The following is a 72,089-nucleotide window of genomic DNA, read 5'->3' as shown; positions in this document are numbered from 1 at the left end:
GGAGACACTATACATATACCTACGGTATCACAGACAGCGATAAGCTGTGCCATTGTCCAGCGGGAAGGCCAGGATGAGCTCCCCGTATTCTACGCCAGCAGAGGCATGAACGGGGCTGAAACAAGATATCCCCCCTGGAGCAGCTCGCTCTCACACTCATCGTTGCAGCTAGGCGCCTTCGCCGGTATTTTCAGGCCCACACAATTCATGTCTTAACGAGTCAACCGCTGAGACAAGTAATGCAGAACCCTGAACACTCAGGATGCCTCAACAAGTGGGCCATCGAGCTCAGTGAGTTTGACATTGATTACAAACCAAGAACCACCATGAAAGGCTAGGCGGTGGCAGACTTCATTGCTGAGCTCACCGAGCGACAGATTGAACCCAGCATGGAAATTGTAACCGCTGAGGAACCAACTCCCCAGCACTCAGACTGGAACCTACACGTGGACGGCTCCGCTTGCGCCAGAGTCATCTTAACAGGGCCAGGGGGACTAAACGTGGAATACGCATTAAAATTCAACTTCAAGGCCTCAAACAACATGGCGGAGTACGAAGCTCTCATCGCCGGCCTACTCCTCGCCATCGACTCAGGGGCAGACAGTGTCAACATATTCAGCGACTCCCAGTTAGTCGTCAACGATAGTTTCCAGGCCAAGGATCAACAGTTGGCGGCATACTTGGGTTACGTCAAGACGCTCCTCAAAAAATTTAAATTTCACACCATCAGGCAGATTCCTAGGGAAGAGAACGCCAAAGCCTATTCACTAGCCAGACTAGCAACCACACAGCCACACCAAAGTCCGACGGACACAAGGGTGGAGTGTCTTGACAAGCCAAGTATCACAAAAACCCTAGCAGAGATCTTCAACATTGAGGTAAATCCTAGTTGGATGGACGAGATCATCGAATACAAGCGCAATGGGACATTGCCAGAGGACAAGGTTGAAGCATGATAGCTCAAGCGGAGAGCAACCCATTACAACATCCAGAATGGTAAGCTTTACCGCCAGGGGTTCACACACCCCAACCTGCGATGACTAACCCCAGAGGAGGGAAAGGTCGTTCTGGCAATGATACACGACGGGGAATGTGGAAACCACTCAGGCGCCAGATCCTTAGCTAATCGCATAATGTGACAAGGCTACTTCTGGCCTACACTATGCGACGACGCTTGGAGGGTATCGAGATCTTGCCATAAATGTCAACAATATGCCGATCTCCCACATGTCCCGGCAGAACCATTGTTGATCATCATCAGTCCATGGATTCACTCCACGTGAGGCCTGGGCCTGATGGGAAATTTTCAAACCGCCAAAGGCTAGTTCAAGTACATCATTGTCACCATCGACTACAACAGCAAGTGGATAGAGGCAGAGCCACTGACGGCAATAACTATAGCCAAGGTCGAAGCAGCAAACAAGATAATCAAGAAGCTGCTAAAAAAGAAGCTTGACGACACCAGGGCTTGTGGGCGGAGAAGCTTCCGAAAGTTCTGTCGACCATCAGGACTACCCTAACCTCCGCCACTGGGGAAACGCTATTTTGTATGATGTTCGGAACTGAAGTCGTCCTACCTATGGAGATATCTCAACATACCGCTAGGGTCGAGGGCTACTGCCCCGAGACCAACGGCGAAGGCGTCAATCTCGATAGGGACCTCCGAGATGAGAAATGACACAGGGCCCATCTGCACAATTTGCAAAATAAGCAACGGGTATCGTATAATCACCGATCACCTCCTCAAACGATGAAATTATCAACCCCCTATTAAGATACTTCGCCAGAGCATTGGAGCGTCATGCTTGGACAACTCCAACATGATTTGGGATACTTATATCAATTCCAACTCCAACCCACTCCAAATCGGCATAAGATAAGCAACTATATCTTATCTTTTACGCTCTTGCAATTAGAGTCATTGCCATGCTTTTATTACTTCTAAGCATGCCTACAAATATATCACACTTGATATGTTTTTACATGCTTCCATGACTTTAGGCATGCTTATAATACGTATCAAATTTTAGTAGCACACCTTCTAGGCTTACATACTTGTGACATGCCTTAACATGTCTCCATGATCTCTAAGCATGTCTACAACAATTCAGAAATGTTATTAGCAACTTTACTACAAGTACATGCTATACACATATGTCATGCTTCTATTTAATTACAAAATTAAATAAACATGTGACGCTTAGACAAACTATGCCATGCATGCTTATTTGTTGTTCATACAATTAGCAAGATGTACATGTACACTATATGTAAAACATTTTGTCTAGCCTCTTGGCCACCATATTTTTTCAATCCCTCCCCAAGGGAAGGAGACCTAAAAGGGTCTAAAGTCTCCACGAGTCTATGGTCCACAACCAACCGCCAAGCGGTAAGGCAACGCCTCATAGTGACAGTGACCGCTACGCGGCATAGCAGTCAAGCTTTTCTCCTCCGGGAAAAAGTAAAGGGATCAGTTAACGTAGCCCACGGCAGCCATTGATCCGGCAGTTAACTCCCGACACTTGGGTATCAAAGATTAGGTTCGCTACCTAACACCCACTGCTTAAACGCAGTTCCCCTCATCAAACAATTTTCCAACCATACGAAGGTCTATAGCTAGGAGGTGGGGACTCCTTGGAGGGCCTAGTAGGGGCCCACCCAAAAGGGAACAAGCGTTCGCTCTGACCAATTCTAGATGGACAACGCACTTGCACTAATTATGATCGCAATACGGCACAAAGTAACGCTTTGATATCAACCCCGCTGAAAACCCTCATTGATCGGGGACTTCGGGGACTTGTACATACAGCCCAACATAATTAGCAACGGTTACTCTCATGCCACACGACATCGCTTTCGAGCTACACGTTAATGCCTCAGCGGTATCCTTGAGCTTTCACGCTCCTGCCTCAGCGGCATCTTCGAGCTTTAACGCTCACGCCTCAGCGGCATAAATGAGCTTCCGCTCACCCCTTCGCGGCACCCCAGATCTTCCACTCATGCCTTCGTGGCAACCACGAGCTTTCGCTCATGCCTTCGCGGCAACCCTGAGCTTCCGCTCATGCCTTCGCGTCACCCCTGAGCTTCCTCTCATGCCTTCGCAGCAACCCCGAGCTTCCGCTCATGACTTCCCGGCAACCCTCGAGCTTCTGCTCATGCCTTCGCGCCAACCCCGAGCTTCCGCACATGCCTTTCCAGCAACCCTCGAGCTTCCGCTCATGCCTTCACGCTAACCCCAAGCTTCCTCTCACGCCTTCGCGGCACCCCCGAGCTTCCCTCTCACGAGCTTCCTCTCATACCTTCCCAGCAACCCTCGAGCTTCCGCTCACACCTTCCCGGCAACCCCGAGCTTCCGCTCACACCTTCCAGGCAACCCACGAGCTTCCTGCTCACGCCTTCCCGGCAACCCCCAAGCTTCCGCTCAAGCCTTACCGCAACCCCCAAGCTTCCGCTCAAGCCTTACCGCAACCCCCGAGCTTCCCGCTCACGCTGTGAGCCCCCAAAAATTTTGTTTAATTTTTAGAAGGTAATTTTTCGCCAATAAGATTTTCGCAAGGTGATTTAAGTGAAGAAATCGATTTCGGAAATTATTTTGGTGTCGAGATGACAATTTGGGCTCTATAATTTTCGTTTGGGCCAATGTTCTTCCATTTGGGCCTAGAGGATTACCAGAGCTTATGGAGATAGAGATTGTCGAAGTAAATTTGAGAAGGAGACGAGTTGGGTTGTAACAAAGTTCTGAATGTTGAGTCTTAAGAAAATTGAGTTTTGGACTCTAGACGAAGTCGAGAAATTACTAGAGTAGTCGTTGACGAAAAACAAGTAAAGTAACGAACCATAAAACCCGAGAGTAACCAGTCAGGGGGGTTTCGTAATTCGTCGCAAGGGTAAAATGGACATTTCACACGCGCAACTATAAATAGGAAATCAGAAACCCTAAAATCTAAACTCTCTCACTCTCTCCCTCTCGGCCGCGTTTCTCTTTCTCTCTCCCCGACCTCACTCTCTCGTCCTCTCCCTCTGCCATCACCGGAACCACACTGTCCGGCCACCACCTCACATCACCGCCACCACCAATCAAAGCACCACCTCAATCCGACCTAAAACCATAAGAGATCGACTCCATGCATCGACCCCGACCTCTCTCTTCCACTCTCCTTCTCTCTGCCATCACCGGGAAACCCAGCTTCCGGTCACCACCTCACGTCATCGCCACCATCCGTCGAACCAGGACCCAATTCCGACCTAAACCCAGCAAGAATTACAGGCATGTACCGCTTCCAGCTACCACATCCAACCACCACATTTCCCGCTACCATGCCTAGCCGGAAAGGCTACCTCCGACCACTTTCTCCACTCATCACCACCACAGATTGATTCAGAACAAGCCACTCGTCCAGTACCCGAAGCCCTTGCATCGTCTGATGCCGGAAGACCACCGAACGCACCTCACATCAGAGTCCCGTCATTGCCTGCCTCCGATCTCCAACTTCCGGCCACTATTGAGCCAAACCACCACCATAAATAGAGTCAACGTGTTCTTGTTCGCCGGAACCCTTGGATTCCGATCTATGGTTCCGCCCAGAACTCTTGCACGCGCTTCACGCGCCGCTGCAGGCGCGTGGACCACAGTAGCTCCGTCGCTCACGGTCGCCGGAAATCGTCAGGACTTCTTGATTAGGTAATTTCGTGATTCCCCTTTTAGCTGGAGCTTCCGGTTTGGTATAGATTGAAAACCCTAACTCTATTCCTTAATTTGAAACCTGTGAGGATTGTGGGATCTGCGTTTTTGAAGCTGTGGAGAAGAAACGAGCTACTGGGTCAGTTTCGATTAAAATCGATTAAGGTAAGGACCGCAAACACTATTCTGGATGCGAAGTTGGTTGAGTGTTGAGTATTGATTGTATTGTTTTCTGCTAGAGGTCTGAATGGATTAATGGTGGTGGAAAAAGCAGCTGGCCTGAATCGAATCCATGTTTGGAAAAGAAGAGTGGTAAGGGCCTGCTACTCTGAATTGTGAAATTGTTGGTGTGTTCGGTTTCTGATTGTTGTAAATGGGTTTGTTGGAGTTATTTTAGGAAGTGAAGTTAAAAATTGCAGAAAATTGTTGTTGCCTCATGAAGGGAAAAGAGTAAAAATGGTGATATGGTGGTTTAAACCTTTGGTATGGCATCTGTGGTAACTTTGTGATTACTGAAGATGCTTGTGATCTGTTTGTGTTTACTTAAGGAGATGACGTTGATATAATTTTGGTTTTGTCATAAATTCAAGGTAGGCAAAGACTGGTTAATTTGGTGACCTCTATGCAGTTAAATGAAATTAGGACGTTTGATCTCGATAAATGAAGTAAATTACAAGTGAAGTTCTTTAAAGCTACCATATCCCAAAATTGTAATCCATCGGGAATGGTAATCGTGATTTGTTTTCTTAAAAGTAAAAATGCTAAACAAATGAAGGTGAAAGTGCCGAGTCTAACCGCCATATCCCAAATGATTCAAATGCTACATTGATCATTTGGATTATTTGGGAATGGTAAGTATATTTGTTGCTTAAGAAAGGGAATGCTAGACAATGGAATTAAATATTTAATCCGAACTATATTATCGAAAGAAGTATGATCACCATATCCCGAATGAGCTCACTACGTTAAGTGAATTGTTCGGGAATGGTTACCATTAAATATCGATTCAGAATAAATTGGTGACTCATAAAGAAATTGAGCAAATGAGTTATGAATTGGTTACTTATTGGTTTAATTTTATTATAAAGGGCTTGTGCGTGTGCCTTTGGAAGTGGACGAAGTATTGAAATTCGAGAACGAACCTCATTGTGGACGAGCACTCCAATTCCAGGTAGGGTGAGCCGTCCCTATCTTGTTAGTGGTTTTCTTGTGCGTGTATATGCTTATACATATATTAAGCTGCCTGCAAGTACGTTTTGGTTGTTCATTAGTCGATGCCTCGTGATACATGTGTTTCCAGAACTGATAATTGCTAATTACGAAAACCAAGGCTAGACTTGCATGTTGAGATACTGTACCCTTGTATGTTTATACTTGTGACCTGAAAGTGAATGGGACCTAGACGCGTAGATTCCTAGGGATCCCACGGTGTCGATAACCGTGAACCTCCGGAGGGGGCCGTGCTCCTATGTTTGTCGAGGAAGAGTGAGTACAGACAGTGAACCAGTCATAGGAGACTCAGGGCCAGGAAATGGACACTTTCGCTACTTGTAGTCAGAAGTACTACAGAGTAGTTGGCCGGTTCTCGAAGGATGACGAACCGAGTCGGTCACCGTTGTGTTTGAGTTTAGCCGGCAGGTAAGTATCTCGGAGCTCCAAATTGTGTGTAAGCATACTACATATGCTTTATAAAAGAAATAAATGTTTGTGGTTGCCTATTTTTAAAGTATTTTCGTTAAACGTGCACAATATTATGTAGTAAATATTTTCAAGTATATTATTTTCAAACCTAGCATGGTTGGGTCGGCCCTTACTGGGCATGCGAGGACGAAAGCTCACCCCTACAACAGTGTGCAGGTTTGGAGCACGTGGTCGGGAAGCGTACAGGAGAGGCGCATGGCCCGGCTTGGTGTATACCTCTTTGTCTTTACTAAAGTTCGGTTTTGGGTCCATTATCAGATTTCAAGTAACTTATTTATTAACTTTCTTACTATTTATTTATTTATTTATTTCCTACTCGCTTACAAAAATTCTGGGAGACCCGTAACCCTGGGGCGCGTCTCCCATGCTTGTAGTTATTTAGTGAATTGTTTTATTCTCCAAATTGGGCTCCGATTGCAAGCTCAAAACTCTTAGCCCATTTCAAATTCCGCTTTTGAAAATGTGTTGTTTGGTTGCTAGAACGATTTGTCCAAGAAAGTGTTTTGTAAACCAACAGTCTGAACCCAAAAGGCCTTGCGATTTCGGGTTGATGAGTTATCGGGATGTCATTCATGACATGTCGGTTCCTCATTGGCTCGGAGTCGCGGCGCTGTGGGACCCCCCTCTCGGGTCCCCACACACGCCTTCCCTGCAACCCCCGAGCTTCCCGCTCATGCCTTCCCAGCATCCCTGAGCTTTAACGCTCTTGCCTTCTGGCATTCCCAACCTTTACACTCACATCCACTCGACATCATACACATTAATGGAACATTGAATTTTTCTACCATTTGTCACTCGCGACAAATCAAATTCTTTTCATGTTCCATTAATACGAGCAACAACCAAACAAACACAAGCGTTCGTGTATTCATCATTCACGAATTACAAACGCTTGCCTTCATGGCACTAATGCAACTGACATCGAGCGTAGCCCCGTCAACTCGACCACGTTCGTTCTCTTATGAGCACCAAGGGCATCATATGCAATCCGTATACTTATTCTTGGTATGCTCAAACAACCGTACGCGTTCTCGAGTTTATACGTCATAACCAATCATACTCGGCACCATTCATATGTATACATCAACTTGTATCACGCAACTCAAATTTGTTGCCCAATGCAACGAGCTACATATGCGTGTTTTGTCTTTGTCATGCAGGTTTACGAGTCTCTTCTTGCTTACCAAGTTCGGGGACTTGTAGGGGCCCCGTGCCGCCCGGTTACTTATGCTTGATGACTTCATGATTATAACTCCCCAACCAAGAAGCTCCTCTTACTTGGGGACTTCGGGGACTTGTAGATACCTCTACTAGCAATGTTATTTGCTACATCACCAAGCATAAGTAACACCCTCTTAGAGGGGCCCACAAGCCATGGTGGGGCCCAACCGAGACATGCATCCCATAGCCCTATGTTCAAGCTACGCCACGGTAGTCGGAAGCGGCCAATACCTGATACGCTAAAAGCAAGTGCATAATTTAACCCTATAAAATGTCATCGTTAGTATATGGTAAATATGGATCGTTCTAACGGGGGATTGAGGGTACACCTGTCATTGTAAAACAAATAAAAAAATTAAAATAAGTATAAAGTATTATTTACAAAAATAAAACAAAGAATAGAAATATATACAAGTGAACACATGGGGTTTTAGGATTATTAAATTAAAAACTAAAATAAATAAAATAAAGAAAATGTAAAAACATATATACACGGGTGGAACGCAAGGAATAAAGATCAAAACCACAATCATATGCAAGAAATCCAATCACAATTCCTATAGTTGATTTTCTATGTCATGAGAAAGAAGTTGACCATGTGAAACGTTAGAAAGCAAACGATTTCCCATTTTTTACTTTCCTTCAATAATTAATCCAAGTGAAAGCACCTAAATCAATCCTATTGAACATGCAATGATAGTCTAGAAAGCTAGCTAATCAAGAACACATTCAACGTATGAAGCATAGAGAAAGGATGTCAACCAAAGTGCACAACCTAGTTATGAATAAGTTCACCTATTTGCAATCCTCCTTAATTGATTTCGACTTTTGTCCAAAACCTTTACTACTTAAATCTAGCTCAAATTACATGCATATATCCTAAGTTGGCCACCAAAGAACACAAACATGCAAAAGTTTTCTGTAATCCAAAATCAATCAAGCAATCTCACATAAGCAACATATAAATCAACATAAAGAAATCACAATTTTATTTCAAAACATATAAATGGGCTTTAAACTTTTCCCTTAACGTCATGTTAACTAGAATCCATAACTCTACGAAATCAAACAAAGGAAACAAAACAAAGTATGAAATACACCGTGAAAAATGGATGACATGGCCTTGAGACAAAGAACTCAAAGATCCTTGAAAGCAAGCAATCTTCTAGGGACAACACAAGGGTGGATGGCGGATAAGATCTTGATGTATTGCATGACTTCTTCTCCTCCTTGGTTGAGACACAGAGCTTCTGAAGACTAGAGAATGGAGAGAATTTTTCTAATGTTTATTTTCTAATGGAGAGAGGTGTGTTGTGGTGTGTTGTGTGTAAAAAACATCTAGAGAGGAAGGTATACATAGGGGAAGGCAAGACTTCATGAATTTAATTTCTAAGTAATTTTCTGGTTGCACCACACAGCTCCAACCAATGAATTAATGCCATGTCAGCTCTGCCATATCACTCAACCAATCAAAAAGCTCCAAAATAATTCCATAATCTTTCCAAATATATTATTGCTGATTTCCCAAGATTTTATCTGATTTTTCTCTTAATTTTCGGCCAAAATAATCTTGAGTGAAAATATGAATGAATCTGGACTTGTTTTGGACCTTTTCTCCCTTAAATCTCTCCATGGCATCATTATCCTTGATCCTCTCTTGATTTTTGACATTAACTCCATAATTTCCCAAGGCAAAATCAGATTTAATTCCCCAATAATATCTCCAACGTCATGGCATCATTATCCTTGATCCTCTCTTGATTTTTGACATTAACTCCATAATTTCCCAAGGCAAAATCAGATTTAATTCCCCAATAATATCTCCAACGTCATCTTCAAGCCATGTGGTTTCCTAGTGCCATCAGGATTCCTCTCTTTTTGCCATGTGTATTCATTTCAGCTCATTTCTTCTCCATTTTCTCCCTTGTACCTAGAAAATAAAAACTAAATTAAAATTTATTTATTTAAGGAAATAACTAAGTAAAATATGAGGAAATAACTATTAAAACATCGCATTAAAATGCTCCTATCAAATTCCCCCACACTTAGCTTTTGCTAGTCCCTTAGCAAAATCAAAACAAAGAAACTAAAAACAGAGACTCAGACTCAACGAAAACTTAAAGAAACAAAATACAAAAACGTTATGACATACAATGACTCTATTGCCCTTCAACATTTAGTCTCAGAAATCTCTTACTTTCATAACATCAAAATTAGCACTCAACTAAGAATCAATATTTAGATATTCGAGAGTTAATTCAAACATATAATCCACACATGCGCAAGTAGGACTTGGTTGTAACAATGGTGATGGGATGGAGCTCAGCACGTTTCAGACAAGTATGATTCATATCCTCACAAGGTATATCCACTTTTTTTTCTCTCAGAATTCAAGGCAATGCTGAAAAGCTTATAATCACTTAATTATATGTGAGAGAACATATTTTAAGGCAATCAAATAGCTCACATATATAAGAAACAAAAAACATTTTCTGAATATAATTTTTTTCAAAAGATCTCATGAAAGATATCAACTACTTGCACGGATGGACCCAAGTCATAGGTTCAACTCTTATAACTCATCTCCATAGATCAAAGGTTGTCCCATCTTAAGGAAGGATTGTAATATGGCCAAGGCTCAAGGTTTTAAGAAACAAAGGGTAAGGAATTTAACAAAGTGTCCTAAAAACCTAGTAGAGCTCATGCTGATGTAGAGAGACTAATCTTCTTCGAAATCCACCAAGTATGTAACGTCATGTCCTTCTTGTAGGCTTTATAAAAGGGTCTAATGTCTTCATGTTGGGCCCAGACTTTATTCTAAACTTCCTTTGAACTCTAGTGAAATTGACAAAGGCCAAATTTTTTCGATAGTTGGCCTTCAATTCAAAACAATCTCCAAACTCACCAAGTATGGGGGACTAAAATCCATAGACGTATTTTTCTTTTTCTTTCTTTTTCTTTTCTAGCAGTACTCAATTTTTTTTTTTTCATTTTCTTTTTCTTTTTCACAGACAAGTCTACCCCCACACTTGAACTTTCACCTCTTCTCAATCTTCATCCTTGCCACCCTCATGTAGTAAGTCTCAAAAGATAGCTCCACTAAGTTTTTAGAACAAAGGGTAGGATAACTATACTAAGCTTTTGGGGTTAAGGATTTTAAGGGTGATGAAAGAAAAGGCTTTCAATTGTAGGCTCAAAGGGGTTTATCTAAGGGAGTCCCACGACGGGCACAAATGGGGACACAGGCTTATTTGGCAATGGTGGTAATTCCTAGGGTGGCTCTATCCCTTCCAGAATCAGGGACATGTAGTGATAAAAGTCTCAACAAGCACAAAAACGAATTCTAGCATTCTCTAGTTGTACATACCTCCAACAATATGGAGTATTTACTACATCACCAAGCATAAGTAACACCCACTTTGGGACATCCACGAGACATGGCAAGGCCCAACCGCGACATCCATCGTATAGCCCTATGTTCAAGCTACGCTACGGTATCCAGAAGTCACAAATCCGTCGCCGGGAAGCCACCTTTCCGGCCTTGCCAAGTTGCCTCCACACTAGGCATTTCTACACTAGAATAGTTATCTTTGCTTGTCCCACATCTAAGAAAATGTAGAGGAGATGGCTTCCTTCACCTATAAAAGGAACTCTCCTCCCACAACTCAGGGGATCCCAATCCCATTACATCTCTTGTAATCTTGTTAGGCCGCAAGGCTCGACACACTAGTACACATTCAAGTGGACGTAGTTTCCCGCTAAGGCGGGAAACGAACCACTATACATCTTGTATCACTCTCTCTCTCTCTCACTAAAGCTAACTAGAGATCCCACGGATCCAAACGTTAACATTGGCGCCGTCTGTGGGAAGCCAACACAATGGCTTCGTCACGTACCATGAACTTCGGTAAACATCAAATTAAAGGTTGGTCAACGCCCGACGGAGTCGGTCAACGCCCATCAGGGGCCAGTCAACGTCTGGTCAACGCTGACCAAGGTTAGTCAACGCTGAACCTTAAAAAAAAAAAAAAAAAAAAAATATGGGCGGCAAAAATTCCGCTGGGCACCCAGACATTTTTTTCTGGACACCCATCTTCTTCTTCGTTGCGTTGTCTCCTTCCTCCGCTGCAACTCCCTCCTCCAGCCACATCCTCCGCTGGCTCAGGCAGACCTCCGCTCCGCCACACTCGAAGCTGCAACTCCACCCAACTTGCATCCCCGCCAAACTGGTCCTCCGCCGACCAAGGCTGCCTCCTCTGGCCATTACCGCCGGATAGCTTCGCATCCGAGCTCCACTCGCTGGCCTCCGCTGCGCACCTCCGCCGAACTTCACCTCCAAGGCAAGCTATGCTGACGCGTTCCTGCTGCAGGCTGCTGCAAGCTCCGCTGGGATTCACAGCCGGGTGGTCTCCGCCGAGCTCCGCTCCACCAGACTGTCTCCGCTAACCAAACCGTACCGCTGACCGTCCATCAGCGCACCATCCTACGCGGCTCCGCTGGCTGAAGCTACCGCTAACCAGAAGGCGCTGGGCACCCATGATCAACCAGCGACCATCTTCTTTATCCTCCGCCGGCAAAAGGCTCCGCTGACCGCCAAAGAGCCCTCCTCCAGCTCCACCACTGCTGGGCAGCCTCAACTGCACCCTCCTCCGCTTGGCCACATCACCGCTGGTCTGCACCGCCACACTGTACACCACCACTTTCAACCGCTAGCATAGCTCAGCTCCGCCCAGTGCTCTACTGCCCCGCCCAGCGAACTCGTCACGCTCTACAAGGCTTCGTTGCAGCTCCGCCGGGGATGCTCCGCTACACTGCTGCGCGCCAATCTTCCCTCCGCCTAACTCGTTGCCCAACGCCTTCGCTCCGCCGCTGACCCACTCTAGACGCAAGGCACCTCTAGCGGCACAGCACCCCCGCTGGCAAGTCACCGCTGAACTCTTCCGCTGGCCAGGCCTCCGTCGAGCAAAACCCCCGCTAGCAACACCCAGCGTTCATTCCTCTACCAACCACCTCCGCTGGCCAAACGCTCCGCTCCGCCAGCCACATCACCGCTGGAAGGTCACCGCCGAGTGGCACCGCTGGAAGTTCACAGCTGGAAAGTCACCGCCGAGTGGCACCGCTGGAAGTTCACCGCCGAACTTCGAAGTTCACCGTCGAACTTCACCGCTGGAAGTTCACCGCCGAACTTCAAACTTCCTCCGCCGGACTTCTCAGCTGGACGAACTTCCTCCGCCGAACTTCTCAGCTGAACGAGTTTCCTCCGCCAACAATTGCAGCGGTCTTCTTTCTCCATCGATTCCATGCCGCTTGCAGCAGAGAGGCCAACAAAGCTGAGTTTCTCTTCCTTCTTTGTTTATCTATTTTATTGAGCTTAATGTGGATACCACGCACCCATGCCTTTGCACAAGTCAAACAATAATTATCTGTCCATGACAGCTTATTGTACTTTGTTCATGTATGTACACGCAACACATAGCCACATAATGCCTTTGTATATGCTCATCACTCAAAGTCATAGTTACTTGCGGTCATACCATCATAAACTGTATGATTAGATGACTTTGGACACGTGCTCATGCACACTTGCAGCTCGTCCCATGTATAGTCCACCTATGCATAAGCATGGTATATATGCATCAACATGCATATGATACAAGATATTTAGTTGTCTTCCATAAAGTGTTTATAATACATGTACATACATACATGTGCAAACAAAGTCCCCTAACTACCACGTTAAGCTCATTTACTACTTCATGCATGCTAGCTTTGTTATGCATGATTATATCTCACTTTGGGTACTTGTTAAACTGGTCGCATGCGCCATCTCTACTGGCCTTTTTTAACACATGCCTCATGACATAGAAAGCAACGACCTAAAGCATCCTTTCTTTGCTTCTTGCATATCCTCATATGCATATATGTCTTTAACTTATGTACATGGTGACATCAAAATTGCTATGCATTTCTAGCTTTTGTTGTTTGAAGGATACTCATACTTCTCACCATATATATATCAATACAACATGATTATCTCACTTGTGCAATATACACTTTGCTCACAATTTTATCAAAGTACATATGCAAATTATTAGTGTTGATTTTTCAAATCTACATATTAATCATCTATTTTGTTTCAAGGAAATTCAACTATTTCTATTGAGCATTCAACCTCAACTACGGGTTGACGGGTATTATCGGAGTACTTTATCCGCCACGAGCAATGGACCGTCATGCTCGGCCAACTCCGCTAACCTCCAAATCGGCATAAGATAAGTCACTATATCTTACATTTTACGCTCTTTCAATTTGAGCTACCGCCATGCCAATACCATGCTTTTACTACTTCTAAAGCATGCTTATAGAATATCACACTTGATATATCTTTACATGCTTCCATAACTTTTAAGCATGCCTACAACATTTCGTAGATTTGGCAATACTTTCTAGGTCTCACATGCTAGATATGCCATGCTTCACTTATCGGTCTCAATGATCCTTAAGCATATCTACAAAAATGCACAAATGATATTAGCATCCACATTACAAGTATATGCTATACACATATGCCATGCTTCTATTTTAATTGCAACTCAATTAAATAAACATGGGACGCTCATACAAAATATTATTACTTGCTCTGTGTTTATCATTTTTCATCCAACCGCCAGGCGGTAAGGCAACGTCTCATAATGACAATGACCGCTACGCGGCATTGCAGTCAAGTTTCTCCTTTGAGAAAACAGCAAGGGACTAGTTAACACAGCCTACGGCAGCCATTGATCCGGCAGTTAACCCCGACGCTTGGGTACCAAAGATTGGGCTCGCTACCCAGCACCCTCTGCTCCGCGCAGCTCCCCTCATCAAACAATTTTCCGACCATCCGGAGGTCTATGGCCAGGAGTGGGGGACTCCTCGCAGGGCCTGGCAGGGGCCTGCCCGAAAGGGCAAAAGCGTTCGCTCCAACCAATTCTAGATGGACGACGCACTCGCACTAATTATGCTTGATATACGGCACAAAGCTACGCTTTGGTATCAACCCGCAAGGACACCCTCCTTGACTGGGGACTTCGGGGACTTGTACATACAGCCCAGCATAATTAGCAACGGTCACGCTCATGCCTCAAGGCATCACCTTCGAGCTACCCGTTAATGCCTTCCCGGCACCCCGAGCTTCCGCTCATGCCTTCCCAGCACCCCGAGCTTCCGCTCACGAGCTTACCGCTCATGCCTTCGCAGCACCCTGGAGCTTCCGCTCCCGAGCTTACCACTCATGCCTTCCCGGCAACTCTTGAGCTTCCGCTCACGAGCTTTCCGCTCATGCCTTCGCGGCACCCCCGAGCTTCCGCTCATGCCTTCCCAGCACCCCGAGCTTCCGCTCATGCCTTCCCGGCAACTCTTGAGCTTCCGCTCACGAGCTTTCCGCTCATGCCTTCCCAGCACCCCGAGCTTCTGCTCATGCCTCCCCGGCAACCCCGAGCTTCCGCTCACGAGCTTACCGCTCATGCCTTCGGCGCACCCTGGAGCTTCCGCTCCCGAGCTTACCGCTCATGCCTTCTCGGCAACCCTGGAGCTTCCGCTCACGAGCTTCCCGCTCATGCCTTCCCGGCAACTCACGAGCTTCCCTCTTATGCCTTCCCGGCAACCCACGAGCTTCCCGCTCATGCCTTCCCGGCAACCCACGAGCTTCCGCTCATGCCTTCCCGGTACCCCCGAGCTTCCGCTCATGCCTTCCCGGCACCCCCGAGCTTCCGCTCATGCCTTCCCGGCAACCTACGAGCTTCCCGCTCATGCCTTCCCGGCACCCCTGAGCTTCGGCTCATGCCTTCCCGGCAACCCACGAGCTTCCCGCTCATGCCTTCCTGGCAACCCACGAGCTTCGGCTCATGCCTTCCCGGCAACCCACGAGCTTCGGCTCATGCCTTCCCGGAAACCCACGAGCTTCCCGCTCATGCCTTCCCGGCAACCCCGAGTGTTTCGCTCATGCCTGCCCGGCAATCCTCGAACTTTACACTCATGTCTACTCGACACACCACACGTTAATGGAACATTGAATTCTTCTACCATTTGTCGCTTGTGACAAATCGAATTCTTTTCACGTTCCATTAATACGAGCGACAACCAAACAAACACAACCGTTCAAGCATTCAACACTCACGAATTACAAACGCTTACCTCCGCAACGCTCATACAACTTACATTTATCGTATGCAATCCATATGCTCACACGACCATACGCGTTCTCGAGTTTGTACGTCATAATCGATCGTACTCGGCGCCACTCGCATGTATACATCAACATGTATCACGCACCCCATACGTTCATATATGCCAAGGCATATCATTGCAACTCACATTTGTTGCCCAATGCAACGAGCGTTCTACATATGCCTGTTTTTTGTCTTTGTTGTGCAGGTTAACGAGTCCCTTCTTGCTTACGGAGTTCAGGGACTTGTAGGGGCCCCGTGCCGCCCGGTTACTTATGCTTGATGACTTCGTGGTTATAACTCCCCAACCAAGAAGCTCCTCTTACTTGGGGACTTCGGGGACTTGTACATACCTCCAACAATATGGAGTATTTACTACATCACCAAGCATAAGTAACACCCACTTTGGGACATCCACGAGACATGGCAAGGCCTAACCGCGATATCCATCGTATAGCCCTATGTTCAAGCTACGCTACGGTATCCAGAAGTCACAAATCCGTCGCCGGGAAGCCACCTTTCCGGCCTTGCCAAGTTGCCTCCACACTAGGCATTTCTACACTAGAATAGTTATCTTGCTTGTCCCACATCTAAGAAAATGTAGATTAGATGGCTTCCTTCACCTATAAAAGGAACTCTCCTCCCACAACTCAGGGGATCCCAATCCCATTACATCTCTTGTAATCTTGTTAGGCCGCAAGGCTCGACACACTAGTACACATTCAAGTGGACGTAGTTTCCCGCTAAGGCGGGAAACGAACCACTATACATCTTGTGTCACTCTCTCTCTCTCTCACTAAAGCTAACTAGAGATCCCACGGATCCAAACGTTAACACTAGTCTATCAAACTTAATCTATGGCAAGCAATCAATCAAATGAGGAATAATGAGATCGTCAAAACATCGCCAAGAAAATAAGAATATTTTTTTTCATTTATCACTCCAAGAAAAAGGGACATGGGCTCAAATATCTCACATGAGCTTTTATGAATCAAAACTCATCTTAACATGCTCATATTCTGTACCAAGGTTATGAAATCCATATCCACTACACATGCATACATTTTTCATATATCTCAATTAACCAAAGAATACCATTTAAAATCATCTCAATATTGTGATCCTCTTTTAGCCATAATTTTAAAGATATAGAATCATCTTAGACAGTTGAAAGGGCATCCTATGATTCAAAAATAAAAACAAAGGACTAAGACTCAATAAATAAAAGCAACGAACTTTTTTTATTGTTGACATTTTTTCAATTTTTTTTGTATTTTTCAATATATATGACTCAAAATAAAAGACTTGTACTTTTCAATATATATGACTAAAAATAAAAGACAATAATATATATCCCTTCCCCCACACTTAAATATTGCATTGTCCTCAATGTAATCAATCATAAGCATGCAATGAACACAAATAAGCATAGATAGAAGGCATTTATGAAAAAAAAAATTCTTAAATAAAAACAAAGAAGAAAAATTAAAAAAAAATAGGGAAAGAAAGCAAATCTGTGTTTGAAGACTCATTCACAGCTACTTCTAAATTGGGTTGCCTCCCAAGCAGCGCTTGAGTTTAACGTCTTTCAGCCAGACAGTACCTCCATTAAAAAAAAGTTAGTGACTATAATTAACAAAGAAATACAAAATATACAAATAAGAATCTATGAATTACAGACTACAAGTATAATTAACAAGTAAATTGTACATAATACACAAGTTAATACACAAGTCAATACCTCGTCGAGAAGCCACCTTCTCGGCCTTGCCAACATGCTTCCACAATATGGCTTTCTAGACTAGAATAGTGATTTTAGTCATCCCACATCTAAGAAAATGTAAATGAGAGGGGTTCCCTTCCCTACAAAAGGGAACCCTCCTCCCACTTCAAGATCATCCCATTACACACTTTGTAATCCCCTTGGGCCGCCAGGCCCAAACACACATAGTACAATATTCAAGTGGACGTAGTCTCCCGCTAAGGCAGGAGACGGACCACTATACTTCTTGTGTCTTCTCTCTCTCTCTCTCTCTCTCTCTCTCTCTCTCTCTCTCTCTCTCTCTCTCTCTCTCTCTCTCTCTCTCTCTCTCTCTCTCTCTCTCTCTCTCTCTAAAGCTAACTAGAGAATCCGCCAGTTCTTCCTAAAGGACTTCGAGCTCCTCCCGCAACTGCCGCTTGACCTAGGGCGGCTTCGAGGCCGCCAGGAAGAATTCATGCAACCCGACAGACAAGTGGCCAAAGGCCAAGCTAAATGGTGACTGCTGCAGCATCGTTAGACCGACGGTCCCATCCAGTCTACCGAATCCCAGCCTCTTGCAGAGGTGGAACAAAAACTCCCGCTCCGATGCATCCAAGAATTCGGCGTACGAGGAAAACGAGTCAAGGTCACTTGCCTGTACCTCTTCCCCACTGGCGAGCGCGGTCACCTTGGACGGAGCCTGCCTGGCCTTCTTCTACTGATGGGCACCGATAGTCTCAGCGTCGTCCCCTTCCTCTTCTTCATCAGTGTCATTTTGGCGACGCTTCCTCTGTAGCACCGCCCGTGTGGATCCAGCAGCGGCGGTCATCGACCTCTTCTGTGGCCCCAACCCCGCAATGGTCACTGCTTTAGCTGGCGGCACCACTTTCGACTTCTGCGGCCCACGCCGGCTAGCGGGCATCCTCTCTTTTTGCTGCACAGTTGCAGCAGGGTTCCGTCGAAGGCCCCACCGCCCACGTCAGTGCTCGCCTGAACGACAGGAGAACCATATGCACCAAGGTGAGAGTGATGCGGCATTGGTAGCACAACTGGAGCCTCAGACTGACACAGCACTAGTGTCTCGGAATCAACAGCAGTCTTCTTGGCGGCTAGCCTAGAGGCGTACATACTCTCCAAGAAATTGTTTATCTAGGCGTTGTCCATGGCATTCTCAAACGCCTCGTGGCTTGCTCTGTTTCCCGGCGGAGAATCTATACAAAAGAAAGTGTTAGCTTGACAACACAAACTAAAACACTTATCCGCGGATGATACTTACCAAGGGCTCGTGTCAGCTGCTGATCGACCAACAACTCCCACCCGGTGAGTAGGCAAAGATCTAGCAGGTTGCGGTTCCGCCAGCAGCCTCGAATCCTCACCACACAGCACTCTTCTACATGCGTAAGGTTATAGCGCAGACCCACTGCACACAAAAAAAACTAGTCACTACAACAGGAATTATTGTGTAACCAAAACCAACCCTGAGCAGCGGAAGCCAGCGACAACCTCGAATAGGTTGGAATTCTGACTTAATCCTGAATGTCGGCTCTCCCGCATTCAACCTCGCTTGGTACTCCCATCCATCGGTGGTAACGCAGAAGGTCCCCCGCTAAGGTGACAAAGAATCCTTCAGATTCTCGACCAATTTGGGCGCCCCCTGACGACGACTCAGGTTCACCTACCCACTGCAACCTTAGCGCCGCACATATATTAATTCGTAGAAGTGTAACACCTCCGCCACGGTTGGACCCTCACAGCCGGACAACCGTCATCGTGAGTTGAGCGCCATAAGCAACCGCCACATGTTAGGGCAAATCTGTCCAAAAGTGAGGCCAAATTCACAGACCAAAATCTGGAGATTTGGCAGTAGCGGGAATGTCACTCCCTGGTGGAATATCGCCTCTTGCACTGCGGTCGCAGCTTCACAACGTCTGGCAGGCGCAACACCCGTTTCACACGGTTGACCGGTTCAGACTGGGAGGTTCCTGCAGGGGCAAACGGACGCAACAAGTCAATAAACACCCTATCTGCCACGTTCAGCTACTCGTCAGACCCGAAACCCTCACCGCTCGAGATCTCTACGACGCTAGCCATCCCAAATCCCTAAAACTCAAACCAGTCAGTTTGCATAGGATCTAAGCTATCCCTTTATCACTTACATCCAGGAGCATCAAGAACAATTGCCCATAAAATACCAAAACAAGAACAGAAAGCACCCATATACTCAACCCAGATTGGACCATCCAACAAATCCCTAAACCTCAACTCTCTACCAAACACCAAAACCCATCCCCAAAACTCGCTTTACACCCTCAGAGCACATCGGGGAGGAACAGAGTACCCCAAATAGGAAAAAAACCCAGAAACTGACAAAAGCAAACACATAAATCCAATAAAACAGGGATGGGATTCAGAATACCAACCTCAAAGATGAAGACTTTGGTGCGACCACCGAAGGCGCTTCTTTTCACTGCAGGAGATCTTCGTACTTCAAAGATCGACAACTTCACGGAATCGTAGCAATCTTCTTCTCGGAACCCAGGGCGAAGCTTGAAGACGACAACACTAGATAAAAAGGACGAAGTGTCAAACCTCCAGGTTTCCCTCTCTTTTATGTTAACATCAAGCTAATCTAGGTCGTCCACTGAAAAACAACATCTCACCACAACCGTACACGTGCCCCACAAACACACTTACTCTCCGGATTAACCGAGGCGACGCCTCGGTTACAAGATTAGTAATTACTCACATTAATGGCAAAAAGACGGGCGTGCTGAAAAGACGTTATCACACACGCTAACCCAATCTGTGACGACCACGTGTCGGGCATTGTCAAACGAAGCATCTACCAGAAGTAACCACTGACGAGGAAGACTACGAATCGATGGAGTCTCCGCTAAGCGCAACTTCGCTAGCGGAACTTCTCTCTTTTCATCTTGCAAGCGAGCTAGTCTCCGCTAAGCGCAACTCCGCTAGCGGAACTTCTCTCTTTCCATTTTGCAAGCGAGCTAGTCTCCGCTAAGCACAACTCTGCTAGCAGCACTTCTCCCTTTCCATCTTGCAAGCGATAATCTCCGCTAGGCGCAACTTCGCCAGCAGAACTTCTCTCTTTCCATCTTGCAAACAAGCTAGTCTCCGCTAGGCGCAACTCCGCCAGCGGAACTTCTCTCTTTCCATCTTGCAAGAGAGCTAGTCTCCGCTAAGCGCAACTCCGCTAGCGAAACTTCTCTCTTTCCATCTTGCAAGCGAGCTAGTCTCCGCTAAGCACAACTCCGCTAGCGGCACTTATCCCTTTCCATCTTGCAAGCGATAGTCTCCGCTAGGTGCAACTCTGACAGCGGAACTTCTCTCTTTCCATCTTGCAAGCAAGCTAGTCTTCGCTAGGCGCAACTCCTCCAGTGGAACTTCTCTCTTCCCATCTTGCAAGCGAGCTAGTCTCCTCTAAGCGCAATGCCACTAGCGAGACTTCTCCCTTGGCACCTTGGAAGAAAGACCGCTGACCGCAACGCCACTCACCAGGCCGCCGCCAGTTAGGTCCTCACAATATTGTCGGCCACTTATAGTCAGCGGAGGGACTCCCGCCAACGGCAATTCCCTAGGCAATGCCTCACTTTCACAACGACCGCAACGCGGCGTTGCAGTCAAAACATGGTCCTCTGGGACAGGCAAGGGGACGTGTCAACAGAGTTTTCGATGGCCTTGATCAGGCATGTTGACCCCCGCCACTTGGGTATCAAATAGTGGGTTCACTACCCCACACCCTCTGCTCAACGCAACTCCCCTTAACAAAAAATACACTGGCCAAACGGAGGTCTATCTTAGCCGGGGAGTGGGGGACTCCCTAGGGGGCCTAGCAGGGGCCCACCCGAAAGGGTATAAAGCATTTTTTCAGTAAGTCCATGGTTGACAAAGCACTTACGCTAATTATGCTTTTGCAAGACTGGCGGAAGCAACGCTTCGAACCTCTAGGCAACTCCCCAACCAAGATTGCCCTCCATGACTGGGGACTTGGGGGACTTGTACTTACATAGGCATTTGCAAGCATAATTAGCTATAATGAGCCACGCTCATGCTACCCCCAGCGGTACTGACTCCTACAAAGGAGTGACCAATGGGAACACAGCCAAACAGGCTACCGCCCAAGCCCTGGCTTGCCCTCAGATCACCGCTGATGGGCCACCACGCGCCGCTCCAAGACAGCATCAAAAGCTCTAGAAGCTGGGGACTGAAGCACATCAGTCCCACATCGAAAACATGGAGAAGATCAGTTCCCTTCTCACCTATAAAAGGTTCTCTCCTCTCTCTTCATTAATTACGCATTCTAATACTTACCTACTATTACTTTGTCAACATAAATATATTGACTAACTTAGGCATCGTAGAAGAGAAGGCCGCCCAACGCGGTCTCCCTCTAACGACCTTTATATTTCATTTGACAGGTAGCGGAAATTCTGAGAATATCATAGGTAACGGTCCGTTCATCGGACCAACGTTAACAAGGGTTTAGCTACCGCTGAACTTTAAACACTAACACCTGGAGAGCCAGAATGCCTCGTGGATAGTGATACTATGCACAGCATACTTCGAAATAGGCAGTTATTTCTTGAGATAACGCCTACTCGGTCTTCAGTGACTAGGATGGCAGGGTTATCTAAATTGATTCATGGTTGAGGACCAGCTCAATTCTTGTTGCCACATGGCACAATCATTAATGTCACTGAAGCTCTCTACGCTCCTAGGGCTGAAAGAACCCTTTTGAGCTTCAAAAACATAAGAGCCAATGGTTTTCATATGGAAACACATTGTGAGAATGGACAAGAGTTCCTTTGCATCACCTCTAATGACTACAGACATAAAAAAGTCTTAGAGAAACTTATGTGTAGATTTAGTAGGTTGTATGTAACCACTATTCGAATAATTGAATCCAATCATGTTATGAGAGATGATTTATGGGATTCTGACACATATAGACTTTGGCATGACCGTCTTGGACACCCAGGTCGTGATATGATGATCCGTATATTAAAGACTTCACACGGACATCCATTCTTCAGAACGAAGATAAGTAAAAACCAAAAATTGGTTCGAGGAGATGCACCTGAACCTCACGGCGCCAAGACTATGCAAGATCGGCCACTTAGGGTTAGCGTCGTCTACCCCCTACGGAAACAACATGGCTTTGATGCCGTGGACCATTGTTTGACTCCTCCTTCTACTTCTAAAGTCAATTATGACTTCGTGGCTCAACCAAAATCCTTATTGGTTGTTTCTAAAGCCCATCATTCGTTTTGCAAAGCCTGCTCTTTAGCAAAATTAAGATCGAGACCATCCTATGCAAAGGACACTAAAGAAAATATACCATTCTTGCAAAGAATCCAAGGTGATATTTGTGGACCTATTCAACCACCATGCGGACCATTTAGATATTTTATAGTGTTGGTTGATGCATCGATACGCTGGTCACATGTCATGCTTTTGTCCACAAGGAACGCTGCATTTGCTAAACTCCTAGCACAAATTATTAAATTAAGGGCTCACCACCCTGATCATGCTATTAAGTCTATAAGATTAGACAACGCTGGGGAGTTTACATCAAAAACTTTTGATGATTATTGCATGTCCATTGGGATTGATGTTGAACATCATGTTCCTCATGTTCACACCTGTTAATGCTCAAGTTCGGCGGTAGCCGATTCCTTGCTTAACGCGGGTCCGGTGGGCGGACCGCTACTCCTAGGATTAGGTGATTCCTGTTTGCTGCAACACGATAGACAGGGTGTCAGAGGGAGACCGCATTGGGCGGTCTTCACTTCTCCGATGCCTAAGTCAGACACTGTATATTCGCAGCATAACAATAAATGAGTAGTAATTGCGTAATTAATGAGGAGAGAGGAAAGAACCTTTTATAGTTGAGGAAGAGGCTGATCTTCTTCTTGTTTCCGATGTGGGACTTATGTGCTTCGATTCCCAGCGTCTGGAGCTTCTGATGCTATCTTGACGAGGTGCGTGGAGGCGCGTCAGCGGTGATCTGGGGGCGGTCCAAGGCTCAAGCGGTAGCCTGCCTGGCCGTGCCTTCGCAGGTCGCTCCTTTGGTGGGAGTTGGTACCTCTGGCGGTACAATGAGTGTGGTTCATTATAGCTAATTATGCTCGTTCTGGCATATGTAGGTGCAAGTCCCCCAAGTCCCCAGTCAAGGAGGGCAATCTTGGTTGGGGAATTGATCGGCGGTGTGAAGCGTTACTTCCGCTAGACTTGCAACAGCATAATTAGCGTCAGTGCGTTGTCAACCATGGATTTACTGAGTGAACGCTTTATACCCTTCCAGGTGGGCCCCTGCTAGGCCCGCCAGGGAGTCCCCCACTCCCTAGCCAAGACGGACCTCCAGATGGTCGACAAATTGTTTGTTGAGGAGGAGCTGCGCGGAGCAGAGGGTGTTGGGTAGCTAACCCAATCTTAGTACCCAAGTGACGGGGGTCAACGTACCTGATCAGGGTCGTCGTAGACTGTTGACAAGTCCCCGTGTCCCGTAAAGACGATCTGACCGTAACGCTGCGAGGCGGTCGTTGTCAGAGTGAGGCGTAGCCTCGGGATTCGCCACTAGCGGATACCCCCCGCTGGATGTAGCAGGAAACAACGTCGCGTAGACGTGTTCGGCGGTGGTTATTGAGCGAAGTTGCACTCAGCAACACACAGGGTTTGCAAGATGGAGGGGGTTATGCCGGCAGTGCCACGTATAGCTGAGGCGGCCCCCTTGCAAATTGACAAGTAGAAGTTTTGCTAGCGGGGATTCGCTCAGCGATGACTTCGACACTTGGAAGGAGACAAGTGAGAAGTTACCGCTAGCAGGGTTTCGCTCAGCGGCGACTTCGACACTTGGAAAGAGACAAGTGAGAAGTTCCGCTAGTGGGGTTTCGCTCAGCGGTGACTTCGACACTTGGAAAGAGACAAGTGAAGAGTTCTGCTAGCGGGGTTTCGCTCAGCGGTGACTTTGATACTTGAAAAGAGACAAGTGAGCAGTTCCGCTAGCAGGGTTTTGCTCAGCAGTGACTTCGACACTTGGAAGGAGACAAGTGAGAAGTTACCGCTAGCGGGGTTTCGCTCAGCGGTGACTTCGACACTTGGAAGGAGACAAGTGAGAAGTTACCGCTAGCGGGGTTTCGCTCAGCGGTGACTTCGACACTTGGAAGGAGACAAGTGATAAGTTACCGCTAGCGGGGTTTCGCTCAGCGGTGACTTCGACACTTGGAAAGAGACAAGTGAGAAGTTTTGCTAGCGGGGTTTCGCTCAGCTGTGACTTCGACGATGACTGGCGCCCTCCTTCCAACAATAGTTGCTTCTACCAGACGTTTTGTCTGATGGTGGTTGACACGTGGCGAACCCCTAAAGGGTTAGCGTGCAGAGGTGTGTCTCCTTCGCCTAGCCGTCTCCTCGCCATTAATGTCGAGTAATGATGGATTTCGTAACCGAGGCTCCGCCTCGGTTAATCCGGAGAGTAACTGTAGTTGTGAGACACGTATACGGCTGACAGTTGATGTCGTTTTTCAATGGACGGCGTAGGACTGCTTGACGTTGACATAAAAGGAGGGGAAGTTGGCATATTTGACACTGCTCTAAACTTTGAACTGTGCATCGTCGTCTTCAAGCTTTCTGCATCTGAAATCGGGGAAGAGAGTTGAAGCGATATTACCGAGTCTTCGTGCGTGGAAGAACCGACGACCTCCGACTCCAAAGAAAAGTGCTCACACTGCCGTCAGAGACTCCATCGTTGAGGTTGGTATTCTGACTAATCTCCCTGTTTCATTGGGTGTCTGTCATGGTGATTTTTGGGTTTTTGGGTGTTTCTGTGGTACGTCCTTTGTTGAAGTGTTGTGAGGATGTGAGAGTGGGTTTAGGGATGGGTCTCGTTGCGTCCGTCTGCCCGTGCAGGAACCTCACTGCCAGAACCACTAGAGGTCGAGCCGCTACAGACCATTCCGTGGGACGTAGATATGGGTCGTGCATCGCGTCCGGAGAGTTCTAGGGCGGGGGAGGCTGCCGCTGCACACACTTTGCACGAAGAGCGGCTAGAAAGTAATAGTGCAGCCAGCGGTTCAGCTGGCGGGGGAGGTGTAGCGGGAGAGGATACCGAGTCAGCGTGGGTGTTCGAGGACGGCACCCCTGTTGACGAGGCGGGAGGTAGGATGACCGCTGTTGCCGTCAACAGGCTGAAGCGGGTGTTCCGGTTGCCCGGTGTGGTGAAGCTACGTCCACCGACGGTAAAGGAGAAGGCTTCTATCCTGCTAATGGGCCACGCCGCAGTGCACGAGGCTATATTCCGCGAGGGAGTGACCTTCCCGCTGGTGCCCAATCTACAGATCCTTGTGTGCGAGTTCGGCATCGCCTTTGGGCAGGTGTGCCCCAACATGTGGCGGTTACTGCTAGCGCTGAACTCGCTGTGGCGGTTGTCTGGTTGCGAAGGACCGACCGTGGCGGAGGTTTTACACTTCTACGAACTGGTGTACGTGAAGCGCCAGGGTTGTAGAAGGCAAGTAAACCTCAGTCGTAGCCAAGGAGCGCCCAAGCTAATCGAGAACCTGAGGGATTCGATGTCGTACTGGCGGGGTTCCTTCTGCATTGCTACGGCGGGGTGGGAGTACCAAGCGGGGTCTAACGAGGGGGAGCTGACGTTTAGAATTAAGTCGGAGTTTCAGCCCATCCGAGGTTGTTTGCTGGCGGGGGCCCTTTTTTTTTTATTTTTTTATTTTACTCATACTTGTACTGATAATGACTTTTCTTGTGCAGCGGGGTTGCGGTACAGCCTGACTCGTGAGGAAGAGTGTCGCGTAGCACTCATCAAGGGTTGCTGGCGGAATCGCAACTTACTGGACTTCCGTCTCCTTACCGGGTGGGAGCTGTTGGTAGCTCAACAGCTGACGCGTGCCGTTGGTAAGTACTCTCCGCTGTACTGCACCCCTCGTGAGGTTGCCTCATGCTAACTGGCCTGCCACCATATTTTTTGTAGAGACGGCTAGCCGTGACGCCTTTGCAAAAGCCATGGACCGCGCTGAAATCGACAACTTCCTAGAAGCCATGTATGCTTCAGGGATGGCGACGCAGAAGACGGTGGTGGACCCAGAAATGCTGGCGCTGAGCCAGCTAGAGGTTTCTGTGGTGCTGCCAATGCCGCACCACTCTCATCTTGGTGGTGACGGGCTGCCTGCCGTTCAGGCGGGGACCGGCAAGGTGAGTGAGGCGGCGCCGCGGAAAGAGAGAGCGCCGGCCCTGCGGCGCGGGGTGCAGAAGAAAGCATTGCACCCCACCGAGGGTGTTACCATAGCGGGGTTGGAGCCGCCGACGGGGGGTTTGAGGCCTGCCGTTGCTGGAAGCACGTGGGTGCTTCAGCGAAAACGCCGTTAGCCTGACTCGGGCGGGGAAGAGGAGGAAATGGAGGTAACCGGGGCCCGCGAGCAGCAGAAGAAGTCGAGGCAGGCTCCGCCCGAGGCTCTCGCTGACGTGGCGAAAGCGGTGGGTACAAGCGGCTTGGACTCTTTTGCCGCCTACGCCGAATTCCTCAACGACGGTGAGCGGGACTTCCTGTATCACCTTTGCGAGCGACTGGGGTTCGGCGGCTTGGAAGGGATTGTTCGGTCGACCGCTGTCAGCGAGTCGCCCTTCAGCACAGCCTTTGGGCACGTCGCCATTGGGCTTCATTAGATGTTCCAGGCGGCGTCAAAACAGCCCCTGGTTGAGCGGGAGCTCCGGGAAGAGGTGGCGGGCCTACAGAGGGAATTGGGGAAGGCCCAGGAAAAGTTGGCTAATGTCGAGCGACGCTTGACAAAGGCTGACTACGATGCGGCAGACGCCCGTGGCAAGCTGAACGTTGCCATTGAGCGGCACTTAGAGCAGAACGAACAGTTCGCCAAGTTGGAGCAAGACATGTCGCTGCTGCGGGATCGGGTGGCCACCAAGGATAAGAAGGTTGAGATCCTTCAGCGGGAGTCCGCCGCCAAACAGGCCGAGGTTAAGCAGCTAGAGAGTGAAGTCGCACGCCTGGAGGCGGAGGGAAGCCGTGCTGCAGCCGCTGCTGTTGAGTCGTACAAGAAGGCACTGACTGAAGCAGCGAAGGCCGGTGCCCTGGCCAATGTGGAGATGCTGCAGCAGAAGGGCGCCATCAACTGGGCGAAAGCGTCGATGTCGGTCGTGCAGCCCACTAAGGAAGCTCCGCCAACAAGTACGGCTCCTCCTGCCGCTCCTGGTCATGTTGAAGGAGCCTGCTCGGGTAGCGGGGAGAGTGGCGGGCTTCCAGAGGGCGACTCCCAGCGGACGCCTACGCAGTCCGAGATGTCCCATGCTGGGTTCTTGGCAACCCACACCCGGGCGGATGGCATAATAGAGACCCCCAGTCCCACAGCTCGAGGGTCCGACCAGAAGAGCCGTTCCCATCCGACGCAGGCCGCCGGTGGAAATGCTGAAGGTAGCGGAGCCGACCTTGCCAACCCTGTCAACCCTGCCACCCCCGCCAACCCCTAAATAGGAGTAGGAAAGTTTTTTGTAGCCGCTGAGGCATAAATACTTGATGTAATTCAGTTGGGATATAAATGAAATTTTTGGCACCTAAGTTCCTATTCTGTGTTTTTCTTGTTGTTTGTGATAATGTGTGTACCGCTAGAGGTTTTGATACTTGCTTTTGGCCATGAATGAAACATTAAAGGAATTAAAATTGGTCCAAGTGCACAATGTGGCCAACGTAGTCCGCTGACTGGCGTTGCCAGTTGCCCTCAGTGCTAGACTTGGTAACAATGGTTTGAATAATTCCTCGTTTCATTGATAGCTGTCTGAACAGCGTTTACAAAAGCGGGGTCGTACCCGTTGGGTAGCTTCCCTTAGCTAAATATTGAACAAAAATTTAGCTAAGTCAAGATGCTCTTGGGTAGCAGTATGACTATTTGTAGTAATACCGAAGGTGTTCGGTATTCCAAGGGTGGGTCGTTGTGACGCCATCCTTGTCCATTAAGTAGAAGGTGCCCGGGCTAACGACCTCTACAATTTTGTATGGACCTTCCCAAGTTGGGTGGAGTTTTGTTGGCGGTGGTATGACTTCTTTCATTACCCAGTCCCCCAGTTGGAGGTTGCGGGCTTTGACCCTGGCGTTGTAGAAACGTGATACCCGCCGCTTATTCTGGAGATTGCGCAAATGGGCTGCGTCTCGTTTTTCCTCTAGTAGATCCCTGTCGAGGTTAACGCCGTCGCTGTTGGTCTCGGGGTAGTAGCCTTCGACCCTAGCGGTTGGTTGGGTTACCTCGATAGGCAGGACAGCCTCAGTTCCGAACATCATACAAAAGGGGGTTTCACCTGTGGCGGAGGTTGGGGTTGTTCTGATGGCCCATAGAACCTCCGGGAGCTTCTCCGCCCACAAACCCTTTGCCTCATCGAGCTTCTTCTGTAACAGGTTCTTGATTATCTTGTTTGCCGCTTCGACTTGGTCGTTGGTTTAGGGATGGGTAACCGATGCAAAACGCATCTTGGTGCCCAGGTTGGCGGTGAAAGAGATGAGTTCCTTATTGTTGAACTGTGTGCCATTGTCTGTGATGATTGCATGTGGGACACCGTAGCGGCAGTAGATGTTCTTCCAGAGGAAGTGAATTACCTTGGCGGTAGTTATTGCCGTCAGGGGCTCTGCTTCTATCCATTTGCTGTTGTAGTCGATGGCGACAATGATGTATTTGAACTGACCTTTGGCGTTTGGAATTTTCCCATCAAATCCAGGCCCCACGTTGAATGAATCCAGGGACTGACGATAACCGACAGAGGTTCCGCCGGGGCATGTGGAAGATCAGCATATTGTTGGCATTTGTGATAAGATTTTGATATCCGTCGGGCGTCATCACCAAGCGTAGGCCAAAAGTAGCCTTGTCACATTGTGCGATTAGCCAAGGATCTAGCGCCTGAATGATTTCCGCATTCCCCACCATGTATTGTTGCCAGCACGACCTTTCCCTCCTCTGGGGTTAGACAGCGGAGGTTGGGGTGAGTGAATCCTTGGCGGTAAAGTTTGCCACTCTGCATGTTGTAATGGGTTGCCCTCCGCTGGAGCTGTCGTGCCTTGATCTTGTCCTCTGGCAATGTCCCGTTGCGCTTGTACTGGATAATTTCGTCCATCCAACTAGGATTGGCCTCGATGTTAAAGATCTCTGCCAGGGTTTTTGTGATACTTGGCCTGTCCAGAGACTCCACTCTTGTGTCCGCTGGGCTCTAGTGTGGCTGGGCGGTTGCCAGTCTCGCCAGTGAATCAGCCTTGGCGTTCTTTTCTCTAGGGATTTGTGTGATTGTGTGGAACTTGAATTTCTTGAGCAGCGTCTTGGCGTACCCTAAGTATGCCGCTAACTGCTGATCCTTAGCCTGAAAGCTGTCGTTGACCTGGTTAACGACCAGCTGAGAGTCGCTGAAGATGTTGACACTGTCGGCCCCTGAATCAATGGCGAGGAGAAGGCCGGCAATGAGTGCCTCATATTCCGCCATGTTGTTAGAAGCTTTGAAGTTGAATTTCAACGCGTATTCGACGCTAAGCCCCCCTGGTCCTGTTAAGATGATTCCGGCGCCACTGGCCTGGGCGGAAGCGGAACCGTCCACGTGTAGGTTCCAATCTGATTGTTGGGGAGCCGGCTCCACGGCTGTAACTATTTCCGTTCCGGGCGGTACATCGATCTTGGTTTCGGGCTGACGCTCGGTGAGCTCAGCAATGAAGTCTGCCACTGCCTGGCCCTTCATGGCGGTTCGTGGTTTGTAGTCTATGTCAAACTCGCTGAGCTCAATGGCCCACTTGCTGAGGCGCCCTGAATGTTCAGGGTTCTGCATTACTTGTCTCAGCGGTTGATTGGTCAACACATGGATTGTATGGGCTTGGAAGTACTGGCGGAGGCGCCTAGCGGCAACCATGAGTGCGAGAGCAAGCTGCTCCAATGGAGGATATCGTGTTTCTGCTCCATTCATGCCCCTACCGGCATAGAAAACTGGGAGCTCGTCCTGGCCTTCCCGCCGGACGATGGCGCAGCTCACCGCTGATTGAGATACCGCTAGGTAAATGTACAATGTTTCTCCTTCGACAGGAATGGAGAGGAGTGGAACTGCCGCCAGGTATTCCTTCAGGCCTTGGAACGCCACCTGGCACTCTGGGTTCCAATCGATGACCTTTTTGTGGGTTGTTTTAAGGACTTTGAAAAATAGGGCACACCTGTCGGTCAGTTTGGAGATGAATCGAGACAGGGCGGTTAGCTTGCCCTGGAGGCATTGGACGTGCACCTTCCATTCCGGGTCCTTCAGGTTGAGGATGGCTTGTACTTTGTCAGGGTTGGCCTCGATGCCCCGCTCACTGACAATATACCCCAGAAATTTGCTGGCGGTAACGCCAAAGAAACATTTTTCTGGGTTGAGGCGCATGTCGTAGGCCAAGAGGATGGTTATTATGATTTTTAGGTTTGCCACATGTCCGCTGGCCTTTATACTCTTGACCAACATGTCGTCTACGTAGACCTCGATTATCTTGCCCAGATGTTCCGCGAACATGGCGTTCATCAGCCACTGATAAGTTGCCCCTGCGTTCTTCAAACCGAAAGGCATCACATTGTAACAATACAGGCCTTTTTCGGTGGTGAAGGTGGTGCACTCCCGGTCGTCTGGATGCATCCTGATCTGGTTATAGCCGGAAAAAGCATCCATCATGCTGAGAAGTTCGTGTCCAGCGGTTGCGTCGACCAGTTGATCGATGCGGGGTAGTGGGAAACTATCTTTTGGGCATGCCTTGTTAAGGTTTTTGAAGTCGACGCATATCCTCCACTTGCCGCTAGCCTTTTTGACCATAACCAGGTTGGAAATCCATTGGGGATAGATGACTTGGCAGATGAACCCAATGCCCTGGAGCTTGTCAACCTCCTCCCTTATAGCACGGTACTTCTCTTCGTCTAAGGCTCTGCGTTTTTGTTTGATAGGGTAGAAGGTTGGTTTGATGCTCAACTTGTGTGAGATGATTTCAGGGGAGATACCTGGCATGTCTGCATATGACCAGGCAGAGACCGTAGCATTGTCACGCAGGAACTGAGTGAGCTCCGCCGCCAGCTCTGGGTTTAATTGAGCGCCTATGCGGACTGTCCGCTCAGGGTGCTCGTCCGAGATGCTGACAACCCTCAGTGATGTTTCTGGGTTGACCGGCTGCTTCCTTACGTACTTCTTTTCGTCCTCCCTGGGGTCCTCAAAAATGTTTGGTGGCGGTGCCTGACTGCCTACCGCTAGGATCTCAGGGCGGCAAGTTGATTGTGCTATAGTAGTAGAATAACATTCACGTGCCAACTGTTGACTTCCCCTGACACAGCCTGTGTCGTTGGGTGTGGGGAATTTCATGAGCAGCATGTACCCGGCGATGATGCACTTGAGTTTGTTGAGCGCTGGCCGACCAATGATGGCGTTATATGAGCTGAAACAATCGACAACTATGAACTCCGTATGTATTTCAGCCATACATGGACTAGTACCAATAACTAGCTGCATATAGTCAGAACCCAATGGTTGCGTGACGTCACGGGAGAAGCTGAGCAGTGGTTCATGATCTTGGAGCAATTTTCTGTTCCTCTTAAGGTCGTTGTAACAACCACTGAATATAACGTTGACAGCGGACCCACTATCAACCAGGATTCTTCCTACTGACATTTTGCCTAGAATAGCGTCGATCAAGAAGGGATCGACATAGGGCAGATATATTCCGCGTTCCTCCTCCTCTGAGAAGGTAATAGGTTCCCAACCAGACCTTGGGAGTTTGGCGGATCTTTCGTAGCGGATGTTGCAGACTTCCTTTGGGTGATTAGCTTGCGCATAACGCTTTCTAGCTCTGTGAGACATGTTGGTGATTGGAGCACCTCCGTCGATTGTGTTGATGCGGCCCATGGGCTCAATGTCGGCGATCACAGGTGGCGGTTAACGTACCTTGAATTGCTCCAGCTTGCCATCACGGTACAAGGTCTCAATGGCTGTTTTGAGGGCGTTGCAGCTATTGGTATTATGACCACTGTCCTCGTGGTATTTGCACCACCTGCCGGTGTTTCTTGGCTTTCCCGTTTTTGGGTATTTTCCCAGGGGCGGCGGTGGTATCTGGTCCTTGCACTGATTGTATATTTCTTCATACGAGGCCGTGAGGACCATAAATACTGCATACCGCTGGAAAGACTCCGTATGTTTGTTGCGGTTGTCCCCATGGGATGGGCGGTTCCCCTTGTAGTGTTAGTCCTTCTGTCGCTTGTTTTGGTACTGGCCTTGCTGTCACTCCCTTTTTTTGTCAGTTGGCGATGTGGAGGTTTTGTTAGCGGTCCCCTGCTGACTGGAGGAGGGTTGCGTCGACTTTGCTAGCGCCGCTGGTGGCGGTGGGGTCTCCCCATATGTGATGAATTCTGCCTGGGCATGAATGACCGCCTCACTCATGAGGTGGTCGTATACCGCATTTGGATGATTGTAATTGAGGTGATAGAGAAATGGCCCTTTGAGGAGTCCCTGCTTAAAAGCCGCCGAAGCCATTGTTTTATCAAGATCACGACACTGAGATGCTGCCGCTCTCCACCTTGTGACGAATGCCTTTAGTGTCTCCTCCGTACCCTGCTTGACATTGAACAGTTGGCTTGTGTTGTGGTGGCCGGCGGACAGTAGGATGAACCGAGAAAGGAAAGCGTGCGACAATGCCTGTAATGAGTCTATGGACCCCGGCGGGCATTCGAAGAACCAATTCATTGCCTCATTGTCCAGCGTTTCGCTGAACAAGTGGCACAGGGTGGCGTCATCAAATCCCTTGTTGTTGGTGACCTTCTTGAAGGTGTCCATATGGACGAAAGGATCAGTCTTACCGCTATAATGTGACATTTTTGGGGTCTTTGCATACGCCGGTCTGACGGCCAGCAAAATTGCGGCGGTAAATGGTCCTGGCCTGGACGCAAAAAGTGGATTTGAAGTTGGCGCTAGGGTGCCTGATTCCGCCCGGATTAACCTTTGTTCCAACTGCTGCATCCTTTCCAGTATTTGAGCGGTTGCATCGCCGGCCGGGTCTAGCCGAGTATTCCGCTGAACTGACCCTTGTCTGGGAGCGGGTGGGTTTCCCTCTGTTCTTGCTCGAGGTCTCGAGCGGTGGGTGTGCAGTGACGACTCTGCCTCCTATTCCAACATTAGCTGGGGTACAGGGGGTGGTCCCATTCCCGCTAGCTCCGGCGGGTGTAGCGGGACCTGCAGATGCACGACTGGTGCTGGTATCAATGCTCCGGTACCAGGTCGGCTGTGCCTGGTGCTTCGTGACTGCTCGCTTCGCGCAGGGTTGGCGGTTGCTTCCAGCGTTTTCTTTAGCTCATCAAAGCGGGACACAAGCGTGGCCACTTGTCTTTGGGCCTCGGCCTTTTCCTTGCACTCTTGTTCACGTTCTCTGTTCGCTTTGTGAAGATCCGCCAGTGCCAGCTCATATAGGGAGGCGAGGTCTTGGCCTGGCGGGCGGCTGCTACTTGGGTTTGTCTCACCGCCGGGGTTGACCGGTGTGGTGAATAACGCGCGGTTGATGCCTACCGCTGGGTTGGTGGGTTGGGGAATGGCTGATTGATCTGCCTGCTCCTCAGCGTTCCCCCGCTATCGTTAGTCATGGTGATTGTGGCGGGATGACCTTTTGTTCAAGGCTTCCCACAGACGGCGCCAATGTTAATGCTCAAGTCCGGCGGTAGCCGATTCCTTGCTTAACGCGGGTCCGGTGGGCGGACCGCTACTCCTAGGATTAGGTGATTCCTGTTTGCTGCAACACGATAGACAGGGTGTCAAAGGGAGACCGCGTTGGGCGGTCTTCACTTCTCCGATGCCTAAGTCAATCACTGTATATGTGCAGCATAACAATAAATGAGTAGTAATTGCGTAATTAATGAGGAGAGAGGAGAGAACCTTTTATAGTTGAGGAAGAGGCTGATCTTCTTCTTGTTTCCGATGTGGGACTGATGTGCTTCGATTCCCAGCGTCTGGAGCTTCTGATGCTATCTTGACGCGGCGCGTCAGCGGTGATCTGGGGGCGGTCCAGGGCTCAAGCGGTAGCCTGCCTGGCCGTGCCTTCGCAGGTCGCTCCTTTGGTGGGAGTTGGTACCTCTAGCGGTACAATGAGCGTGGTTCATTATAGCTAATTATGCTCATTCTGCCACATGTAGGTACAACACCCAAAATGGTCTCGCAGAAGCTGCTATTAAACGACTACAAATGGTCGCTAGAGCATTGGTAATGTGCACCAATCTCCCTATTTCTGCTTGGGGCTATGCAATATTGCATGCAGCTGTGCTTATTCGTCTGAGGCCCACTGCTACTCAACCCTTTTTTGTGTCCCAGATGGTGACTGGGTATGAGCCTAATGTCTCACACTTACGCATATTTGGGTGTGCAGTTTATGTGTCAATTGCGCCATCACAGAGCACCAAAATGGGTCCTCAACTACGATTAGGCATTTATGTTGGATATGATTCTCCAACGATTGTCCGCTACTTAGAACCCTTGACATGCGATCGCTTTACCACTAGATTTGCAGATTGTCACTTTGATGAGACAGTCTTCCCATCGTTAGGGGGTGATAAGAACATAAATGTTCAACAGGAATGACAGGAATTGTCGTGGTCTGTCTCCACTCTGTCTCATCTTGATCCCTTAACCGCACAGTCCGAAATTGAAGTGCGGAGAATTCTCGATCTTCAGATAATCGATACCTGATGCATTTTCTAATATCGCTATAGTGACGAGATCACATATACCTGCTACAAACGTGCTTGCAAGGATTGATGTCCCTAAAATTAAAGGACATGACACCATCTCAAGGGCAACTGAGCATGGCGCCAACGTCCCCTCTCATAGTAATGGTGACGTTGTGGCTAGGTCCATGGCTCCTGCCAGGAAGCGCGGGAGGCCCATAGGTTCGATAGATTCTCGCCCAAGAAAGAAAGCGAGTTTGGCACAAAATAATCTATTAATCATCGATGTAAATAATCCATCTCATGAGGATATTCTGGATGATGGTTATGTCCAAGAGACATCATTGGGGGATGCTCCAATGTCAGAACCAATTCCAGAGAATAGAGAGATCTCCATGAATTACACTAGTGTACATGAGATGATGGACAGAAACTCTATGGCTATTGATGATGCATTTGCATATCATATTGCAAAATGAATTACAGAATATGATGATATCGAACCTCGCTCTGTCGAAGAATATCAACGAAGAGCGGATTGCCTAAATGGAAAGATGCGATCCAGGCTGAATTAGACTCGCTAGCAAAGAGACATGTATTCTGGCCTATAACGCAGATACCCTCAAATATAAAGCTTGTTGGCCATAAATAGGTCTTTGTTAGAAAGCGTAATGAGAAAAATGAGGTGGTTAGATATAAAGCCCGCCTCATGGAGCAAGGTTTCTCACAACGCCCTGGAATCGACTACGAGGAGACGTATTCTCCCGTAATGGATGTTATAACGTTCCGCTACCTTGTCAATTTTGTAGTTTTTGAAAAACTTGACATGCAGCTTATGGATGTAGTTACAGCATATCTCTATGGGGATCTAGATTCAGAGAGAGAGAGAGAGAGAGAGAGAGAGAGAGAGAGATATATATATATATATATATATATATGAAGGTTTCAGATGGACTTCAATTATCCAAATCAAGTGGCTCTAAACCACGGAGCGCATTTTCAATAAAATTAAAACGCTCACTATATGGATTAAAATAATCCGGACGAATGTGGTATAACCATCTAAGTGACTACTTGATTGGGAATGGATATGTTAATAATGAAATATTCCCATGCATGTTCATTAAGAGAACAAGTTCCAGATTTGCAATCGTAGCAGTCTATGTCGATGACATGAACCTAATTGGAACTCTAGATGAGTTAAAGGAAACTACTAAATACTTGAAATCCGAATTTGAGATGAAAGATCTTGGGAAAACACTGTTTTGTCTCGGTTTAGAACTCGAGCATTGTAGTGATGGGATTTTGATCCATCAGTCTACATATACTCAGAAAATTCTAAGGCGCTTTAATGAAGATAAAGCAAAGCATGTGAGTACTCCCATGATTGGCCATAGTCTTGAGCCTAGAAAAGATCCGTTTCGTCCAAAGGATGAGGATGAAGAGTCATTAGAGGCCAAAGTGCCATATTTAAGTGCAATAGGCGCATTATTGTACTTAGCTCAATGCACAAGATTGGACATCTCATTCGCAGTGAACTTGTTAGCTCGACATAGCTCTGCGCCAACACGCCGCCATTGGATTGGTGTAAAGACAATCGTTCGATACCTAAGAGGTACGATTGATATGGGTCTATTCTATCCCTACAAAGAGAAAATGAATGATGGAAGGATGAGATCGGACCAAATTGGCTCAAGAGCCATCGTCCAAAACGCCATGGCCGGCAACATTGCAGCCGCCACCACCAAGGGTGGCCGGTCTCACCCTCCTCCACTCCATCAAAACGACAATGATATTTTGATGGGTTTTGCTGATGTAGGGTACCTCTCTGACCCTCACAAAGGTCGCTCCCAAACAGGTTATGTCTTTACCATAGGAAGCACTGCAATATCTTGGAGGTCTACAAAACAGACCATTGTTGCTACTTCCTCAAATCACGCAGAGATTATTGCTCTACATGAAGCTGTGCGTATTCGTATATCGCTAAGGTCTGTAATTAGACATATTCAAGGAAGTTGTAGTTTGAAGTCTACCACGGATGAACCTACATGCATTTATAAGGATAATGCATCTTGTATTGAGCAAATGAAATTAGGTTTCATCAAAGGCGATAACACCAAGCATATATCGCCTAAGTTCTTTTATAATCAGCAACAACAATCACTTCTAAAGATTGAAGTGAATCAAATCCGATCAGAGGATAATGTAGCGGACTTATTCACTAAGTCGTTACCTAAATCCACCTTCGAGAAACATGTGAAGAGCATCGGATTGAGAAAGTTATTCGAACTCCCATGATTGTAGCAATCAGGGGGAGATATCGACATCAAGGGGAGTTATGATGTCTACATGTTCGATCTCGAAGAAGTGAAGGACGTGTTGTACTCTTTTCTCCTCCTCGAGCTTGTTTTTATCCCACATGGTTTTTCACCCGAACAAGGTTTTTAACGAGGCAACGGACGAAGCATCACCACCAAGTTTGAGCGGCACAAGGGCGAGTGTTGAAGGAAAATCAGTTTTGTGTGCCTATTCAAACTAGGATTAATTTCATGGTTGTAATAGGAGAGAATGTTCTAGAATTCCTAGTCCTACTCGGATTAGTTTTCCTTGCAACATTAGAACATGCACTTTGTAATCTCTATATATAGGGCTCCTATTTTCAATAATGAAACGTAATTCTCTCATCAATCTCTCTCAATTCTATTATCCTTAAACATAAAGATATGATTTTCTGCTTTTTTTAGATACAAGAAAACACTTGGCTGGTTGGTTCCTTTTTTATTTTTGGGTACGTTGATTTTGGTAGGACTCTTCTCTTGAAATTTGCTGATAGAGACGTTAGTTCAAGTTTTAGCACTCATGATCATGTTGTACATATAAAGTCAGGCAAACTTAAGTGTGATGCTGAGATTTATCAATTGGAAGCTCTGAAAGAATAAGGGATATATGAAATCCTTTAGTATAAGAAGGATGCGCACCTGGCAACGGCGTCAAAACTAATAACTACATGATTGTACTGATTTCTGTTCCTGTTTGGGGTGCATAATTGCAATATATTGTTAATACAGAAGTAGTATATGCGCACAAACTATTTTACAGTTTACACTAATAGTCATTTCAAAACTACATGCAAAATCGGCTGGCATGAATTATGAATAAATCCCTCTCACAAGCTTACTTACTGGACTTTTCAGTTCCCTGTTCCCACATAACCAAGAGTCCAAGATTCACCAAATGAGCAAAACTATATAAGATTCAAATACTTGATTTCAATAGAAAAACAATCTGAATGTCTGATCCAAATTTGGACAGGTTTGGTTTTCCATTCTCAATTCTAACTAGAAACCTAAAATTAACAAACATATACTAATTTCATCAGTACATGTTGGCATGTTGCCTACACATACACAGTGCATATGTCAATTCTTTGTTTTAATACATACTAGCGCAGTAGCATGCGCCTACGCACTACGTAAAGATTTTTTTTTCCTCTCTTTTTCCCTGAAGAGTGTGTAGGGATGTAGTTAAAAATAGTTTCCTCATAGAAATTCATCACGTTTCCAGTTTCTTCTACATTTATTATTTTTTAATTTTATTGTTTTGTTTTGTAAATTGACTTTATTATCATAATTGATTATTTTTTATTCAAAGCCTTTTAACATATAAAGGGTAAATTGATATAAAAAAAATATATGGAGAGCTCTCTTAATAATTGTTTTTTTTTTTTTTTGAAATAAAGCATCACCAATCACCAGGACTTTTCATTAATTATATAGGTAAGGCCAAAATGATCATTACATGTCATTCCGCAACCATCTACAGATAGACAAGAAGTTGTGATGAAGAACAGCACGGTGATAAATAGAATAGGACCATTCATTTGACGTATCATACTCGCTTATTCAAAGTGAGCCTATTCAACTATGACCAAGCAAAACACAGTAGACTGCTACAATAGTTATCTTGGACCGAAGGACTTGTCCCAGAATCAATTTTCCATCCTCCAGGCCCAAAAGAGAGGTTCGATTCAAAAGAGAAAAAAAAAATTGAAGACATGAAATCCTGCTACATGCATAGAACTGACAGTTTGTATTGTGCTTGAACTTGTATTCTGAGCGGTTTCCTGAAACCCTCAAGCTTAACGCAGTGACGTTATTATTTAATGGAACATGATTCCGTAAAAAAAAAAAAATCATGCGGCATAGAGCATCAAAGTTCAATAAAATTAATTGAAAATATGAACCAAGTATAGCAAAAGACATGTAATACAATGGAGAGAAGACGTCATTCCTCTTACAATCATACAATGTGGTATTTTTATTGGTCAAAATTGCTGTTTTCGATGACAATTTTATTTTTCAGTTATGTAGAGGTTATGTTCTACATTGCCATTATATCAAGTAGAAATTGGGGGATATGTTCAAGCTTTAAATGCATTCCCATGATTTCACTGGGATAAACCAATGACGGGGATGGCTTTTTTTGCAAACTATCATATAACTTAACATTTATTACTTCAACTGATTCACCATCTTCTTGTTTCCCGTATGGTACTTCCACACTTAAAATTTCTGTGCGCTCACAAGCTGTTGCTCTGTTTAATAGAAAACATATGAGAAAAGGTCAAATACTGATTGATCAATAGCATACAAGAGAAAGGCACCAACTAAAAATTAACAGAGAACTTGCGTATCTAACAATTAGAGTGTGTAAGAAATTAAAACTAGCAAAAGATGAAAATATATAGCCTACTCCTCAGAAAAAGAAAATATATAGCCTAAACATGACATCTGCTTTCTAGCGCATGTTTTATTTATTTTTTATTTTTCATGGTATTCATATATATGGTCACTATTATGATGCTTCAGTTGTGGACTATGAATTGATGGCAATTTGGTTAAGGTACGTATGGTTAGTATTTTTGGGACCCTTGTATAATTCTTGTGTCTACTAAATTTAGCTTTCTATAACCCATACCTAACTTGATAGCTTATTTGTTCCAACTCTTCTCCTACTCTGCCCAGACTCACTACATAACCAACACTAACCGAATCACCAAAAACATCTGGGATTGAAAAACTCTAATAGTTGTAGGAAAAAAAAAAGAGCAAAAAACAAAACAAAATTGCAATTGTTGGTTTCCATTTTTCCATCTACAAATTTTATTTTATTTATTTATTTATTTTTAGAATGTTCCATCTACAAATCTAAGACATACAAATTTGGTGAATATGATATGACAGAAAAGGGCTGATGTTCAATTCTCCTGTTTTCTAATATATATATATATGACTAGAAAAGGTTTTGCATCCTAAAGTGAAATAAAAACAAATTGCTGACATGAATTCCCACAATCTATAGACCATTAAAGTTTAATATTTAGAATTAAATACGAAGCAAGTAAAAGGACATTTCCTACATTATACAGCTTTAAAAACATGTATTTATTTATCTGTTTCCTTGATTTTTGCCCCCATTCACCGAAAGAAAAAAGACATGTATTTATAGGGAATAAAATAGTGTACTTACAATGGAGTGGAGACGTCATTCCTCTTGTTCAACTGAGTGTAGAAAGGTACGAAGCATGCACGTAATGTCAAGAAAGAAGCAGGTGGATCTATTTTAGAGATTGTTTCGCAAACGAATTTCATCTTTTCGCTTTTAAGGTGGATACAACAAATCAGGTTGGGATTACCATAGAACAAGAGATCTGAAGTTGGACTTATTGCACAGGGTTCCATGGAATCATCGTAGTCATAACCTCGAGACTGGAATCCGTATCCCAATAAGCGACAAGAAACACTATATCTGAGAATCCATTCCCCAGATTCTTCAACATTATACCAAACTGCCAGATTGTGAAAGTCCTTCGAATTATCGAGCATTCGCTTCATATAGCAGAGACTATTCATCGACACCCCAAGACATCCCATGGCTCCGGTCTTTTCATCTTCTGGAACAGGAAGTTCAAGGGCAGAAGCTGCAACAGTATTGAGGTCAATGCATAAAAGGTTCCAGGATAGGGCTATGCTGTATAGCCTACCTCGCAAGTAAACAAAATGCCTGCACAGCTTGGAGCTTTTGAATCCCTCAGTAAAACCTGGGTCAATTTGCAGCCAATGTCGAACCCACAGTCCATATTCAGTCAAGAATATATCCAGCACAGCTGAGTAGGATGCAGAATAATCAATTCTAACAACTCTGAAGTGATGAGCAGATTCGGAAGGGTCAAAAGCCAAAGCAGCACAAAAATGCTGATTATCATGGTTTTGGTGGACACAGGCTTTAGGTATGGCAACTTGTTGTCTTGTGATGGGATTGCAAACATAAAACTGATAAGTTGCTGATTTCATTAACAAAACTAAACCATTGCAACCATTTAGGTACTCATCACGATCAGTGGATTCAGCAGTGGCACCCGGCTTATACCATTGTCGATCAAAATACTGCCAATGAGACTTTTTCGTCCTATACGATTCTTCGTCATAAAATTGACCTCCGCAAGAACGAGTGCTTTCCAGGTTATCTTCCATGGCATGATAATTATATAAAGAGATATAATTCATACGATGCAATACCTTGTCTACGGTGGTGGTGCTGGTGGTGGCGGTGCGGAAGAAAAGACCCAAAGGAGGGGACTGCGCCCAAAATCTCTGCACCCAAAGACCAGATGTTATTCGGTGCCATAACTTGGACACGCTCATGCATGGCACCAAGTCCTTCTCCGATGATAGTCTACCCAAAATCTCAACCCACAAATCCTCGCATAAATCCCCCATACCCAAATCAATTTAGGTATGGTAGAAAATCAACTGGATTTTTTTTTTTTTTTTGGTCTGAAGAAAATCAACTGGATACGTACGTACAAAAGAATAGAAGGGCTTCAGATTTGTTTGAATGGAAATCGCCTACGGAAACTGCATTCTAGTAGGACTAGGTTTCGTGGAAAAATTAATAAATTATTATATTCGGTCCCAGACCCCAAATGATGTAAGATTGCGCTGCCCTTCCATCCCTTAATAAATCTGATATATAAATTTATTTTGGTGACCTTTATACCCAAATCAAAGCCACGGACATAGACAGGTAGTACGTTATTTATTTATTTTTTATTTTTTATTTTTTATATTTTAGAAAGACACGTAGTAGGTTACATGCCGGAACAAACGACCACAGTTGGTTCGTTCGAGTGAAATGGGGCTGCCGCAGGCCGTTTCCTCAGAAAAGAAATGTCAAGAATCATACAATTGTGAATGGCAGCGGCGAAACACATCTGGATGGTTCGAGGACAAGGTATCTCTTATACTCGATCTGTGTTCATGTTTTGGATTTGTTGTTTACTACTGCGGTGATCAACGTCGGGTTGGGTATGTCAAAAGTTTCGAACTTGACTGAAAATGTAAAAGAAGAAGCAAAAAAGGTCTCAAGTTTTTGAAAATTACTTGAAAGAGATGAAAATTTAGCTAGTAACATATCTCTTTTCATATGCGTGTTTCATGCTAACACAGTTGGGCTTTCGCTCTTCTTCAAGTTTAGCTAGAGGTTCTAACATGACAGAAAATGGCAAAAGAAAAAAAAATAGCCTTTTGACAATTTCTTGAAGAAAAAGGGGAACGGGTTTTTGACTCTAGATCCGAGTCTCATGCTTGCTTTTGAAAATTATTTAGACTCAGTTTGATAGTTTGAATCTGTTGATTCCCTAGCTGCATTTGAAAATATGACAATTTAGTCCAGTAATAGATTCTTTTTATATGCATGTTTCGATGCTGACACATTTGAAGGAATTTCAAGGGTCTTCTTTCATGAGGCAGCAGATGGCAAGCAAGTCTTAAACAAGTATAGCTAATATGTTTCAAGTGCTAATAAATATTTATTTTTCTATTTTGTTGATACAATAAAATACTAGAGTTGGCTCGTTGTTTCCTTTAAATTTTTGTGTTGATTTGGTAGAACCTTCTTATTGAAATTTGCTGCTAGAAAAGTTTGTTAAAGTTTGATTATGTTTGTGAGATGCAGTCAAGTCCCCTAACTTAAGAGTGACACTCAAATTTATCAATCAAAATCTCTGAAAGAGTAAGGGAGGTTATGAAAGCCTTTAAAGATAGTGAAAACTACATGACTGTACAAACCTTTCTTCCTGATTGCTTGCGTGCGTAGTTGCAATACCTTGTTTATATAGTAATAGTAAATGCATAATTTTTTTTTCAGTTTCCACCAATGCCCAGAAGAGTTAAGTGCCTGCACAAGTCTTTCATAATACTCATTGAATATAACCCACTAATATTATTGTGAACTTGATCACTGTCGATATCAACAAGCTTGCTGAAAATTCTTCAAACACAGGATCAAGAAAAAGAGTTCACCCATTAAAAAACAACCTACAAAAGCCTTTTGAGTTCCTCACCTGATTGTAAAAAGTTTAGAGCGCATTTTAGATATGGGGCAAAGGTTCTTGACTTTACAATTCCAGGTCGCCTAGTTTGTTGTAAAAATTAATCTGTATTATACTCCAACCCTCATAACAATAGTAGATGCATACAATATGTTGAACAGGAGGGAGTTTGTATACTCAAACGTCCGAAGAAAAAAATATAATATGTTGAAATTATATGTTCTGTGTTCACATGTGAAGTACATATCCGAGTGATGGCCTCCACCCTGATGGGGAATGAATCACACCCATTACAGATTATATGTAACTCACTTGGCCAGTTTAATAGTAGCAATGACTTGATTGCCAGTTGTATGAATAGCTTGCCTGGTTTCCTACTTGCAACACTTCCTTTATTGTTTGGTGAATATCATGCAATCAGTTTGCATGCTCTGGAACATAATATGTGCGATTTCATTATTTATGGTAAAGACCTGAGTTTAAGACCTGTCCATTTTTATCCAACCTGATTGTTCTATTAAATCCCCTTTCAATTTGATTGATACTTAAAGAAATACCAGTTTAAGTCCGTCAGTTAAGCTTTGGTTGTCCATGCAATTCCCTAACCTTTTTTTTTCCCTCAACTTTATAGCCATATAGATGTGATAGAAGGAATGCACATTGTAATACCCGGTATTGAGAAGTTAATAAAAGAAACAAATATAAATTTTACTTCTCGTAAATTAAGAAATTGATTGTTATTGATTTTATCAATGTGTAGTCAAAGAAAGTTACATGAATTATTTCTTTAAATAACAAATATATGTAGGTCTCTAGGCATACACGTGCTATTACATTTTTTGTTGACACGTAGCAAATCTGGAGAGAGGGGGAAAGGTCGAGAGTCTTCTAAGAAAAAGGAAAGAAAAGCAAAGAGGGAGAAAAAAAAAACCAGAAGCTTCCTCTCGCTTGGGGAAGGCTGAATCTCGTCTCTCTTCTTTCACGGAGGCATCACCGAAACACATACTCCTCTCACTCATCAGTCTTCTCTCTCTTTTTCAATCAGACCTCACCGCTTTAACATCATCTCTAATCTTCTTCAAGGGAGGAGCAAGTGTGTTTTAAGTGCATAGGATGAGAATGAAAGGGTGCAGAGATCTAGATGATAGTGAAGTTATTGTTTTTTTTCAATTGGTGTTTATAAGAGATAGATCGTGGTAAGCATAATTCCAATTCATCACAAATTATAATTATTTTTGATTAATTCGGGTCGGGATGTTACACACATAGTCCTTGAAAGTAAGATGCAAACAACATGTTGTTGAACAATATCTATGCTGTTATGTTGAAGCTGCAAGGGTGTGTTGTCCTTTTTTTTGTTCAAACTGCAAGGGAATGTTGAAGACGTGCTTTGATTTCCTCTTCGAAACAGATACCCTTCCATCTCCATATCATCCGATTCTGGCAACTGTGAATGGCATCTCATGCTGGTCCGACGAAAAGGTGAGCTTTTGTAATCGAACAACCCTGAACTTTCAAAGCTTGTTTGTGCTTTATTATGCCTGTTTTCATGTTTTAGATTTGTTGTTGTCGTTGTTTTTTTTTTTTTTTTTCCAAACCTTGGGAATCAATGTCGGGAGTCTGGACATACAGTTTTCAGTTGGGCCTTTTTAATTCTATGTATTTATCTATTGCTTAAGCTTAAAACATTGGACCATTGTTGTGGCATTTCCAGGTGATGAAGTGAGAACCAAATAGTATGCTAACTAATTATATTGATGCCAGTATATGATACACACACACACACACACACACATTCTGTATGTAATTTAATATGATATGTACATTCATCGTTTTTGAGAATTTCACCCGTTCAGAAATTGAATTGTATTCTACTGGTCCTGCTTGTCTATGTCAGATGTTTCTGTTGTGAAGCTTCATTTGCCTTGCAGCTGGATCTCATCATGGCTTTACATGCAACTAATTGGTTTAGATTTTGAACGTTGCTGTAGACACGAGTGACATTATCAAAATAGGTTTTCTACTTGCACTGCACACGGAAGTCACTAAAACATAGAATGCCGTTTTCCTATACATTTTTTGTTTCTAATTGTCACACTGGATATACAAGTGTGCTTATACAGTCGCTCATCAAAAGATTGGATAGTGAACCCTTTTCAACTAAATCTCCAATTTGAAGCAGTTTCTTTCTTCTTCTTTTCTTTTCCCTTTACAAAAGCAAATTTGCATCTGGCACTTCGATTTCTAAAGAGCCCCCCAAGTGCTGGTCAACTCCTATTGTTGGCACAACTTTAACTAGTGGCCTGGTACTGCAACACTGCCTTTGTTTTTTGGATTTGATTAAATGGGGGAATAGCATAAAGATTATAGACCAAAAATGGATCTTATATGTTGGTATCTATTTATGATTGTGGTTTTGCAGAAGTGATTAAGTTGTATAAGGGAGTTAGGTAGCTGTATAAGGTAAAGATTGAGTTATCAGAGGGAGATTACAAATTTCTGCTTTGCCATTCATTTATACACAAGTAATTCTATTGCATAAGTAAATGATGATTTTAAGGAGTGCTTATAACTTAATCATGAAAAAGTCTGGTTGTATGTTTGTCCAGTTGTTAGTGATTGCATGCTCGGGCATTATATTTAGGATTAGTTAACAGGCAATTATTTTGCCCCCAATCTAAGTTAAAGAAACTATGAAGTCAAAACAGCAAAAGATTTTTCCCTAGTTCTTGGCATAAAGATTGGAAAAATGAATTTTCCCTGAAAATTGACCTGAAATTTTAGGGTGTGTTCGATCTAAGACTTAGATTTTCACTACTTTGCAAAAAGGTAATCTGCAATCATTTAACTTTCTTCTGTCTGTTATTTTTTCTTAAAGTTTTGAGCTGAGAATGGCAGGAGGAGGCCATGCAATCTCAGATATGGGAACCACGTAGTCGCCGATAGCAGTTTGGGAACAGAAACAGGATTATGTACATAACATAGTGAACGATCAAGGCAGCATGAGCACCTCATATTTTGTTGCATTCACTGATGCTAAGATGGTAATAGGAGATGCAGCATTTAACCAGATCATTTCACACCCTGCCAACACAATTTTTGGTAGGTTACCTTTCCATATCCACTAATAAATAGTTGTGTTTCAAATGATCATTACTCGTATGGATTGGAGTGTTTTCTTTTCCCCATTTCTTGGTTTCTTAATTCTGATTTTTTTCTTGCTGGTTCTTTGATCAGCTCTATGCAATGCATGTTCTTCAACTGAGCATTTAGGAGGTTCATTTATATTTTCTGTGTGTGTCTCTCTCTCTCTCTGTCTTTTTTTTTTTTTTTTTTTGGCCTTGTAGGAGAGTTTAGATAATAATTTTAACGTGTGTTGTGTGTCTTTCATAACTGAAGTGTCCACATCAATTTTTTTCCTCCATTCTTAATTGCTGGGAACATTTTTTGACTTTGTCAAGGGGAACCCAAAGACTTCCTAGGCCCAAGATAAACCCCTTCGGCGCATGTGAAATGCTCCAACTGTGCATTGCAGCACAGTGCCTGGCCACTTTGACAGCTTCGGGGTTCGAACCTAGGTTGGGGAGCACACCCAACTAGGCAAGAACCATTAGGCCACTTGCAGTATGATGAAGTGTGTCTGGGAACATTGAATAGTCTTGGTGGTAGTATGATGAAGTGAGTCTGGGTTTTAAACTTTAGATACTTATGTTTTTTTTTTTTTTTGGCTAATGATATCAAACCTGTCAGAGATATCTTATTTCCACCCTCATAGAGCAACTACTGCAAAAATTTTGTTTGAACTTTTGGTTATTGCACCAAGTGCTGTTCTTCCACCACCTCTTTTCATGTTTTAACATCCATTTCCTTCACATTATCACTGATTGCACTTTGAAAAAATAATGTATTGACACCATCTATTCCAGAAGAGACAAAATATTCAGGCTGTCTAAGATTCTATAGAAATACAAAAGCATATTCCCACATTGGTTAGGCGTGTTTGCTTTTATACTTGTTGTATCAAGCATTCAAGCATACTAAACAAAAGCTGAATAGTTGTGCTGTAGGAATAAAATTTCGGAATCTACAGTCATCATGATAGAAATGTCACAGTCTTAGAATCTCATGTTTAAATGCCTGCTACTTGTCTTTCAAATGAACCCTTCTAGGAAGTGAAGCCAGGACTTATGCTGCATACAGACAAAAATATTTTTATCTAGACATTGCCTTAGAACTTGGTAGTATCATTCCTTCCAAATCAAACAGTTTTATGAGAATGAAGCCAGGACTTATGCTGCATATGGATTGAGATTTCATTAACTGGGCATTGCCTCAGACCTTAGAATATCGGCCTTAATCCTTTCGCGGTGGTGCAGAAGATCTGATGCTGAGGGTCTTTCTGATGGGGCATTATTTATCATTCCCAGCACCCATGTCCTTACTGGGTTATCAGTCCAGCCTTTCGGAAAGATTTTCGTATCCCTCAAGGCAGTAAGAACAACACCTCTGTGGCTATCTGTTGTAAAGGGCTGTAGCATCTCGAATAAAAGGGTTCCCAAGCTGTATATATCAGCCTTGACATCTGCATCAGCAGTCTTCCTCTCAGGTGCTCTATAAGGTTGGAACGCCTTCATGTAAACCTCATCATTCTTTGCCCCAATTGTACGGGCTGCAAAAACATTTTTAAACAATAAATTGTTAGATCATTATGAGTCCTAGGTAGATCCATTACTACTCAAAATCAAAGTTAAACTCTGACTCACCAAGTCCAAAATCAGAGATTTTGGCTTCACCATTGCAGAAGAGAATGTTCGCCTTGGTGATATCTCCGTGCATTATCCCTTTGCCATGAATGTGGTTCAGACCTTTCACAAGTCACACTTCTCTGGTGGTCCAATTGTTCATGCATTGTTCATTTGGCTGCAGCTTGTGTTCCAAGGAACTGCAGAAACACAGAGAACTGTTAGCTCCACATACAACATAAAATCTCACTGATGTTACTTCTTTTCATGCATTCTGATTTGTAACTCATTAATCTTGAGGACTGTGGCTTGGAAGCAAAACGGAAAGGTATGTCATTTAACCTTCATACCCTGATAAACTCATTTCTGAATTTGATGTATTCAATCTCTGCTGTTTGTATGACTTCTAGGATTGTTATAGAATTAGCTAGAATATAAACTGAAAAAAGTTCATTTGCTTGCTTGCAGGAGTTGAGGAGGGCAGATCAATATAAAGCATGAGTGAATAACATGGCAGATGACCAGTTTGGCTGGGTCTTTTTTCTTGATCTCTTATGTATCAAAGTATAACGTATGAATCTGTAAATATTAAACTCTAGTTGCATTTAAACATTTATATCTAAATGTGTATGATTATATATTACCTGGCACATAGTTCCAATTGAATGTACAAGCATGGATTTTCTGTTTCTATTGGGTCCCCATCCCAATCTTCATCAAGCAAACCGCAGTACTTGTTTTCAGTCCAAGACTGAACCAAAAAAAGAACGGCTATGATATCAAGAACTTACGGTAACAAAATGGTGAAGTTAAGCTTTGGACTTGGCACATTACCTCATAGTATCGGACGATATTCCGGTGATTAAGCCGGGCCCATACTCTCGCCTCCTTAGAAAATGCACCAAATATTACTCAACATCGCATGAAAAATGCACCAAATATTACTCAACATCGCCTGAAAACTACAAGGCTGCTGCATTTTTAACTCTTACCTTACAAGAGATGCATAGCTGAAAGCTTGTGACTCGGGATTATCTTCAATCACTTCTCCAATGGGAATTTTCTTGATGGCATAGTCCTGCTCATCAAACGTGTTTGTGCATTGTACTACGGTTGCATATCCTCCCTAACCTTGCAAAGAAAATATAATTCAAAAAACAAAGTATTTAAGAGAGAAGAAAAAGAAATCATAAATGAGCAAATTAGTGTTAATTGGGTTACCAAGTACTCTGTGCTCCGTAAAATGCGACAACAAAAACGAGGGCAGCTGCTTCACAATTATTAAAGAGAAAGAAATCATGTCAATACTTATTGCCAAACCTCAAAAGCACATTCCATAACAATCTATTGAAATAATGTTTATCACCTGGTTATCACCAGGTGGTGCCAAATATGTATTGATGACAATTCCTGTTATCGGACACCTAATCTGACCCATCATCTGAGGCCCGTTGTCTTGAGGATTGTCATCAGCATCTATCAAAAACAATTCACACATTCAACATCAAATAAGTTCACCTCCATTTACACATTCCTCATTTACTGAGACATATATCAAAAATTCATTGGCGGAATCCCATGTTAGGTGTTTTATGTTTTGAATTAGCTTTGAATAAGTAAAAGTCCTAGTCTACTAGGAGTTTGTTTTGTTTACCAAGTCTTTAGGGAAATCCCATGAACTTAGGAGTTGTTAGTCATGGGTAGTTGTTCCAGATTTTTTGCCTAGTTTATTTTGTACGCTCTATTTATACAGAGCCTCTCTCAATCAATTATAAGGCAATTCAGTTCCAATAATCCTTCTCTATTTCATATCGTTCTCTTATTCTAACAATCTGGTATCAGAGCCCCCACTGGGCCTGAGGTGAAAAGCACTAGCTTTGTGTATCTTGCAGCAGCAAGGGTTATGGCAACAGAGAACAATTACGTGCAGCCTTCAATACCACGCTTTGATGGTCACTATGACCATTGGAGCATGCTAATGGAGAACTTTCTGAGGTCGAAGGAGTATTGGAGCCTCATTGAGACAGGCTTTATTGAGCCTGCCACTTGAGAGGGGATGACGGCTGCACAGAGAAGGACGTTGGATGAGTTGAAGCTGAAAGATCTCAAGGTAAAGAATTACCTCTTTCAGGCAATTGACCGTGCAATTTTGGAGACCATTCTCCAAAAGGACACAGCGAAGCAGATATGGGACTCGCTGAAAAAGAAGTATGAAGGCAATGCAAGAGTGAAACGCTCTCAGCTCCAAGCACTACGTCGAGAGTTTGAGACCCTTGAGATGAAGGTTGGTGAGTCTGTTTCAGATTATTTTTCAAGAGTTATGTCAGTGGCAAATAGGATGTGAACCCATGGCGAACAGATGCAAGATGTTACTGTGGTGGAGAAGATACTTCGCTCCTTGACTGACAAGTTCAACTACATAGTCTGCTCCATTGAAGAATCCAAAGACATTGATCAGTTATCAGTGGATGAGCTGCAGAGTTCGTTGCTCGTACATGAGCAAAAACTCAATCGAAATAATGGAGAGGAGCAAGAAGCCTTGAAAGTAGCAACAAATGGTGGTTTTCCAACAAGAGGAAGAGGTCGTGGGACTTGGAGAGGTAGAGGCAGAGGCTTTCGAGATGGCAGTGGCAGTAGGACCCGACATGATCTTCAATCCTACGATAGGACCAAACATGATCTTCACTACTACGATCATCAGTCCTCAAATTCCCAAGGTAGTGGCAGGGGGCATTTTGATAAGTCCAAGGTTGAATGCTTCAGATGTCATGGGCTTGGTCACTTTCGTTCGGAGTGTTATGCGAAGCTTCATAAAGACAAGCAAAAGAATGGGGAGCAGTCCAATTTTGCAGAGAAAAAGGAAGAGGAAGAAGAGACACTTCTGATGGAGGAGCCTGAAGCAAACACATGGTACTTAGACTCCGGGTGTAGCAATCACATGTGTGGTAGTAAGTCATCTTTCTCTGTTTTGGATGAAGAATTTCGCAATGTTGTAAGGTTTGGTGATAATTCTACTGTAAATGTTATGGGCAAGGGTGATATTCGAATTAGAACTAAAGCTGATCATATTGAAACAATCTCCAATGTGTTCTATGTTCCTGATTTGAAGAGTAACCTGTTGAGTATTGGTCAGCTTCAAGAGAAGGGATATGTGTCTACAATCAGGGAAGGTGCTTGTGAAGTTTATGATCCTTAAAGAGGTCTAATTGCTCATGTAAAGATGACGCCAAACAGACTGTTTTCGCTGCGAATCAAGAGTGCTCATTCATGCCATTTGACTGAGATAAAAGATTCAACATGGCTATGGCATTTTCGCTATGGTCATTTGAATTTTAATGGATTGCAGACACTATATCAGAAGAAGATGGTTACTGGTCTTCCTCAAATCTGTCCTCCCTCCAACAAAGTATGTGAAGATTGTTGTGTTGGCAAGCAGCATCGTGAGTCATTCCCAAAAGGAAAAGCCTGGAGAGCTCGTGCACCACTTGAGCTAGTTCATTCTGACATATGTGGACCCATCTCTCCGGAATCTAATGGTAAAAAGAAGTACTTTATTTCTTTTGTTGATGATTATAGCCGGAAAACATGGGTTTATTTTTTGTTAGAAAAATCAGAAGCTCTTGCTACATTTAGAAGCTTTAAAGTTCTAGTTGAGAAGGAGGTTGGCAAACCTATTAAGATCCTGAGGACTGATCGTGGTGGTGAGTACAACTCACAGGAGTTTGTGAGTTTTTGTGCTTTGCATGGAATTCGGAAGCAGCTTACTACAACCTATACACCACAGCAAAATGGTGTATGTGAAAGGAAGAATCGTACTATTGTAAATATGGTACGAAGCATGCTTGCAAGAGGAGGAATTGGGAAGTCTTTTTGGCCGGAGGCAGTAAATTGGAGCATTCATATATTGAACAGAAGCCCTACATTTGCTGTTCAAAATATGACTCCACAAGAGGCATGGAATGGAGGTAAACCTGCTGTTGATCACTTCAAAATATTTGGTTGCATTGCTTATGCTCACATTCCAGATCAAAAAAGAAAGAAGCTTGATGACAAGGGTGAAAAATGCATATTTCTTGGAGTGAGTAAGCAATCCAAAGCCTACAAATTATATAATCCCATCACGAAGAAGATTGTGATCAGCCGAGATGTTGTTTTTGATGAGGAGAGCACATGGAATTGGGCAGACAAGAGCACCCAATGGAAGCAAATACCTATGAGCTTTGATGAAGAACAATTAGAAGTGCAGCAACAAATCCCTCCTACAGTAGGAGTGCAGCTGCGAATCTCTCCTACCGAAGACATGACAAATGAGCAGCCAATACATGAAGCTCAAGCAGCAGCTCCAAGCTCAGAATCTCAAAGACCAAACAGGAAGAGACCTGCATGGATGATTCACTATGTAAGTGGAGATGAATTTTATGATGATGATCAACTTGCTCATTTGATTTTATTTGCAGACTGTGATCCTTTAACTTTTGAGGATGCGGTCAAAGAAAATAAATGGCAGAATGCTATGGATGCAGAGATAAGAGCAATAGAGAAAAATGACACTTGGGAGCTTACTGATCTTCCAAAGGGGCAGAAGACTATAGGAGTGAAATGGGTCTTCAATACCAAGTTGAATGAAAAGGGAGAAGTGGAGAAGCACAAAGCTCGGTTGGTAGCAAAGGGATACAAGCAAGAGTATGGTGTTGATTATAGGGAAGTTTTCACTCCAGTGGTGAGGCTTGACATAATTAGGTTGGTGATCTCAATTGCAGCACAAAATGCTTGGCCTATCTTTCAGTTGGATGTTAAATCTGCGTTTTTGCATGGAGAGTTGAAAGAGTAGGTGTATGTTGATCAACCCACTGGTTATGTGCAAAAAAGGAAGTGAGAAGAAAGTCTACAAGCTGAAAAAGGCTCTTTACGGGCTTAAACAAGCACCTAGAGCTTGGTATAGCCGTATAGATGCCTACTTTGCTGGAGCTGGGTTCAAAAAGTGTCCTTATGAGCATACTTTGTACATCAAATGTGGAGTTGCAGGGAAGTACTTGATTGTTTGCTTGTATGTACTATGTAGATGATCTAATCTACACCAGAAATGATGAGCTGATGTTTCATGATTTCAAGAAGTCTATGATGGAGGAGTTTGATATGACGGACCTGGGAATGATGCATTACTTCCTTGGCATTGAGGTAGTACAATCAGCAGCTGGAATCTTCATTACACAAAAGAAGTACGCACTGGAGGTGTTGGAGAAGTTTGAGATGAAGAACTGCAATTCTGTTGCAATCCCAGCAGAACCAGGATTGAAGTTGGTTAAAAATCCTGAACTAGGATCGAAGTTGGCTAACGATCCTAAAAGCAAGAAGGTTGACAGCACATTCTTCAAACAAATTGTTGGTAGTCTGATGTACCTCACAGCCACAAGGCCTGATATAATGTTTGCAGTAAGCCTTATTAGCAGGTTTATGGAGTATCCAACTGAGCAACACATCCCTACTGCAAACAAGGTATTACGCTACTTGAAAGGTACAATTGATTTTGGTATCTTTTATAACAAGGGAGAAATGTCAAAACTTGTTGGGTTTACTGATAGTGATTATGCTGGGGATGTAAATGATAGAAGGAGTACTTCTGGTTATGTGTTTATGATGGGTAGTGGGGCTGTTTCTTGGTCATCAAAGAAGCATCAAGTTGTCTCTTTGTCAACAACTGAAGCCGAGTTCATTGCCGGAGCATCATGTGCTTGTCAAGCAGTATGGTTAAGGAGAATGCTTGGAGAATTAAATTTTCCTCAAGTGGAAGCTACTGCAGTTTATTGTGACAATAGTTCTACCATCAAGTTGTCAAAGAATCCGGTGTTACATGGCAGGAGCAAACACATTGATGTAAGGTACAATTTCCTTCGTGATTTGACAAAGGATGGCATCATTGAGTTGGTTCATTGTAAAAGTGAAGATCAGATTGCTGATATCCTAACAAAGCCTCTCAAGGTTGCTACATTTATGAGGCTGCGAGGACTACTTGGTATGTGTTCTAGGAAAGAAGTTGCTGGTGATATTACTGATGCATGTGGATTGACTCGCTGGAGTTTCTTAGTTAATCTGATGTCTTGATGATCGACTATCAGTTTAAGGGGGCAATTGTTAGGTGTTTTATGTTTTGAATTAGCTTTGAATAAGTAAAAGTCCTAGTCTACTAGGAGTTTGTTTTGTTTACCAAGTCTTTAGGGAAATCCCATAAACTTAGGAGTTGTTAGTCATGGGTAGTTGTTCCAGATTTTTTGCTTAGTTTGTTTTTTACGCTCTATTTATACAGAGCCTCTCTCAATCAATTATAAGGCAATTCAGTTCCAATAATCCTTCTCTACTTCATATTGTTCTCTTATTCTAACATCCCATTCAAGTTTCTAAATTCAGGTGAGTTTCACACTCCATCGAAGCATTCAGTATATAAATATAAACTAGGGGCATTTCACTTTGTTTACTCTGATGCCAAAACAGAAATTAAGCAAATATAAACTAGGGGCATTTCACTTTCCTTTGTTTACTTTGATGCCAAAAACAGAAATTAAGCACTCAGATTCCAAATTCAGAGATGAAATTTTAGGCCTAGTTAAACGACTTGGATCTCTACTATACTACGCCACCAAATCCACCACAACACAAGTGATCAAATGCCTTCAGAATTCAGATAACAAATTAGTATAAAAATTAGGATCAAATCACCACTAGTTCCACATAACCAACACGAATTCTTCCAGGAAATTAAGCACAACTAGTACAGCAAGTTCAATTTAGGTTCAGATCCACAAAATTAAGCACAAATAAGCATCGGAGAGCATTCGAAATTTCATCGACAATCGAAATGTAGAATTGAAATCAGCACGATCGAGCATACCTACAGCTGGAAACTCCATCTTCGGTTCGAGGTCTCAACTGAGATTGTGATCGAGCAAAACCCTAGCTAAGTTACAGAGAGCGATCGAGAGAGAGAGAGAGAGAGCTCGAGCGAGAGAGAGTGAGGGAAGTTTGTGAGGCTCTCAGTTTTGGTTTTGAAAATGTGGAGGGAAGCCTATAAAAGACTGAGGCGGTCATATCCCAAACGACGTAGTTTTGGCTTCTTCTTTTTTTTTTTTTATAGATTTTGTTTGGTAAAATCCCAAAAATACCCCTCGAGAACCAACCTCACCTGCACCCTAAGTTGCACCGATACGGGTACGCATATCCGGATACGATACGGTGCGATACGTGGATTCGACAAATCTTAAATGTAATAGGATACGGGTACGGGAAGGATACGTCAATTAAAATATATTTTAATAAATATATAAATATATGTGTATCTATATATAAATTAAGAAGAAGAAAAAAACATATGAAACATAAACAAAATACTAGTTTATCAAGTTAAACATTATCAATCCAAAGTTTCAAATAAAATGTTCATAATCAAGGTTCATAACTATCAACTTCATTCAACTTGGACAACATCCTCAAGGTCTTCATCTTCATCATCAACATTAAACAAAACCCCCTCTAATTGTGGTTCATCAAGTGAGAGGTTAGCAATCTCAAGTCTTCCAACACCAAGGAATCAAACTCATCACCTCCAACATCCCACATTTGAGTTGCACTTTCATTGTAGTTTGGGCTTCTCCTAGCTAAAAGGCGAAGATTGGTATGCACAAACACCAAATCTTCCGCTCTTTGTGGTGCTATCTTGTTCCTCCTCACAGAGTAAATGAAATTGTAAGTACTCCAATTTCTTTCACAACATGAAGAAGAACAAGGTTGACCTAGAACCTTGAAGGCTATGGCTTGGAGAGATGGTGCCGAAGCACCATGGACAGCCCACCATGTTATAGGCTCCATAATAAACCTATCCTTCATAGCATCTCCACTTCCAAACTCTTGCATACACATAGAAAAATTGGCAAATTCTATGTTAACTCTCCTTCGATCATCTTCATTGGCAAAGTATCTAAGGATACAATTTTTCCTCTCCCTTGTAATCTCTAAATCTTTATGGGGAGCAACCCGATTAGTATCTTCACTAAGCCATTCCGAACTATAATACCTAGAAATAAAATAAGAATAATTCACATTACAATTTATGAAAGATTAAACAAACAAGCAAAAGGAGAAACACAAGTTATACTTACTTGGGATTCAATGAATATGCCAAGCAATGGAGGGGAGTATTGCTCTTGGACCAACGAGACATTAAAATCTTATACACCGCATCCCAAAATGGAGACTCTTGATCATGTTGCTTCCTTTCTTTCCTATAGATTGCCTTCTTCACTTTTTCAATCATACTATCCCACCATTCATACACCAAATGAAGAGAAGGCCTATCAGTGTCTGCTTTCCTGATCATGTCATAGATAGGCTCAGTAAAAGAAAGGATGTAATCAATGTCATCCCACAACAACTCGTCTAACAATTTCTCCTTCACAGAAGCTGCCTTCCTAACATCATCTTCCTTGTAATCATCCCACTTTGGACTGATGACCATCTGTTGCAATCCATTTTTGATTTGCCTAAACCTCTTCAGCATGATTAGTGTAGATGCAAACCTTGTGGGAGCAACCGAAAGCAACTTCAAATTGCAATGGTCATTGAACATGACCAATCTCATTCCATGATTCATAATGAAGTTCTTGATAAACATAACATCCTCAGAAACTGGCTGTATCCAACAACATGCTTCAAACACATCCGCATTGCTTGGTACTAATGAAGGTGTGCAAATATTCTTGACAGCAAGATTTAAAGTATGCACTACACATGGTGTCCAAAAAATAGTAGGATACTTACTTGCTATCAAGGCACCGGCCTTTGAACAAACAGGAGCATTGTCGGTAACCACTTGCACTACATGTTCCCAACCCACTTCTTTAATGGAATCTATAATCAAATCTGCAATTAATGCATAATCCTTGAACTCCCCCTCACAGTTTATAGCCTTCAACATCATCGGACCACTCTCACAAGTGGCTATCACATTAATCAAGGGTCTTCTTTGTGAATCAGACCAACCATCACTACAAAGACTTACACCCTTATCTTTCCATGTAAGCTTGATTGGCTTCAAATGATGCTCAATATTTTTCCTTTCTTTTGCAAGAAGTGTGGTCCTCAGAGCATTGTAACCTGGTGGAATGTAGCCTGGAAGGGTAGAAGCACGAATGTAGGAGTTCCGATAGTGTGGATTTCTAGCTAGATTGAAAGATAAGCCACCGGTGTAGAACATCCTTGCAACCTCACCATCGCATTGCTCCCTAGCTGAGTTTTGGAAGGCCTTTTCAACAGAACCAGCAGCTGATTTCCTCTTTTTTCCACCAATACTTGTTATTGGTGCTTGTGTATATGCAGGATAACTCATTTCATAGCTGCTGTTGGTGGAACTCCCCCCTTGCTGTCCTTGTGATGGTAGAGGAACTTGTCTAGGAGCTGCATTCATTAATCTTTCCTTGCATTCTCTCACCAACTTGGACATCTGAGTAAAGGCATGAGGAGTAACCTTGTTGCAAATTGCCACTCCCGCTGTTGATTCTTTCAACAAATGACTACGAACTCTAGTATAAGAACCGTTGTAGTGCAATTTACAGAAATTGCACTGCCAGCTCCAACATCCTTCACCTTGCTGTTTCTTAATCTTCTTCACAAATTTCCACAACGGTGCCTTATCATCTTGCACTATATTTTTTCAGGATCAGCAGCTCCACTACTAGTATCGGCATTAACAGACCCGGCACTTGAACTAATAGGAGGTGTTCTATCTCCACTCATGGTCCTGCAAATTGTCACCAATTTTATTAATCACCAATTTCATGTGCCAATCAACTTCATAAAGCATTATCAGTTTAATAAGAGAACCTTAACATGACCAATCTAATTTAGACAAAATGTAATGTGAATTCATGATTATCACTAAGCCATTATTAAAGTCTTTGATGATGGTAAAGGACGTGGCAAGAATATGGAAGGGGGCCTGCATGCATATCACAATTCAGTATTCACAAACCATTGACACATCTCACAATTTACAAGCCATTAACAAATATAGTCCATTATCATATTCATAAACCATCAGAACTTCATTAACTCCATTATCATATTCATAAACCATCAGAACTTCACAACGACCAGCAAGCCATAATTCAATCAGACGCACAGACCCATCAACCCACAAATCAGATGCACAAAACCCACAAACCATCACAAGCCATAATTCAATCAAGAAGAACTGAAGAAGAGAACATACCAGATGCGAAGGAAGAGGCTCCAGCTGGTTTCCTTTGAGAGAACCGGAGAAGTCTGTAGTAGAAGAAGACGCGATACGAAGAATAATCTTCAGCTTTGATTGCGTCTGGAGAGAAGCCGCGAACATTAGAAGAGAAGAAAACGCGAAGACTGAAGATGTGCGGCTCAATTAGGTCTCGATTCGATCCGTTTTGTTTTTTTTTTTTTTTTTAAGGGGAAAATGTCTGATCTAACCTCGCGTATCCTATTTATTTACTAATTTACGTATCCAATACAGATACGAGCGTATCCGTGGCATATCAAAATCTGGATGCGTTGGATACGCGTATCCGGCCGTATCCGAGGCGTATCGCACCCGTATCCCGTATCGGTACAGGATACGTAGGCATTTTGGCGTATCCGTGCATCCTAGCCTGCACCGCTTCGTTCACCTCTTTCGGTTTTGGGTTTGTTGGCTGCAGAGAGTAGAGGAAGAAGGGAGAGAAGAAGAAGAGGAAAACCATCGGTCCGGGCCTTACTCGAAGTCGGAGCTAGGAGAGTTACTCGAAGTCGGTGCTAGGAGAGCTAGGCCCAAATCCAGAGAAGAAGGCGAGCTCTTCTCCGATGATAATGACGTAAGATTATTACTCCCCAAACCCTAGCCCCATCTGCAATTTCTATGTCGATTTGGTTGCTTATTGTTTTACGGTTCTGTGGCCTCATTATTGTGTATCGATTTGGAGAAACACTATGGTAATTAGAATCCAAGTTCTTATGTTAGATTGGTTCCAAGTTCGTCTTAGCCTGGCTTAATTATAGTGTATTAGATTGAGTAATAGTGTTGAAATTAGTCTCCATTGAGCGATTGCTGTAATCGAGATTATTAATTTATCAAACATTTATTGATGTTTTACGGTAAGAATTTAAAAAATTTAATCACTATATAGATATTTAACCAAAAATAGAGGAAACCGATCACAACCAAAGAAATTTGAGACTTTCAATGCTTGCGCTAGTCTTCTATCCCTTAATTAATACTAATATATATTTATTGGTATAGAGAAGACGTCATTCCTCTTACAATCATACAATGTGGTATTTTTATTGGTCAAAATTGTCGTTTTCAATGACAGTTTTATTTTTCAGTTATGTAGAGGTTTTGTTCTACATTGCCATTGTATCAAGTAGAAATTGGGGGATATGTTCAAGTTCTAAATGCATTCCCATGATTTCACTGGGATAAACCAATGATGGGGATGGCTTTTTTAGCATACTATCATATAACTCATATAACTTAACATTTATTACTTCAATTGATTCACCATCTTCTTGTTTCCCGTATGGTACTTCCACACTTAAAATTTCTGTGCGCTCACAAGCTGTTGCTATGTTTAATAGGAAACAAATGAGAAAAGGTCAAATACTGATTGCTCAATAGCATACAAGAGAAAGGCACCAACTAAATATTAATAGAGAGCTTGCCTACATAACAATTAGAATGTGTAAGAGATTAAAACCAGCAAAAGATCATGAAAATATATAGCCTAAACATGACATCTGCTTTCTAGCTATGTTTAATTTGTTTTTTCATGGCATTCATATATATGGTCACAATTATGATGCTTTAGTTGTGGACTATGATCTGTATGAATTTATGGCAATTTGGTTAAGGTACGTATTGTTAGCGTTTTTTTGGGACCCTTGTAATTTCTTGTGTCTACTAAATTTAGCTTTCTCCCTATAGTCCCTAATATAAACTCCTATAACCCATACCTAACTTGATAGCTTATTTGTTACAACTCTTCTCCTACTCTGCCTGGACTCACTACATGACCAACACTAACCGAATCACCAAAAACATCTGGGATTGAAAAACTCTAACATAGTTATAAAAAATAAAACATATAAATAAAAAAGAGCAAAAAACAAAACAAAATTGCAATTGTTGGTTTCCAATTTTCCATCTACAAATTTTATTTTATTTATTTATTTTGAGAATGTTCCATCTACAAATCTAAGACATACAAATTTGGTGAATATGATATGAGTCATATGACAGAAAAAGGGGTGATGTTCAATTCTCCAGTTTTCTAATATATATGACTAGAAAAGGTTTTGCGTCATTTCAAAAAAAAAAAAAAAAAAAAAAGGTTTTGCGTCCGAAAGTGAAATAAAAATAAATTGCTGACATGAATTCTCACAGTCTATAGACCATCAAAGTTCAATATTTAGAATTAAATACGAAGCAAGGAAAAGGAAATTTCCTAAATTGGTATAAAAAAAATTAGTTATGGAGAGAGCTATCCTCTTAATAATTTTTTTTTTTTGAAATAAAGCGTCACCAGTCACAAGGACTTTTCATTAATTATATAGGTAAGGCCAAAATGACCATTACATATCCTTCAGCTACCATATACGGTTAGACAAGAAGTTGTGATGAAGAACACCACGGTGATAAATAGAATAGGACCATTCATTTGACGTATGCTCACTTATTCAAAGCAAGCATATTCAACTATGACAAAGCAAAGCATAGTATACTGCTACAATAGTTATCTTGGACCCAAGATGAATTGTCCCAAAATCAATTTTCCATCGTCCAGGCCCAAAAAAGAGATTCGAATCAAAAGAGAAAAAAAAAATTGAAGACCTGAAATCCTGTGGCATAGACCTGAAATTTTGCTGCATGCATAGACCTAACAGTCTGTATTGTGCTTGAACTTGTATTATGAGCGGTTTCCTGAAACCCACAAGCTTAACACAGTGACGTCGTTATTTAATTGAACATGATTCCGTTCCTCTCAAAAAAAAAATTAAAAAAAAATCATGCGGCATAGAGCATCAAAGTTCAATAAAATTAACTGAAAATATGAACCAAGTATAGCAAAAGACATGTAATACAATGGAGAGAAGACGTCATTCCTCTTACAATCATACAATGTGGTATTTTTATCGGTCAAAATTGCCGTTTTCAATGACAATTTTATTTTTCAATTATGTAGAGGTTATGTTCTACATTGCCATTGTATCAAGTAGAAATTGGGGGATATGTTCAAGCTCTAAATGCATTCCCATGATTTCACTAGGATAAACCAATGACGGGGATGGCTTTTTTTGCAAACTATCATATAACTTAACATTTATTACTTCAACTGATTCACCATCTTCTTGTTTCCCATATGGTACTTCCACACTTAAAATTTCTGTGCGCTCACAAGCTGTTGCTCTGTTTAATAGGAAACATATGAGAAAAGGTCAAATACTGATTGATCAATAGCATACAAGAGAAAGGCACCAACTAAAAATTAACAGAGAGCTTGCGTACATAACAATTAGAATGTGTAAGAAATTAAAACCAGCAAAAGATGAAAATATATAGCCTACTCCTCAGGAAAAGAAAATATATAGCCTAAACATGACATCTGCTTTCTAGCTAGCATGTTAAATTTTTTTTTTTTTCATGGCATTCATATATATGGTCACTATTATGATGCTTCAGTTGTGGACTATGATCTGTATGAATTGATGGCAATTTGGTTAAGGTACGTATGGTTAGTATTTTTGGGATCCTTGTAATTCTTGTGTCTACTAAATTTAGCTTTCTCCCTAGTCCCTAATATAAACTCCTATAACCCATACCTAACTTGATAGCTTATTTGTTCCAACTCTTCCTCCTACTCTGCCCAGACTCACTACATGACCAACACTAACCAAATCACCTAAAACATGTGGGATTTTTTTATAAAAAAAAAAATTGTTGATGGAAAATTGAAATTATTTTTTTTAGTTTTTTTTTTTAGAATGATCCATCTACAAATGTAAGACATACAAATTTGGTGAATATGATATGAGTCATATGACAGAAAAAGGGCTGATGTTCAATTCTCCTGTTTTCTAATATATATGACTAGAAAAAGTTGTGTCCTAAAGTGAAATAAAAACAAATTGCTGACATGAATTCCCACAGTTTATAGACCATCAAAGTTCAATATTTAGAATTAAATACGAAGTAAGTAAAAGGAAATTTCCTACATTATACAGCGTTAAAAACATGTATTTATTTATCTGTTTCCTAGATTTTTTGCCCCCATATATTTCACCGAAAGAAAAAAGACATGTATTTGTAGGGAAGAAAATAGTGTACTTACAATGGAGTGGAGACGTCATTCCTCTTGTTCAACTGAGTGTAGAAAGGTACGAAGCCTGCACGTAATGTCAAGAAAGAAGTAGGTACGTGGATCTATTTTAGAGATTGTTTCGCAAACGAATTTCATCTTTTCGCTTTTAAGGTGGATACAACAAATCAAGTTGAGATTGCCAAAGAACAAGAGATCTGAAGTTGGACTTATTGCACAGGGTTCCATGGAATCATCGTAGTCATAACCTAAAGACTGGAATCCGTATCCCAATATGCGACAAGAAACACTATATCTGAGAATCCATTCCCCAGATTCATCATCATTATACCAAACTGCCAGATTGTGAAAGTCCTTCGAATTATCGAGCATTCGCTTCATATAGCAGAGACTATTCATCGACACCCCAAGACATCCCATGGCTCCGGTCTTTTCATTCCCTAGAACAGGTAGTTCAAGGGCAAAAGCTGCAACAGTATTGAGGTCAATGCATAAAAGGTTCCAGGATAGGGCTATGCTGTATAGCTTGCCCCGGAAATAAACAAAATGCCTGCACAACTTGGAGCTTTTGAATCCCTCAGTAAAACCTGGGTCAATTTGCAGCCAATGTCGAACCCACAGTCCATATTCAGACGAGAATATATCCAGCACAGCTGAGTAGGGTGCAGAATAATCAATTCTAACAACTCTGAAGTGACGAGCAGATTCGGAAGGGTCAAAAGCCAAAGCAGCACAAAAATGCTGATCTTCATGGTTTTGGTGGACACAGGCTTTAGGTATGGCAACTTGTTGTCTTGTGATGGGATTGCAAACATAAAACTGATAAGTTGCTGATTTCATTAACAAAACTAAACCATTGCAACCATTTAGGTACTCATCACGATCAGTGGATTCAGCAGTGGCACCCGGCTTATACCATTGTCGATCAAAATACTGCCAATGAGACTTTTTCGACCTATACGATTCTTCGTCATAAAATTGACCTCCGCAAGAACGAGTGCTTTGCAGGTTATCTTCCATGGCATGATAATTATATAAAGAGATATAATTCATACGATGCAATACCTTGTCTACGGTGGTGGTGCTGGTGGTGGCGGTGCGGAAGAAAAGACCCAAAGGAGGGGACTGCGCCCAAAATCTCTGCACCCAAAGACCAGATGTTATTCGGTGCCATAACCTGGACACGCTCATGCATGGCACCAAGTCCTTCTCCGGTGATAGTCTACCCAAAATCTCAACCCACAAATCCTCGCATAAATCCCCCATACCCAAATCAATTTCGGTATATTAGAAAATCAACTGGATACGTACGTACAAAAGAAAAGAAGGACGAGCTGATTATATATACAAAACCATAGATTTGTTTGATTGGAAATCACCGGAGTCTGTATTCTAGTAGGACTAGGGTTCGTGGAAAATTTATTTTATTCTCCCAGACCATGGTATAATTGGGTGGTTTGGGTTGATGATGTAATTAGCTCATATGATTTATACTTATTTTTTTAGAGTTAATTACATATAAATGCATATTTGAATGCTTTTTTAGTCATATGGCCACCAACTAATTTTTTCCCTCATAAGGCCACTAGATTAAAAAGTCAACAACCTCCGGCCAACTCCGGCAAGACTCCAGCCTACCTCCGGTCAACTTCCGGCAAACTCCGGCGACCGGCGACTACAAAAGCTACTGTTATTAACACCAAAAGCTACTATGACTAGCAACAAAAGCTACTCTTATGAAATTTCCGGCAACCTCCGGCGAGGTCACAAAAGTTACTGTCACCAGCAACAAAAGCTACTGTCACCAATAAAAAGATACGCTCCCAAAAATCAAAAGCCACTAACACTATTAACAAAAACTACTGTCACTGACACAAAAAGATACTCTCACCTGCAACAAATGGCTACTGTCACTATCACCAGTAACAAAAGCTACTATCATCATCACCAAAATCTAATCAAGCAAAACAAAAACTACACTAACCAATACCAAAAGCTACTCCTACCAACAACAAAAACTACTGTCACCAACATCAGAAAGCTACTGTCACCATAAACAAAAGCTACTGTCATCAGTAACAAAAACTACTTTCACCAATATCAAAAAAGCTACTCTCAGCAACACCAAAAACTACTTTCACCAATATCAAAAAAGCTACTCTCAGCAACACCAAAAACTACTTTAACTATCACTAAATGATACTCACACCAACTAGGGCTGTCAATTCCGACACGACCCGATAACACGACTCGAAACCAGCACGAAATAAAGCGGGTTGAACCCGCACGATTAAAAAGCGGGTCGACGGTGGGTCAACCCGCCATGACCCATTTAATAAATGGGTCGGCCACGGGTCAACCCGCCAACACGAAGTGAACCCGTATAACCCAATTGTGCTATGTTTCTTCTTGAAATTTTGGACGTTCAGAGTATTTTATCATAGGATTAGACAATTTGAAATATTTTGCTTTTTAATTATTGGATTTAATTATTTATGAATTATATATAATTATTTATATTCTTCGTCTTGTAGAGTTTTTAGTGAATTTAATCAATTTATGCATTTTTTTAGTTAAATGGGTCTCATTGTTAACGCTTAAATGAGTCATTTTGTCTAACAAGACACGACCTATTTATTAAATGGGTTAAGCGGGTTGGAAATGGGTAACCCGTTTAATAAATGGGTTGGGTTTGGGTTTAAATTTTTGACACGATTATTAAATGGGTTGGGTTTGGGTTTATATTTCGCGACACGACAAATACCTTAACCCGACACGAACCCAACCCGACACGACCCATTGACAGCCCTAACACCAACACCAAAAACTACGATCATGCAAAACAAAATCTATTCACACGATTGAAAATCCTATTACCAGAGATTAACAAAGCTACTATCACCGACTGAGAAAGCTATTACCAACCAACACAAAAACTACTATGAAACATTAAAACAACTATAAATTTACAATGTCGAAGGCTTGCAATGCTCAACTACTCTCACTGTGTTGAAAAGCTGCTATAACAGTTATAGAGAGTTACTGACATCAGCTTAAAAATATACTAACGTAGCCGTAAAGTACTGTGTATTTAATCCAAGTTCCAATTGATGTTACACACCTCCTTGATCTTTGGAACCTAGACTCTTTTCTTCTTGACAATTATTTCAGTTTCCTACCAGATGAAGATTTCAGCAGGTCCCTCTTCTACATAGTCCCAGTCATCATCACCATTATCATTTCCATTTTCGATCTGCCACAAATATCACAAGGAAACATGAAAAACCATCCTCCTGATAATATGCTTCTCTCAAAGTATTCCAAAATAAGAAGCAATTGATATTCCCAATGAATAGGATTCTCTCTTAATCCTACCAAGCAATTAATGCTTATCTCAAACATAATACAGTTCTGAAGAAACAGTAATTAAGCATCAAAGAACAGTATATTTGTGCTTCTAAATTAAAGTTAAGCCTACCATGAACATGTACACAATCATATGTATATCTATAGATATTGAATAATTTAAAAGCTGCAAATAACAATGCAACAGGCAATAAACTAAACAAAGTAAGCACTTAATCAATATATAAAGATAAATGAAAAAAAATAAAAAAATCTCTTGTTTGCGAGATAGTTGGTCATCTTCCAGAGCCTTAATTATGCGTTCTTCTTCTTCTTCTTCTTCATTTGTTTCTTCCTTTGAATCTCCATGGCTTCAATCCAAGCTCTCTCTTGCTCAAACATGATCCTCACACTCTCGGACCTCTTGGATCTTACAGCCTCACCTCTTCTTCTTCACCTCAAGGAGGTGTGTATATCAGGAGTGTATATGATTTGTTATTTAGATCTGAGGAGGGGGGTGTATTCATTTAAGAGTCTACAAGATTTTTTTGTATTTTGAAAGTCTATTGGTATTCAATTAAGATTTTAAATAATCCTTTAAAATCTTGATGTGTTCAAGTAAGATTTAGGGGGGGTGTGTTCAATTGAGAGTTTATAGAATTTTTTTTGGACTTTAAAAGTCTGTGGGTATTCAATTAGGATTTTAAAAAGTCATTCTAAATCTGAATGTATTCAATTAAGATTTTAAAATATCCATCAAAATATAATGGTATTCAAAACTCTAAAGATTCTCAAGGATTTCATTAAATGTTGGATTGTGAAGGATTTTAGAGAGCTAGGTATAAATACAAAATCCATTCAGAAATCTCCTCACCTAGTTGCAGATTTTGACGTTCTGTCTCGTTGGCTCAGTAAAAGACGTGTAGAGCCTCACTGGGTTTTCTCCTCGGTAGATAAGTTCTTCTTCAAATCGAAAAGACAGGCTCAAAGCCCTGCAGCGGCGGCGCCGCCTCCCCCAAAAAGAAGCAATCGACCACCATGAGTGATTCCGCCGACTCGTCCTCGAGACCATCGATCTTGCCACAGATCCATACTTCATGCTGCAATCACCTCAGAAGGCATCAACCGTTTCTCTTTCTCTTCTCTCTTCGTATACGTATCTTAATCGTTCAATCTCATAGTTCTTGCTAGGGTTTTGTAGCTATGAGTGTAAACTTTGCTTGACGTTGCACAACAATGAGGATACCTACTTCGTCCATACATTAAATGGGGTCGGAGTTAACTCATAAGCTGATAATTATATCTTTGTTTTGATTACTTGCAATGAAAATTTGTAGGCTGGGGTATAGAGTAACAAAGCAGTTCGATGGAGAGACAAAGCAGAGTCTCTTCTCTTCTAGGTGTATGTTCGTTGTGTCATTTTGGTTATGTAGAGTGTATATGGAAAAACTTATTTGCTTCCACAAGTGAGTAAAATTATTGATGCTGATCAATGTAGTGTCATTGCAACTGAATTGATGATTTTGGTTCATTTCAATATGAACTGAACAACAATACAACAGATTCAATTGACTAGAATATGAAGTCCGGAACGAAGGAATATATTGCATTAGTAATAGATTAAATAAAAGAATTTTTATTTTGATATGCCTACTTAAAGCCTACAAGTTGAATCAAGCTAGAATTTGCAATATTGTAGGCATCTAGTTTGATGGTTTATGCTATTGGTTGAGTTATCCCCTAATTTTGCTATTTGTTATATATCAATGTGCAGTTGCAGCTATATCTCAAAGTTGAGCCACCAGAGACGAACAAACCTCAACCACCCCCAACAGCTAATGGCATAGGTGCTCCTGGAGTTCCTTCAAGACCTCAACCCCAACAGCCAACAGAGAGCATTGCAACAAATGACAATTTGAGATGATATGACCTGTGTTAGCTAGCTATATCTTGAAGTTTAATTACTCCTTTCGGTGTAGAAGTTCACAGTCCCATTTTTCATTTGTAAATGCCTATGTTAAGATTTAAAGTGAAAAGATATTGAAAAGTTGTAACATGTAACAATATCTGATTTTCGTATGATAGCAATTTCATGTGAACATATTGCATTGTCATTATATTATCTGGATTTGATATTAACACAAATTTTCTCCCTCTTTATGTATAATATTTCGTTGGTGGCTTGTTAATGACTAATGGCTGAACATGATGTGATAATTGGGAAAAAGGATTCAAGTACATATACTAAGCAACAATAACAAAACCAGAGGCAGAGAAACATTTGCATGTTTAATCTTCTTGCCCATGTAGTCTTGCAATATATCAATGATCCCAAGATATAGCACTACATCATACTTTCCATGAAACATTTGCTGGGCTCCTTGATTCTCCATGACCTGCTCTGCTCTTCATGGCATGTTTACACCGAGTTGAGTTTGGAGTCTGTTATTTAAATCGAGAGAAAAGATGGTATTCATATGCTGCGAGAGTAACCTATAATACTAGAAATTAAATTGACACTAGGAATGCTTTTATTTGATAGAGTTCTCTCTTTGAGTTTGATACTAGTAACCTATGCCATTGTATAAGAGCATTTTGTTTCAAGTCATAATCATTTTTATTCTATTGGTTGTGTTTTGATCAATTTATTTATTTATTTATTGCTATTACAACAATCTATAGACTTATAAAATCTATAAAAATACCGATAAATCAATCTAATAAAATCTGCTTAACTCCATATGGAATTAAAACAATCCATGGAGTTAGCAGAATCCATGGATTATTAAAAGTCAGCCAAAATCTTTTAAAATCTTAATTGAATACACACCCCCCTTAGAATTATCCATTCAAATCTGCAGATATTCATAAATATACGGATTTTTAAGGTTTCATTAAATGCTGGGTTTTGGAGGATTTGATAGTGCTTTTTATACATATCAAAACTCAAAAACAATTGTCGAAGATGTGACGTAGCCTCCTCAGAATTCTAGCAAACCCTAGCAGTCATGGCTGGGAATCCAAGCCACGCCGGTCAGCGCCAACCCTAAGCGGAATCTTCTCCGCCTCTTGCTGCCTCCTCGCAGTGACCCAACGTCGATCTCAGTTGACGAGCTCCCAACCAGACTGCCTCTCCACAATTTCTGGGGAAAGGGACAGTTTTGCAATTGCCGGACTCTCACGCTGGAGGAAATTAACTAGGGAAGATTTCAGTCAGGATTCTGGTCGAATCCGACCAAATAGAGCTCGGCTCAAGGCCGGTGATGGGTTGCCAAGGTTGGTGTAATGTCCCAAACTTGAATTTACCCGTTTACTAGTCATTTGGACGGTAAACGGCAATTATTTTCACTTTTACTTTGTTTCGATACTTTTAGTAGCCCTAAAAGTTGACTTTTTGTTCAGGTCAAAATTTGAGAAAATTTTCTTCTGGAAAGTCGTAGAGAACATTAAACCGAGTCCGTGCATATGTGGTACGTAAAAATCGGAGTTCGTATGCAAAGTTATGGAGTAAATTGCAAAGTTACTGTTCATGGTAAGTTTCTATATAAATGAAAAGTTACTGTTGTTTCCGGAAACCTACCCAGTCGGTAACTCTCTCTCTCTCTCTCTCCCCGTTCCATTATCACCGCTGCAACTCCTCCGTCCGGCCACTGGGAGTGAGCCCCGGCCATCATTCTCTTCCTCTCCTCTTCTTGGACTCGCCTGCGGTGGAAGCTCGCTGAGTCTTAGTCGGAAAACGAAGAACCAAGCCCAAGAACCTTACTGTAGCAATTTTGAGTCAACGCCGGTATCTCCTGATTTCGCCCACTTCTGGTGATAAACCGTGGTCCATTGGAAGCGCCTTGAGACATAGATGATGCTCTCTAAGTATTTGGTAGCGATTTAAAACGTGGAGGAAGAATCAAAGGTTTGAATTTTTCTCACTGTTCATAATCGGGGTTTACTGTTTTCATAATTATTGAGGCAGTTCTAGTTGTTTTTTTGGCTTGGCGGTAGTTGAGAGAAGTGTTAAGGAGGTTGAGATGGAGTTGCTGCCAAAATTTGGTGGCCATCGGAGGTGATGGCCGGTGGCGCGTGAGCCCCACGTGCCACCACTGTAGGAGGCGTGTGGCAGCGCGTAGAACAGTGATTTAACTTCTATTTTTAGCTAGTTAAATCCTATATTTGATCTAGAGCTTATATATGTGAATTTGGTGAAGATTAGAGAAGTTTTGAATCGATTTCTAATTTATGAAGATTTATAATTTCGATTATCGATTTACGAGAATCCGACCGTCTGATTTCTCTCGAATTTGCCCTAGAATTTGTAAATTAATGGATTGGTGTTAGTGGTAAAGTTTGGATTGGATCAGAGAAGGAAATGGAGATGTTGACTTAAGAGGATTGATTTTGGAATCGTATTTAATTGCCGAATTATTATTCACGAAAAATAATTGTGTACAGGGCGCAATACCGAGTTACTGCTCGACGAAGAAACCCGTATGCTTGGTCGCCTATAGGCCTCATCATGGGCCGGGATAGGGCCAGCCCTACCCTAAAATTTAGGATTTAGGGTAGGGCAGGGCTGGCTTTGACTAAGTCAACGAAAATTAGGGCTGGGTCGGGCTGGGCCAGGGCCTCAAAATGCAAACCCTTACCCGCCCTTAAGGCCCATTCTGTAAGGGCCAAAACGGTTGGGCTGGGCCAGCCTTTCCGAATAGGGTCGGGCCGGGCTTTTGTCTAACTCACATAAAACCAAATTTTGCTAATTACAAAAAAAAATAATAATAAATAAAAAAAGACATTCACTGATTCACTTGATACTTTGATATTTTAGAAGCTGAGTTAATTACAAATAATTACAAATCCCACATAAACTCAAATCTCAAACTCACATTCTCACAAAGTCACAATCTCACTGATTAATTGCACTGAGGCACTAAGCCAGTAAGCCACTGAGGCTACAAAAACTACAAAAACTGGACTACTAAAGTGTTAATTGTTTGTTACGAGAATTGATCAAATCCTATCAATTTCAAAAAAGTTGTAATGTTTGATACAAAAATTGTATCAATTCTCAAAAAGGTGTAATGTAATTCAACACTTGCAAAGGTTCGCATAATCAAGTCTTGACCAAACAAAAAACCTGCACAGAAACAGCAGCATAATTTAGAAACTGGTCATATATTTCAATTCACACAAATAAATCTGAAGCATCATACCTATTTAAAGACATTAAATCTAGACATATTTCAGTTCAAACCTCTACGAAATAGAGAGAAAGAAGCTCAAAATAACTTCACCTATTTAGACTTCCAATTCAGCAACACACATACTGATACCAACATACACATACCAACTAATAAAACCAAAACCAACATACACATACCAACATACACTAAAGTGTAAGTAACTCAGATACTCATTCTCAATACATAACATCACCGACATCACCAAGTGTATGACTGAACGGGAATGATAGATTACCTCACCAAGTCACCAAGTGGATTGTGTTGACCACAACTGACCTCACCATTTTTATAGCTCTGAGGAGATCACCGGTCTCTGTTTTCGCTTTGAGAATCATTGATCAAGGAAAAACTGTGAGATTTCGAGAGAGAGAGAGAGAGAGAGATTCAAACCCAGAAGGAACAGAAATCGAGAACGAGGTCCTCACCTTGTGCGTCGGCGGTGGATGCATACAAAGACCGGGAACTGATGTTCACACCTTGTGCATCGATTCGCCTACTCCACTGCCACAGCTCGCGTCGGAACCTCCCCGCTGTCAACATCACAACCTCAGCTCGCGTGGCAAGCTCGTGTGGGGTACTCCGTCTACTCGTCCTCAATCTTCGGTCCAACTCGTCGCTGGCGGCTGGAGACGGAGGACTGGAGGAGTATACTGAAGACTCTCTGGATTCTGAAAGAATAGAGGGTTTGAGGACTTTGAGAGAGACTCAGAGAGGCGGCCTACGTTTGAGAGAGAGTTGATAGTGGGAC

The 72,089-nt window shown here is 43.0% G+C and overlaps 3 protein-coding genes and 2 long non-coding RNA genes across 7 annotated transcripts; 2 read left to right on the top strand and 3 right to left on the bottom strand.

Moving 5' to 3' along the window:
• Positions 1-39,579: 39,579 nt before the first annotated feature.
• Positions 39,580-42,095, bottom strand: LOC121051411. Its single transcript, XM_040513746.1, has 2 exons — positions 40,789-42,095; positions 39,580-39,853 (listed from the first exon to the last, which is right to left on the bottom strand). Exons 1-2 carry the CDS (start codon positions 42,036-42,038, stop codon positions 39,640-39,642), a joined length of 1,464 nt encoding a protein of 487 aa, XP_040369680.1. The 5' UTR covers positions 42,039-42,095; the 3' UTR covers positions 39,580-39,639.
• Positions 42,096-42,336: 241 nt separating this feature from the next.
• LOC121051551 lies at positions 42,337-44,312 on the top strand. Its single transcript, XR_005806079.1, has 3 exons — positions 42,337-42,552; positions 43,041-43,095; positions 44,283-44,312. It is a non-coding gene; the product is annotated as an uncharacterized LOC121051551 (long non-coding RNA).
• A 545-nt stretch (positions 44,313-44,857) lies between these two features.
• On the top strand, positions 44,858-49,111 carry LOC112183467. 3 transcript variants are annotated; one of them, XR_005806077.1, is made up of 5 exons: positions 44,858-45,133; positions 46,530-46,753; positions 48,028-48,269; positions 48,430-48,721; positions 48,862-49,111. It is a non-coding gene; the product is annotated as an uncharacterized LOC112183467 (long non-coding RNA). The 3 variants fall into 3 exon arrangements; XR_005806076.1 differs by having other exon boundaries at positions 48,028-48,721; XR_002929910.2 differs by lacking the exons at positions 48,028-48,269; positions 48,430-48,721.
• LOC121051550 (eIF-2-alpha kinase GCN2-like) lies at positions 45,211-48,487 on the bottom strand. Its single transcript, XM_040514097.1, has 3 exons — positions 48,415-48,487; positions 48,020-48,320; positions 45,211-46,753 (listed from the first exon to the last, which is right to left on the bottom strand). Exons 1-3 carry the CDS (start codon positions 48,485-48,487, stop codon positions 46,729-46,731), a joined length of 399 nt encoding a protein of 132 aa, XP_040370031.1. The 3' UTR covers positions 45,211-46,728.
• Positions 49,112-55,764: 6,653 nt separating the features above from the next.
• Positions 55,765-59,006, bottom strand: LOC112188870. Its single transcript, XM_024328100.2, has 3 exons — positions 58,652-59,006; positions 56,544-58,180; positions 55,765-56,458 (listed from the first exon to the last, which is right to left on the bottom strand). The coding sequence occupies exons 2-3, from the start codon at positions 57,881-57,883 to the stop codon at positions 55,918-55,920; spliced, it is 1,881 nt and encodes a 626-aa protein (XP_024183868.1). The 5' UTR covers positions 57,884-58,180; positions 58,652-59,006; the 3' UTR covers positions 55,765-55,917.
• Positions 59,007-72,089: the final 13,083 nt, after the last annotated feature.

This window comes from Rosa chinensis, chromosome 2 (genome assembly GCF_002994745.2).
Source record: "Rosa chinensis cultivar Old Blush chromosome 2, RchiOBHm-V2, whole genome shotgun sequence".
Classification (NCBI taxonomy): Eukaryota; Viridiplantae; Streptophyta; class Magnoliopsida; order Rosales; family Rosaceae; genus Rosa; species Rosa chinensis.
The sequence above is the reverse complement of the archived record's forward strand: the minus strand, read 5'-3'. Positions and strand labels throughout refer to the sequence as shown.

Coding starts and splice junctions, on each gene's coding strand:
- LOC112188870 (XM_024328100.2), bottom strand. CDS start 57,883: ATGTCCAAGTTGGTGAGAGAATGCAAGGAAAGATTAATGAATGCAGCT. Junction 56,459..56,543: donor GCATATTCATTGAATCCCAA/GTAAGTATAACT, acceptor TTTTATTTCTAG/GTATTATAGTTCGGAATGGC.
- LOC121051411 (XM_040513746.1), bottom strand. CDS start 42,038: ATGGGGGATTTATGCGAGGATTTGTGGGTTGAGATTTTGGGTAGACTA. Junction 39,854..40,788: donor AATGACGTCTCCACTCCATT/GTAAGTACACTA, acceptor TCTATTAAACAG/AGCAACAGCTTGTGAGCGCA.
- LOC121051550 (XM_040514097.1), bottom strand. CDS start 48,487: ATGCACGGAGATATCACCAAGGCGAACATTCTCTTCTGCAATGGTGAA. Junction 48,321..48,414: donor AATCTCTGATTTTGGACTTG/GTGAGTCAGAGT, acceptor ATGTTTTTGCAG/CCCGTACAATTGGGGCAAAG. Junction 46,754..48,019: donor GCATCAGATCTTCTGCACCA/CCGCGAAAGGAT, acceptor AAGGTAACCTAC/CAAAAATTGTGTTGGCAGGG.